General features: G+C 38.6%; 4 protein-coding genes across 9 annotated transcripts; 1 reads left to right on the top strand and 3 right to left on the bottom strand.

Annotated features, from left to right (window-relative positions):
* Positions 1 to 17,404: 17,404 nt before the first annotated feature.
* On the bottom strand, positions 17,405 to 30,168 carry LOC138894138 (uncharacterized). Its single transcript, XM_070178818.1, has 8 exons — positions 29,875 to 30,168; positions 29,377 to 29,810; positions 29,187 to 29,286; positions 28,915 to 29,029; positions 28,305 to 28,616; positions 23,513 to 23,728; positions 17,577 to 17,635; positions 17,405 to 17,491 (listed from the first exon to the last, which is right to left on the bottom strand). Exons 1-8 carry the CDS (start codon positions 30,166 to 30,168, stop codon positions 17,405 to 17,407), a joined length of 1,617 nt encoding a protein of 538 aa, XP_070034919.1.
* A 1,306-nt stretch (positions 30,169 to 31,474) lies between these two features.
* Positions 31,475 to 35,215, top strand: LOC104108269 (ubiquitin-conjugating enzyme E2 27). Its single transcript, XM_009617258.4, has 5 exons — positions 31,475 to 31,738; positions 32,710 to 32,758; positions 34,221 to 34,380; positions 34,543 to 34,626; positions 34,779 to 35,215. Exons 1-5 carry the CDS (start codon positions 31,561 to 31,563, stop codon positions 34,884 to 34,886), a joined length of 579 nt encoding a protein of 192 aa, XP_009615553.1. The 5' UTR covers positions 31,475 to 31,560; the 3' UTR covers positions 34,887 to 35,215.
* Positions 35,216 to 37,680: 2,465 nt separating this feature from the next.
* On the bottom strand, positions 37,681 to 44,950 carry LOC104108270 (pyruvate dehydrogenase E1 component subunit beta-1, mitochondrial-like). 3 transcript variants are annotated; one of them, XM_070177438.1, is made up of 15 exons: positions 44,820 to 44,950; positions 44,497 to 44,575; positions 44,316 to 44,378; positions 44,143 to 44,223; positions 43,807 to 43,833; positions 43,627 to 43,689; positions 43,444 to 43,530; positions 42,151 to 42,276; positions 41,113 to 41,246; positions 40,944 to 41,020; positions 40,801 to 40,862; positions 40,071 to 40,109; positions 39,845 to 39,969; positions 39,586 to 39,700; positions 37,681 to 38,069 (listed from the first exon to the last, which is right to left on the bottom strand). In XM_070177438.1, exons 2-15 carry the CDS (start codon positions 44,545 to 44,547, stop codon positions 38,016 to 38,018), a joined length of 1,104 nt encoding a protein of 367 aa, XP_070033539.1. In that variant the 5' UTR covers positions 44,548 to 44,575; positions 44,820 to 44,950; the 3' UTR covers positions 37,681 to 38,015. The 3 variants fall into 3 exon arrangements, with proteins under 3 accessions (XP_070033539.1, XP_070033540.1, XP_070033541.1); XM_070177439.1 differs by having other exon boundaries at positions 44,685 to 44,822; XM_070177440.1 differs by lacking the exon at positions 44,820 to 44,950 and adding an exon at positions 44,679 to 44,738.
* Positions 44,951 to 47,165: 2,215 nt separating this feature from the next.
* Positions 47,166 to 49,581, bottom strand: LOC104108271 (uncharacterized). Of its 4 annotated transcripts, none has more exons than XM_070177436.1 (3): positions 49,033 to 49,581; positions 48,887 to 48,960; positions 47,166 to 47,485 (listed from the first exon to the last, which is right to left on the bottom strand). In XM_070177436.1, the coding sequence occupies exons 1-3, from the start codon at positions 49,520 to 49,522 to the stop codon at positions 47,345 to 47,347; spliced, it is 705 nt and encodes a 234-aa protein (XP_070033537.1). In that variant the 5' UTR covers positions 49,523 to 49,581; the 3' UTR covers positions 47,166 to 47,344. The 4 variants fall into 4 exon arrangements, with proteins under 4 accessions (XP_070033537.1, XP_009615557.1, XP_070033538.1 ...); XM_009617262.4 differs by having other exon boundaries at positions 47,166 to 47,488; positions 49,033 to 49,580; XM_070177437.1 differs by having other exon boundaries at positions 48,887 to 48,951; positions 49,033 to 49,579.
* Between the last annotated feature and the right edge of the window lie 22,508 nt (positions 49,582 to 72,089).

Raw genomic sequence — 72,089 nt, 5'->3', positions numbered from 1 at the left:
TAAATCTTGGCTTAGAGTCTTTACACAAACAAATTAGCCTAGGAGGCCCAAGCAACAAGTTAATCCCAAAATAAAAGGTCTATGCAATGTCTTAAATTATAAAAAATGACGGATATAAGAACTCAATCAAATAAAGTACAACTTTATCAAAACAAACTAGGCTTATTGACAGAATATCACCAATATTAAGAAATCAATTAGGTAAAATGATATAGATGATCAGGGTATTAACACATGCCTCTAATTCAATGCATTTTAAATAGTTACCATAGTTAGAGTACATGATGCAATTATATACATCACATACAATACCTCAAAAGGTTTTAAGAAAACTTCAAAAGCTTAGAGTCAACTCAGAATCATTCTACATTTCATGACACTTACATAATCTCCTTAGGAATCACTGTTTTAGTCAAATAAGATCAAAATCAGGTAACAGAATAAAGGTTGGTAATCAATTATCCTTATAAGCATTTTCACTACATCAAAAACATTTTCAAGTTGTACAATATCATCCAAAACTTATCTAAGGTGTCAAGAAAGTTGGCAGAAAACATTCATGCAGACTTATACTTATTCTCATGATTTTCTACAGAGGCCTAATACCTCATAAGAACAACATGGTTTTCTTTAAACAAGTTCAAATCATCAGAATAAAGCTATAGGACACCAACCAAACTCATAACAGTCTCTCAATAACAAGTGGGCACACTATCAAAAGATCAAGAATTACATCTCCTATTAGGCAACACAACTTGAGCATTTTAAACATCAAAATCATCCTTCACAAAAGGCCATGCTAACAATGAAGATGACGAGAGTTATTAACAAGAACTATTCAACATGATGGAGTGAACAAATTTAATCTCAAATTTGGACCCTATAAGCATGATATCTATAATATAATAGTACATAGCAAAAGAAGATAGCACTTAGTTAAACTATCAAGCAGCCTAGACCAACAATGCTCAACCAACAGGTTAGGCAGTGTCATTCGCTGCCAATAAAGATGTTCTAAACATAATCTTCACAACAAACAAACAGTCAATAAGATAACAAGAACAACAGGTGTGTGATTTCAAGTCAAGATGCATTTAGCTAAACGAAACAGGATTATTGTTAAGCCACAAAGTGGAACAGGTTAAGATAGGTATTCAGATCTCATCACATACTTCGCGTTCATATCCATGCTAACATGATAAACAAATACTACTGCCAATAGAGACATCAATTAGCTAAACATGCAAATATGATAAAACAAACATAACTGTCAACAAGAAACATCAATTAACTAAGTAGAATAATATGAGAATAGACACGACTAACAATAAAGAACATCAATAGCTAAACAGAACAATATGCAACAATAACAACAAGAAGCCCAATGTAATCTCACAAGTGGGGTCTGGGGAGGGTAGTGTGTACGCAGACCTTACCCCTACCTTGTGAAGGTAGAGAAGTTTTTTTCAATAAATCCTCATCTTAAGAAACACTAAACAAGAAGCAACCAACAATAACAACATCAAGAAAAAAATAAAGACATTATGTGTAATAACAAAGATCTAAAAAATAAATACAAGAATACTACTAACAATACTAGTAAGAATGACATAATATGGAATAACAAAGATCTGGGAATACAAAAATGTAAGAATAATACTAATGCTACTAGTAAGACTAGGAGAAACTCTCGATTACCTATCAACCTACAATCCTAATTCTTGACCTTCACACATTCCTATCGAGGGTCATGTCCTCGGTAAGCTGAAGCAATGCCATGTCCTGCCTAATCACCTCTCCCAAATATTTCTTTGGCCTACCTCTACCCTTCCTCAAACCTACCATAGTCAACCTCTCACACCTCCTAACCGGGGTATTGATGTCTCTCCTCATCACGTGCCCGAACTAGATTTTCGCAATTTGTCTTCCACAGGGGCAACTCCCACTTGTCCTTAATAACTTCATTCCTAATCTTATCTTTTCTGGTATGCCCACACAACTATCTCAACATTCTTATTTCTACTACTCTCATCTTCTGGACATAGAATTTCATGATTGGCCAACACTCAGCACCATACAACATAGTCGGTCTAACTACCACTCTGTAGAACATGCTCTTAAGTTTTCGTGGCGCATTCTTATCACACAAAATACCATATGTGAGCCTCCATTTCATCTAGCCCGCTCCAATACAATGTATAACATCCTCGTCAATCTCCCTCTTACTTTGGATAACAGACCCAAGGTACTTGAAACTATCTCTCTTGGGAATGACTTTTGTATCAAGCTTCACGTCCACTTATGCTTCATGCGTCCCCACACTAAACTTGCACTCCAAGTATTCTATTTTCATCCTACTCAACTTAAAACCTTTAGACTCCAGGGTCTGTCTCCAAACCTCTAGCCTAGCGTTAACCACATAGCGTGTCTCGTTAATCGCACTATATTATCTGCAAATAACATACACCATGGAACCTCCCCTTGGATGTGTCGCGTCAACACATCCATTGCCAGAGTAAATAAAAATGGGCTTAGAGTTGATCCCTGATGTAACCCTACCAACACTGGGAAGTGTTCCAAGTCTCCTCCCACAGTCCTCGCCCGAGTTTTAGCACCATCATACATATCTCTAATCACCTTATTGTATGATACTGGGATGCCAGTAACCTCCAAACATCTTAATAGAACCTCCCCCGGGACTTTGTCGTAGGATTTCTCAAAGTCAATGAACACCATATGCAAGTCTTTCATCCTCTCTCTATACTGCTCCACCAGTCTCCTCAAAATATGAATGGCTTCGGTAGTTGACCGCTCCGGCATGAATCCGAACTGGTTCTCATAAATAGACATACTTCCTCACCCTCCTCTCCACCACCCACTCCCAAACTTTCATAGTGTGACTCAACAGCTTGATACCCTTATAGTTTTTACAATTCTAGACATCCCATTTATTCTTGTACACTGAGACCATAAAGTTCCACCTATAGTCATCGGGCATCTTTTGCGTCCTAAAAATGACATTAAACAATCTAGTATGCCACTTCAACCCTGTTCACCCCGCGTCCTTCAAATATTCTATCGGAATCTCGTCCGACCCAGTCACTTTACCCCTACTCATCTTCTGCATCACCCCTTCAACCTCCTCCACCTTAAAGTGCGTACAAAAACCAAAATCTCGTTGGCTCTCTCAGTTCTCCAACTTACCAAGCATGATGCTCTTATCCCCATCCTCGTTCAAGAGTTTATGGAAGTATGTCTGCCACCTAAGCCTAATAGATACCTCATCCACCAATACCTTATCTTTCTCGTCTTTAATGCACCTCACTTGATCCAGGTACCGAGCTTTCCTCTCTTTAACCTTAGCTAACTTGTATAGTCTTTTTTCACCACCTTTACTCCCCAGATCCTCATACAGGCGCCCAAACACTGCAATCTTAACCGTCATGACTGCTAATTTTGCCTCTTTCTTAGCCTTCTTATAGCACTCCCTATTCGTCCTCCTCGACTGCGCTCTCCACTAGCTTCAGATATGTTACTTTCTTGGCTTCTGCTTTTTCTTGGACTTCTTTGTTCCACCACCAGTCCCCTTTGTGGCCTCTCACATATCCATTCGTGACCCCTAACATCTCTCTAGCAGTTTCCCTAACATGGTTCGTTGTCATGGTCCACATATTACTTACGTTCCCACTACTCCTCTAGGCCCCCATAACCACCAACTTCTCCCCCAGCTCATGATCTTTGATTACCTTTAAATATTAGGTGGGTTGGCCATATGCTGCTCTCTTCTTCCTCTTTCTCTTAATCTTCAGGTCCATTACTAATAGCCTATGTTGTGTCGATAGACACTCACTCGGGATAATCTTGCAATCAATGCACAGGCCTCTATCTTACTTCCTGCAAATAAGGTAATCAATCTGAGTCTTGGCCATCGTACTCCGGAAAGTGACCAAGTGGTCTTCCCTCTCCTGAAAACACGTGTTAGCTATTACCAAATCAAAAGCTTTAGTGAACTCCAACAACGAAATTCCTACCTCGTTCGTACATCCATAACTGAACTCGTGATGCACATTATCATAGCCCCTAGCAGTCTCCCCAATATGGCCATTAAAATCACCTCCTATGAAAAGCTTCTCGGTAAGTAGGACACCTCAAGCCACCTCGTCCAAATTCTCCCAAAAATGCCTCTTGACCTCCTCGTCCAAGCCTGCTTGAGGTGCGTATGCACTAATCATGTTTAAAGTGCACCCACCAACCGCTAGCTTAATAGTCATCAGCCTATCGTTCACTCTCCTAACATCTACCACTGTTTCCCTAAGATCCCTATCAACTACAATACCTGCCCCGTTCTTACCCCTAGCACATCCCGAATACCATAATTTAAACTCGTTAACTTCTCGTGCCCTAGTACCCACCCATCTAGTCTCCTAAACACACGCTATATTAATCTTCCTTTTCTAGAGAATCTTCCCTAACTCTAAAGACTTCCCCGTCAATGTCCCTATATTACAGGACCCAATCCTCATCCTAGCAGTTCCTTTACCACCCTTGTCCCCCGCCCCCTGCCCCACCCAAAGACATGACCTCACTCTACCATCACTCGCCCCAGCCATAATAATCTAAGGGATACTAAGCTAGAACTACTTCAACACGCAAGGTAACTAAAAGAATATAGTCTGCAACTTAAGGCACTAGTTGAAAGCAACTACAGAAAAGCAAGTAATTGATGCAAGTGAATGCGTTGTAAATGACAAATACAAAGAACGATTTAGAATAAATCAAAATATATAAATAGAAAGAAAGATACAGAATAAAATCAAAATCTATAATGACAAAAGATACTGAATAAATCAAAATATATAAAGATAAAGAAATATAGAACCTGGAATGTATTCAAAGATGTCTAGTCACTGCCTCTGCCCACACTGAACTTTGTTTCAGTGGGGCTCGCTTACTGAAGTCTGTTGTAACGCCTCCTTGTCGATTGTCCGTTGGATATGTTGCCAGTTATATGCCCCGTCAGTGACTATAATAGGAAGTCCAGGAGGGGCTACCGGATATGATGCCGGCAGTAATGCCTAGGGGAGAGAGAAACATGGGGGAATAGGTGAAAGTCAAGGAGAAGCCGGTGATGGTAGTCGACGGTGGGTTCTTGACAACCCATATTTAGGGCTTAGAGAGTCAGAGGGGAAGGGGGAAAGAAAAGGTGAAGGGGAGAGAGAAGAGAGAGATGAGAGAGGAGAGAGGAGAGGGATTACCTATATGAGAGTGCTGGTCATCGACGGCGAGTTTCGTCGGAGCTGCTAATAGTAGATAAAGAAGTCGGAAGAGAGAGAGAGAGTGCGTAGAAGAGAGAGAGAGAGAGAGAGAGAGAGAGAGAGAGAGAGAGAGAGAGAGAGAGAGAGAGAGAGAGAGAGAGAGAGAGTTCAAATAAGCAGAACAATATGATAAAACAATATACAACTGTCAACATGAAACATCAATTAACAGAAAAACATGAGAAGACTGCAAATAAAATTCGATTATTGAAATAGGATTAGAGGCTTACTAACCTTCCATAGGGAAGCAAACCAGATAATTGTCCTTAGCCATTAAAAAAACAGTACTCGCAGCCGACTTTAAATGATTAAGCTCAATCATAAATGAAAGAATTAAAAGAGGAGTTAGGACAAATTGATAGAATACTTAAAGAAGTCAAGTGCAGTGGATTTAATGCTATGGTTCGATTGATAGGTGAAAGCATTTAAGCCGGTATTTATAGTCAAGACATTGGCCTTAGGGTTGGAGGTTTGAATTCTTGCATTCAAAAATTATAGAGGACAAAGAACCATAATGAACACTGATGAAGAATCTTATGACGAAATCGAAGAAAAGATGATAAAGATCAGAGGGAAAAGGGAAAATGAAGATTTACCCTCTACAATGATGGAGAAAAAGTCGTTGTAAGACCTCTGGACCTCTGGACAAAGCTTTTACCCATAGGTCCTTGTGTTTGACCTTTGGGTCATCTATCGTCATGATGAGGTCAGGATTCTCATGAATATGGACTTGCATGCGACACTTTAATGGAGATTTTGAATAGGGGAGGGTGTAATAATGAGGTTCTGTGATATTCACGTTTGAAGTCGGGGTTTCGCGGTTTGGGGATTTGAAAGGAGATAATGGAAATAGGAATAATTGGCTAGATTCACTGTTGATAAGGGAGGTGAGGGGGTGTTACAGTGGTCTTACAGTGGTGTTGCACAAGTTTGTCCTAAGCATCAGAAGGTTTCGGAGGGGAGAGGACGAGAGAGAAATGATAGAAAAGGAAAATGGAGGCGGCTGGAATCACGATCCAAAATCCACTATAGGCCGTGATGGCGCCCAACGACGTCGTTAGGCAAGCCAACACTTAATTATTCATTTTCTTATTTTTAAAATCATGAATCTTATTTAGATAGAGAGGTAAGTGCATTAAAATAGATCGTAGTAACATATAATCTAATTGAAATAATAAGTAAAATTGTATCAATGTATACAATCCCTAAACAAATTCTGGAACACCCCCAAAACCCGGTGTCACAAGTGCATGAGCATCTACTGGAAGGTACAATAATATTACAATATCTGTCAGGAATACATGTTAGACAGGAAAATGTAAATAACTCTGATGGAGATTCCATATGCTACGGATCGTAACATGGGATGCAGCTCACCGTAAAGTCCCTGCAATAGTTGCGCCCTTGCGCCAAAAGACCACCAAAAATATATATACCTACACAATAAGTGCAGAAGTGTAGCATCTATATGTAAAGCAACGCGTACCCAGAAAGTATCTAGTCTAACCCTGGAGAAGTAGTAACGAGGGGTCGACATCGACACTTACTAGTGGTCTGATATATCAAGTACAGTAGAAAGTAAACAAGTATGAGACATGATAAATAAACAATGTAAACAAATATAGGTACGTGGTACGATCCTCCTCTGAATAGTAAACACAAGCTCTCAATTATCGGTTACCTCCTCAACCGGGTATATATATAAAATAGTCCCCGCCAGATAGGTCGTCACAATCCAAATCAGGAAAAACTCACGGATACACTGGCTTCGTCTCAAATATTACGCATGATTTTGCCGAGGCGAACGACCCAATCCCATAAGAGTGTTTCATGAAGTTGTTAAAGCGTACGGCCTGATCCCATAAGAGTATTTCATAGAAATGCCGAGTCGAACGGCCTGATCCCATAAGAATATGATATTGATATTGCCGAGGCAAACGACCCGATCGTATAAGAATATGATACAGCCGAGGCGAACAGCATGATCCCATTAGAGTGTGTTGTAATACACTGCCGAGGAGAACGGCCCGATCCTATAAGAGTGTGGTACATAATCCTGCTGAGGCGAACGGCCCAATCCCATTAGAATAAGAAGCTTTAACGAGTCTTTGGCCCCACTCACGAATATATGTGTGAGTTATCAAATTTAAAGAAGCTTTTCGATGAAAACGCACAACGCGAGAGAAATTCATAAGGGAAGCACAATTATTCCGCGGCTAATCAAGTAGCTCCTCAAATCTCTTCAATAGCAAGTCTATCACTCTAGGCAATCCTAGTCTCAGGTCATAACGCGAAATCAAGTAACTAAGCAGGTAAGAGTAACTCAACTAGTACAAATAAAGCATAGCGTGAATCCTAGTCTACCCGGACATAATCAGGAATTCTAGCATGCGCAGGGACACTCGTCACCTCATACGTGCGCATCTCCCACAACATGTAGGATATAACAAGAATAACACCTACAGGGTAATTTCCCCCTCTCAGGTTTAGACATGAGACTTACCTTGCTCTGAAGTTCCATAACCGGCTCCAACGTCTCCCTAACACCACGAACCGATGGACATCAATTCAAAACTAGTCAAACAATGTGCAAATCAATCAAAATATACCCCAATGCATACAATTTAACAATTTATAATGATTCCCAACTCTGCTCGAAAAGTCAACAAAATCAACCTTTGGGCCCACCTACCCAGATTCCAAAAAATTTTGAAGATAAGCATTACCCATAATATTACGAACTCAATTATATCATTTATTCCTAATTCCACTTCCAAAATCGTGGTCAAAATTAAAAAATATCAATTCTAGGTTTTCTTCAAAGTCTCACAAATTTCCATGTTAAATCCTTATGAAATCCTTGAAATTAACTTACAATATGTAGGGAGTACTTACCTTGCAATAGATGATGAGAATCCCCTCTTGAAGAGCTCCAAAAATCGCCCAAATCAAATGAAAATGTGGGAGAAATTGGCTAAGTCTCGAATTAAAAGCACCCCACTGCCCAGCGACTTTCGCATCTACGGTCAAATAGCCGCTTCTGCGGCTCCGCATCTGCGAAAAATCTATCGCATGTGCGGATCCAGCTCAAGCCAGCAGCCTCCGCTTCTGCGGCCCAAATAGCGCATTTGCGCTTCCACTTCTGCGGACAACAAGGGCTTCTGCGCTCACGCACCTGTGAGACCAAGTCCACTTCTGCGGCCCCAGGCCTTCTTGGCCAATTCCGCTTCTGCGATCTCTTCTCCGCATCTGCAACCTCGCAGGTGTGGAATATTCCTTGCACCTGCGCTCCCAGGTCCCCTCCACGAATTTCGCACCTACGACAACCCCCTCTGCACCTGCGTGACCGCACCTGCGGCCACTCCTTCCGCAGGTGCGATGACACCAGACTTCAGCAACAACAGCACTTCCTCAAATCCAAATTTCAATTCGTTTCAAACCCGAGGCCCTCGGGACCCCATCCAAACGTACCAACACATTCCAAAACACAATACGAACTTAGTCGAAGCCTTGAATCACGTCAAACAACATCAAAATTATGAATCGACGATCGAAACCTTTCTTTAAACTTTCAAACATTCAAACTTCGACGAGCGCGTCCGAATTACACTTAAACATTTCGGAATGATGCCAATCGTTACGCACAAGTCATAAATCACAATACGAACATATTCCAAGGCTCGGAACATCAAACGGATATCGATAACACCAAAGTCCACGTCAAATTAAACTAAGAAACTCTTAAACTTTCGAAATGCTAACTTTCCATAATAAGTGGCAAAATGCTCCCAGACCACCTGATACTCAAACCGAAGACACGTCCAAGTCCGAAATCATCATATGAACCTATTGGAACCTTCAAATCCCGATTTTGGGGTTGTTTACTCAAAAGTCAAATCTTAGTCAACTCTTCCAACTTAAAGTTTTCGAATTGAGAATTTTCTATTCGAATCAACTCTGAATTTCCCGAAATTCAGTTCCGACCACACGTACAAGTCATGATACATGAAGTGAAGCTACTCAAGGCCTCAAACCACCGAATGACGTGCTAGACCTCAAAATGACCAGTCGGGTCATTACATTCTCCCCCATTTAAACATACGTTCGTCCTCGAACTTGCTAAGAACTGCTCCGGAGTTACCCCAAAATCACTGTTCAACACCTTGTGCACCTACTTGTGCCCCCACAAACCAGGTGAGCACATTAACTCGAGCCAGACTGAAGATCCTCCCTTTTTATTTTAGCCAACAAGCCTTAGGACCAAATTCCAACCTCCAATTTCTCTACAAGACCTGATTCTAACATACGAACACCGTATCAATCTCCACATGCCGAACCCACACCTGATCATGCACCCATGCTGACATCACACAATGCACCGCATAACTCATTTGCCCATGGTAACCTCCTCCAAGCACAACAGCTGCAAATTCCGTAGTACACCTCACATCTCATCTATGCCCGGTCTCAATCCTCACAATATTGCAACGATGAAAGAGATGTGCAGGAACTCATAACCACCCGTCAAATCAATAACTCACGGAGTTTCTCCGCCTTACAAGAAATATTACCTCACTCTGAACTAAATAGTGACACTTTCTCTTTAATACATCTTGCATAAATATGATCGCGTTGATTTCAGGTCCAATAACCTCGTCTCACCCAGTAAAAGTTGCTCAGGCAATAAGCCACCTCAAACATTGACCAAGATCTCATATGATGCCATCAATGCGCCAACAAGCTACAACTCGAATATGACATATAAGGAAGAACAAACTCTGGAAAAGAACTACCCATCCCGCGTAACGAATAAAATAGCCGAACAGATGCTATGAACCTTTCTCAGAGAATGAGAAACAAAATACATAGAAATAAGTATAGGGAACCGTACTCAACATCTCACTATTGCGGCGTGCAACCCGTTACACACATGATACCGTTGCTGCTTGCAACCCGATCGAAACATCATACCTATGGCGGTGTGCCACCCGATCCACACATAATAATCAATAAGGAAATACCTATCAAGCCATAATGCTCATACCTACGGAATGCCAGAATATCGACCATAAGCACGCCAAGGGAATAAATACGACTCTGGCAAGACGGATAGCGCCACGCGCTACAAAAACTCAAGCACGACTAAGGTGCAATAACAACAAGCTACATCGTACCACAACACACGTGCGAATAATCAAGTTGTCTCACAACCCACATGGCATAATATAGTATTACAAAGAATAAATAACGACAGGAATAACATCCAACACCCGAAGACTCCTCCATAAGCAGTGCTATGCTGAATGAACACATCCGACATGATCTGATGTAGATCACACATTCACATTAAGACCACTAGCGGACCTCAAGCCGATTCCGATCATCCCGTTATGGGCCACTAACCTTCCAAGGATCCATAATGACCCAATTCATGACACATAAGAGCAGTCGTCAAATCCGGAACAAACTCCCCCAGTCCACAACCAAAAGAATAGAGCGCCTTTCAGTCATAACCTCTCCCATTGGCGACAGTACCAAAATCTCCATACATGTTTCAAATATCTAATAATCGAATGACTAACACGTCACACTTATACGATCTTCCTGTGGGAAATACTCTCACGACCTTCCGCACCAGGTAGTAAAATCTAAACATTAATGGACATCGACCATGCCATTTCTATAATACTGGCCAAGCATCCGCATTTCAATAACCAATACTCCTACCGCAAAACAGACCACCCTTAGGCTGCCCGAAAATAGTGCCAGCATACTCTGAACACCTGAAATCCTCCCCCGCTCCTCCGAGCTCGTGACATTCTTATCAATACCGAACCTCAACCTTGATCCTCAACTTCCAATTTCCATACTACTCACTACACATATCATGCCTCTATGCGAGAGCACAAGAATCTGATCATAACTTCTGAACTACCAATAGAATAAGCATTTCATCATCTAGAACCCCTTTCACTCAACACATTGTAAAGGAACAATTGCAACACGCAACCGAATTCCCATAACTATAGAAATCAAACCTCAAGTTGTGGTCTACACCACCACAATTCTTCCGGGATTCATTTACACATAACAGACCTCAAATAACTCTCATCCCGAGTGACCCAAAATCACGAGACCAAGTCATCTCAACATCCATAAGCCATTTTGTACCCTCTTCATGCACTCAATAATATCTCCAACTGATGCACCTGCGCTGATTAGATCTTTTGTGAATCTGAAGTTATTTCGCCCACTTCTCTAACACTGCACCGCAGTCCCGATGATAACATAAAAATGCTCCGAGTACAATTCACACTCTGCTACAAAAGCACATCCTCAGCCACATAACGAATCTGAGAATCCTTAAGCATCACACCTAAAATCTTGATTCTACTAGAACCATTGTTGAGAGTTGCCCACTCTAGTCCAGTCCCGATTATATAACCAAACATTGGTGCTCCATTAGCACATGAACACTTCCAAGGAAGCAACCGGATGAATTCTTTTCCTTGTACATCACATCCACCAGAAGCATAAACTCTGAGTCACCCCAACACCTACACATGAATCGATAAGATGAGATGTAGCACACATTCCTCAAGTCCTTTGTCCGAATTACCAATAATGTTTTCTTTTCTTAGTCATAATTAATTCTACCGATGCATCGACAACCAGAAACTGCATAAGCACACAACCAAGTGACCCAATCGTAAACGGTGAGCTCCCCCACTTAGCTTTACACTAAATCACATAGATCCATACCCCCACAACGACCTCTCCTTCCTAGTTACCACGATCCCACACCGTCGCTCAGCCAAATTTCTCATAAGTTCTTATTGGACTAATCATAACACATCCTGAATTATCCGCCATAATCGTACACTCGACCTCCTAACTGTCGTACCATCTTCCTGAAGAGACCCAAGCTCACATCGCAGTACATTCATCCCATGTTGGGCAGAAAGTAGAACTCTTCGTAGGCACCTTATCAAAATCACGCAAGCGCTAACCTGCTCACCGGAGATAGCCCACATGTGTACCCTCATCTCGGCTTCCTCTAACTTCATTGTTATAGCTGCATCCAGTATGAAATCAACTAACCTTCCTAGGTCCACACTGATCTGCCATCCGTAAGAATCCCTTCATTCATTAACATCATCCGAAGGTCCAACAATATGTTATCAATCCCTTCTTGCCATATTCAAAATTTCCTGGGCATAGAAACCACCTAAGAGATCATTTCCTTTGATCCATCAACAATGGAAACGCTGATTCGGTCCTTAAGTCGCAGCACACCACCATCTCGGATAACTTCCTCTTAGGTTCCATCTTACCACACCGTGCCCAGAGGTAAGCAAATAAATACCAATATGCCGATGAGCCTCAACGCATTCAATCAGGAATGATGACACCACAATATTAATAAGAATTCCTCCAAATTCGAAAGTATCAAATCACGACCGTAGGCAACACAAAAACTGGGCTAAAATGACAAAACACCCCTACATACGGCGACGATATTAGCCCACTCGAATACGCAAGGAGAAACATCTTGCACCATATCTACGGTATCATTATAACTCTTTGATGCCCAATTGATAGCAAGCACTCCACGTCGTATAAGAATGAATAGAAAGGAAACAAAGGCATAAGTCTCAACGGAATCAAATCGCACGATGAGGAAATCAAGAAAGGAAGTGCTCCTAACAGCCTTGTAGCCTCTCGAAGATAAGTACAGACGTCTCTATACCGATCCGCAAGACTCTACTAGACTTACTCATGACTCGTGAGACCTAAGTGAACCTAACGCTCTGATACCAAGCTGTCATGACCCAAAATCCACTATAGGCCGTGATGGCGCCCAACGTCGTCGTTAGGTAAGCCAACACTTAATTATTCATTTTCTTATTTTTAAAATCATGAATCTTAATTAGATATAGAGGTTAACAACAACAACAACAACAACAACAACAACAACAACAACAACAACACAGTAAAATCTCACTAATGGGGTCTGGGGAGGGTAGTGTGTACAAGACCTTACCCTTACCCCAAAAGAGTAGAGAGACTGTTTCCGAAAGACCCACGGCTAAAAAAAAAGACAAAAGGGCAAGGGAGATAATATTAGTATCACAACAACAATCATAGGATAAATAGGAACACCATGAAATCCAGAAGAAAGATACAAAGCAAAGGGAGACAATATTAGTAAATATTAGTATCACCACAACAGTCATAAAAAAAATAGGAACACCATGAAATCTAGAAGAAAGATGTAAAGCAAAAGCGATAGCTAGTAAATAGGACATGCACTGAAAAGCGAAATATTAAGCCACAACATTCCTACTAGTTACCTTAGACAAAAATCCTACATGGCTAGTCCCACCATGGTATGAAGTAAGGCACGACTCAACTACCTCCTAACCTACAACCCTAATACTCGACCTCCACATCTTCCTATCAAGTATCATGTCCTCGGAAATCTGGAGCCTCGCCATATCCTGCCTGATCACCTCTCCCCAATACTTCTTAGGCCTCCCTCTACCTCTTCTCGTGCCCTACGCAACTAGCTGCTCACACCTCCGTACCGGAGCATCTGGGCTTCTCCTCTGAACATGTCCGAACCATCTAAGTCTCGCTTCCCACATCTTGTCATCAATGGGAGCCACATGCATCTTCTCCCGAATATCATCATTCCTAATCTTATCTATCCTAGTGTGCCTGCACATCCACCGCAACATCCTCATTTTTGCTACTTTCATCTTCTGGATATGTGAGTTCTTAACGGGCCAACACTCAGCCCCATACATCATGGCCGGTCTAACCACCGCTTTATAAAACTTACCTTTGAGTATTGGTGGCACTCTCTTTTCACACAGGACTCCAGATGCTAACCTTCACTTCATCCATCCTACCCCAATACGGTGTGTGACATCCTCATCGATCTCCCCTCCCCCCTGGATAATCGAACCAAGGTACTTTAAGCTGCCTCTACTCGGGATGACCTGCGAATCAAGCCTCACATCCACGCCCACTTCCCCTGGCTCAGTGCTGAACTTACACTCTAGGTATTCCGTCTTCGTCCTGCTCAGCTTGAAACTCTTAGACTCAAGAGCCTGTCTCCAAACCTCCAGCCTCTCGTTAACATCGGCTCGCGACTCATCAATCAAAACTATGTCACTGGCGAATAGCATGCACCATGGCACATCCCCTTGAATATGGTGTGTTAACGTGTCTATCACCAGGGCGAATAAGAACGGACTAAGCGCCGAACCTTGGTGTAACCCCATTACAACCAAAAAATACTCAGAGTCGCCTCCTACTATCCTAACCCGAGTCTTAGCCCCATCATACATGTCTTTAATCGCCATAATGTAGGGAACTGACACACCTTTTTCCTCCAGGCATCTCTAGAGAATTTCTCTAGGAACCTTGTCATACGCTTTCTCTAGGTCAATAAACACCATGTGTAGATCCTTCTTCCTTTCTCTGTATAGTTCCACCAACCTTCTAACAAGGTGTATAGCTTCTATAGTCGAATGACCCAGCATGAACCCGAACTGGTTATCGGACACAGATATTGTCATCCTTACCCTCGCTTCAACCACCCTCTCCCACACTTTCATGGTATGACTCTTTAATTTGATACCCCTATAATTGTTACAACTCTGGATATCACCTTTGTTCTTATACAATGGAACCACCATACTCCACCTCCACTCATTCGGAATCCTTTTCCCCCTTAAAAATAATATTAAACAACCTAGTCAACCACTCCAAACCTGCTCTCCCCACACACTTCCAAAATTCCACCGGAATCTCATCTGGCCCGGTCGCTCTGCCCCTACTCATCTTACGCATAGCTTCCATGACCTCCTCAACCTCGATATGCCTGCAGTACCCAAAGTCACGGTGGCTCTCGGAATGCTCCAATTCGCCTAGCACAATATCCCTATCCCCTTCTTCATTCAGAAGTTTATGAAAGTAAGTCTGCCATCTCCTCTTAATCAGGGCATCTTCCATCAATACTCTACCATCTTCGTCCTTGATGCATCTCACTTGGTCCAAATCCCGAGCCTTCCTCTCTCTCAACTTGGCCAGCCGGAATAACTTCTTCTCCCCACCTTTTCCCCTAATTCCTCGTACATACGACCATAAGCCGCAGTCTTAGCCTTTGTGACAGCTAGCTTAGCCTCCTTCCTAGCTACCTTATACCTATCCATGCGCACTCGCCTCTCCTCCTCACCTATGCTCCCCACTAACTTCATGTACGCCGCCTTCTTTGCTTCCACTTTACCTTGGACTACTTCATTCCACCACCAGTCTCCTTTGTTCCTACCAGAGACGCCCGTCGAGACCCCTAACACCTCTCTCGCAGCCTCTCTAATACAGTCTACTGTCGTTGACCACATAGTGCTCGCGTCACCACTGCTCCTCCAAGCTCCCATAACCGACAACCGCCCCTCCAACGCTTGGGCTTTATCCTTAGTTAAGGCTCCCCACCTGATTCTTGGTCTTCCTCGAGTAGACCTTTTCCTCGTCTTTAACATAATACCAACGTCCATCACCAAGAGCCTATACTGCGTCGTGAGTATCTTACCCGGAATCACCTTGCAATCCTTACACAACCCTCTGTCACACCTCCTGAGGAGGAGATAGTCAATTTGGGTCTTCGCCACCATATTTTGAAAAGTAACCAAATGCCCATCCCTCTTCTGAAAGCTAGAGTTCGCAATCACCAACCCAAAAGCCTTAGCGAAGTCCAACAACGATGTACCTCCTCCGTTCCTCTCCCCAAAACCAAAGCCTCCATGCACCTCGCCATAACCACCTGCGGTCGACCCAATATGCCCATTGAAATCTCCTCCTATGAATAACTTCTCAGCAGGCGGAACCAGGCGCACAATCTTATCTAACCCTTCCCAGAAGCGCCGTTTAACCTCCTCATCTAGGCCCACATGCGGCACATAGACGCTAACGATGTTTAGGGTGCACTCTCCAACCACCAACTTAATAGTCATCAATCTATCATTCACTCGTCTAACCTCAACCACAGACTCTCTAAGTTCCCTATCCACCAAGATGCCCACTCCATTCTTACCTTTCTGGACTTCTGAGTACCAAAGTTTATACCCGTCCACGTCCCTCGCCCTCGACCCTACCCACCTTGTCTCCTGGACACACGCTATATTGACCCTCCTCTTCTGGAGGATCTTCACCAACTCTATAGATTTACACGTCAATGTACCTACATTCCATGACCCAATTCTCAACCTACAAACACCCTTGTTCCCTTTACCACTCTTGCCTCCCGCCTCACCCCCTAAACCCTGCCCTACCTCCCGTCCCACCCCCCGTTCCCCCCGAGGACATGACCTCACTCGACCATCCCAAACCACAGCCACTCTACCTATGGCAGAGTAAAGGGAATCACTATCACACAAGGCAACAGACCAAACCAGAAGAATACAAGTTGCAACAACAGGCACACTAATACGGTAAATAAACTAGTACGAGGTAAGATGTCAGCAATTTAACTTACACAACAAAGGGAAACTGGAAAACGGGAGGTCCCAACTCCCGCGAGCAGAAAAATACAATAAAAATACCGATGCCACGAGTACCAGATATAGAACGAAAGAACCTGGAGCAAGTTTTCCTGAAGCTTGTCGGATCTGCTCAAGAGCACTGGCAAGTCCTTCTGTGTCCCGCCGGAAAGCTGTTCGGAAGTCGCCAGAATTTATGAAACTTGCCGGCAATTGTAATAATAGAGAAATATACAAATCGGAGCTGACGGAGGTTTCCGGCGAGGAAAGGTCGTCGGAGGTGTATTCCGGCAATAACAGCGGTAATGTGCGACCGACGACGAGTGAAACAGTTTCGCCGTTGACAGTATCCGCTTCGTTCAAGGAAGGGAAGACTTACCGAAGAAGAACGTCGATGAGGCCAAGATGATTCTCTGTCAATATATATGTTTTTCAAATCGCTCCAAATTTAATTAGATAGAGAAGTTAGTGCATTAAAATAAATCGTAGTTACGTACAATCTAATTGAAATAATAAGTAAAAGTGTATCAATGTATACAATCCTTAAACAAATTCTGGAACACCCCCAAAACCCGGTGTCACAAGTGCATGAGCATCTACTAGAAGGTACAATAATATTACAATATCTGTCTGGAATACAAGTTAGACAGGAAAATGTAAATAACTCTGATGGAGATTCCATATGCTATGGATCGTAACATGGGATGCAGCTCACCATAAAGTCCATGCAATAGTTGTACCATTGCGCCAAAAGATCACCAGAAATATATATACCTGCACAATAAGTGCAGAAGTGTAGCATCAGTACGTAAAGCAACGCGTACCCAGAAAGTATCTAGTCTAACCCCGAAAAAGTAGTGACGAGGGGTCGACATCGACACTTACTAGTGGTCCGATATATCAAGTACAGTAGAAAGTAAACAAGTATGAGACATGATAAATAAACAATGTAAACAAATATAGGTACGTGGTACGATCCTCCTCTAAATAGTAAACACAAGCTCTCAATTATCGGTTACCTCCTCAACCGGGGTATATATATAAAATAGTCCCTGCCAGATAGGTCGTCGCAATCCAAATCAGGAAAAACTCACGGATACACTGGCTTCTTCTCAAATATTACGCACGATTTTGCCGAGGCGAACGGCCCGATCCAATAAGAGTGTTTCATGAAGTTGTCGAAGCGTACGGCCCGATGCCATAAGAATATGATACTGATATTGCCGAGGCGAATGGTTCGATCCCATAAGAATATGATACTACCGAGGCGAACGGCCCGATCCCATAAGAGTGTGTTACAATACCTTGCCGAGGCAAACGACCCGATCCTATAAGAGTGTGGTACATAATCTTGCCAAGGCGAACGGTCCGATCCCATTAGAATAAGAAGCTTTAACGGGTCCTTTACCCCACTCACGAATATACGTGTGAGATATGAAATTTAAAAAAGCTTTTCGATGAAAACGCATAATTCGAGAGAAATTCGTAAGGGAAGCACAATTATTCTGCGGCTAATCAAGTAGCTCGTCAAATCTCTACAATAGCGAGTCTATCACTCTACGCAATCCTAGTCTCAGGTCGTAACGCGAAATCAAGTAACTAAGCAGGTAGGAGTAACTCAACTAGTACAAATAAAGCATGGCGTGAATCCTAGTCTACTCGAACATAAACAGGAATTCTAGTATTCGCACAGACACTCGTCACCTCATACGTGCGCAGCTCCTACAACATGTAGCATGTAACAAAAATAACACCTATGGGGTAATTACCCCCTCATAGGGTTAGACATGAGACTTATCTTACTCCGAACTTCCATAACCAGCTCCAACATCTCTCTAACACCTAGATCTGATGTCCATCAATTCAAAATAAGTTAAATAATATGCAAATCAATAAAAATATACCCCAATGCATACAATTTAACAATTTATAATGATTCCCTACTCCGTTCGAAAAGTCAACAAAGTCTACCATCGGGCCCACATGCCCGGATTTTGAAATGTTTTGAAGATAAACATTACCCATAATATTACGAACTCAATTATAAAATTTATTCCTAATTTCACTTTCAAAATCGTGGTCAAAATCCAAAATTATCAATTCTTGGTTTTCTTTAAAATCCCACAAATTTCCACAAATTTTCATGTTAAATCCTTGAAATTAACTTACAATACGTGGAAAATACTTACCTTGCAATAGATGATGAGAATCCCCTCTTGAAGAGCTCCAACAATCGCCCAAACCAAATAAAAATATGGGAGCAATAGGCTAAGTCTCGAATTAAAAGCACCCCACTGCCCAGCGACTTTCGCATCTGCGGTCAAATAGCCGCTTTTGTGGCTCCGCACCTGCGGAAAATCCATCGCAGGTGCGGCTACAGCTCAAGCCAGCAGCCTCTGCTGGCCCAAAAAGAGCATTTGTACTTTCGCTTCTGCGGACAACAAGCGCTTCTGTGCTCACGCACCTACGTGACCAAGTTCGCTTCTGCGGCCCCAGGCCTTCTTGGCTTATTCCGCTTCTGCGATCTCTACTCCGCATCTACGACCTCGCAGGTGCAGAATATTCCTCGCACCTGTGCTCCCAGGTCCCCTCCATGAATTCCACACCTACGTGATCGCACCTGAGGCCACTCCTTTCGCAGGTGCGAGGACACCAGACTTCAGCAACAACAACACTTCCTCAAATCCAAATTTCAATGTGTTTCAAACCCGAGACCCACGGGACCCCATCCAAACATACCAACACATCCCAAAATACAATACGGACTTAGTCAAAGCGTCGAATTACGTCAAACAATATCAAAATTACAAATCGACAATCGAAATCTTTCTTTAAACTTTCAAACATTTAAACTTTGACGAACGCGTCCGAATTACACTTAAACAATTCGGAATGATGCCAATCTTTACGCACAAGTCATAAATCACAATACGAACCGATTCCAAGGCTCGGAACCTCAAACGAACATTAATAACACCAAAGTCCACTTCAAATCAAACTAAGAAATTCTTAAACTTTTAAAATGACAACTTTCCATAATAAGCGCCGAAATGCTCCCGGACCACCCGAACCCACGCCAAAGTCCGAAATCATCATACGAACCTATTGGAACCTTCAAATCCCTATTCCGAGGTCGTTTACTAAAAAGTCAAACCTTAGTCAACTCTTCCAACTTAAAGCATCTGAAATGAGAATTTTCTATCTGAATCAACTTTGAATTTTCCGAAATTATATTCTGACCACACGTACAAGTCATGATACATGAAGTGAATCTACTCAAGGCCTCAAACCGTCGAACGACGCGCTAGAGCTTAAAACGATCGGTCGGGTCGTTACAGTTGGCATGGGAGTGAATGGTTAGGGTTTGGAGGGGTCTGGTAGGTTAAAAGTGAGAGAGTGGGTGTAGGCCGTTGGATTATTAGATTGATGGCTCAGAATTTTAGTCTAAAGAAATAATAGGAAAATGATATTTGGAGATAAAACGAGGGTCGTTTGATTGTTTTGATCCAACGGTTGAGATTAATAGAGATTGAATTAAAATTATAAAGGAAAAACCTGACTAATCTGGACCGTTGATAAGTATGATCAACGGTCCATATGGAGTGTGTTTGTTTTGTGAGGGTTTTGGGATAGTGATATGTCAGGAGGGGATTGGTGGAGAGGGTGTGGCATGGATTGCAAAATGGAAATGGGTGGCTTGGGCTTGGACGGGTCAGGTACATTTTGGGCTAATATTTGGGCCTAATTGATTGGGTATTGGAAGAATGAACTGAAATTGAAATTAATTTCATAGCCACTTTAATCAAAATCCACTAATTACAAATGTAGCCCGTTTTAAATCTAAACCCTTTTTGTAATCAAATTAATTAAACTTCTTTAATCCCAATAAAATATAATAAAGTGTAATTAACGAATATATTATTAACCAATTGTTATAAGCTAATTTTATTTTGTTAAAATAGTTAAAAATACTTTTATATATTAAAATTATAAAATCAATTTGTGGTATAATTATTTTAACTAATTAAAATAATAAAGGTGGTATTTTGTAATTATTTAAGATCAAATTATTATTATACAATTATAGACATATAATTAATATCAATAACTATTATCACTACTATATTTACTTATTATACATTATTTATATTTCCAGAAAAATAGATAATTTGAATAATAATTTTAAAACACCTTATAATATTATTGTTGATCAATAAGCGTACAAATTTAATTAGAAAAAGAGAGGGCTAAAATTGATCGTCAACATAACTAATGGGTTTAACTTTTACATTTGCAAAGACTTTGGGGATTCCTCAAGTTTGGGAGTCTAGGAATTCTCCCAAAAGTGATCATATTCAAGAAACCATGGATAGTATGGATATTCATATTATTCGCGGGTTAATTTAGTTTTATCCGTATTAAATATGGATCAGGTCAAATATTTTATTCATTTTTTGCATTATCCATTTTCGACTCGCTCATATCCGACTCAACCCGCTCATTTGCCACTTCTATTAGAGAAATATATCTATCTATATCTATACTATATTAAAGCACGAAGGCCTTTAGCAAAATATTGTTCGTCTTTTTTACCCTTATAAAATAGAATTTTTACTAGACAAGATAGTCATTTAATTATTTCTCTAATATTTAGTACTTTGAAATCAACTAGAACTTTAATTTTTAAAATTTTCCTTATTTGAATGATTACACAGGAAATCCTAATATGTAGGACATCAAAATGAATTAAGTTTACCTTATACCATTCAAACAATTTATTTATAATCCCCCCCCCCCCCCCCCCCACACACACACATTCTACGTATATAGACATTAAGAATGTGCATTTGATAAGGATTTTAACGTTAGTCTAATATTTATGTATCTCCTTTATCTAATTATTTTATATTTTTGGATAGAAATTTTGTTCACGATATTTAATTATTTATTTAATATTAAAAAATTTAAATCATTTACTTATTTGAAGTTTGTACTATAATTATAATACCTTCCATGTTAATTTTTAAATTTTTAAAAATTTAAAATCATTTAAAATTTTATTTATTAACCTTTTATATAATATAAGAAGCTACAATCAATAATTATTTGACTTGCAAATGTCATCTATTATAAATGTATACAATTTACTCAATAATTGTTAAACAACGTACAATCAATAATTATTTTTCTATTAATGTATGAAAACTTGAAACAATAAAGATGAAATAATAGAAGATAAAATATATTCTAAATGAGTTATTGTTAATTATTTTTTCTTTTTACAAATATTCTAACAAATGACTGCTCCCTATATTTTTTATATAGTAGTTTATTATTGTAAAATAGTGACTCAACATTACTCATTTTTAACGAGTATATTTCCACTTATTAATTTTTCCATAGGGGCTAGAGGATAATCTATTGTGATAAAAGTAATTATTGTACTTGTTTGTTTGATATTAAGGCATAAAAATAACAATAATTTTCATAAGATATTCTTACAAAACTCTAAGGACTTTCACTGGGTTGGATTTGGGACCAAGATATATATTTTTAGAAAGTTATACATTTTATTTTTATTACAACTCAAAGACATTATTTAATAATATTTATGTGATTTTTAAAAATTATTTACTTATTGACATGAGAAACACACGCAAAGCGTGTACCCTAAGACTAGTTTTAGGGTATGCACATTGCGCGTATCTCTATCTCAATGAATATAGAACTTTAAAAATTAAATAAATATTATATTAATTTTTTTACTTGAGTTATAAAATAAATATTAACAAAAGTGTAATTCAAAAAATGATGATTGTTGATCCAATTTAGCTAACTCAACAAAATAAGAAATTCCTCCTTGTAAGTCCTTAATCATCTCATTCAAAAAAACTGATAAAAGACGGTCATTTTTTCTCACGACCAAAACACAATTGTTCTATTTCCTAAATTAATAAGAAGTACAATAGAAATTAGTTTCAACAGATTAGAAATGAATATTGTTATTGCAAATGTATTAGATTCAGCTGTTATACTTTGTTTAATATATTCGTTCTTCATTTTAATTGAAGTCTTCTTTCTTTATCCAAGCACATAACTATGCATCTGAATATTTCTTTTTATGGAAGTAAGAGGCTAAGATTGTAATGAAATACTTATTATTAATAGATTCTAAATATATTTTTATATATATTAGTTTATTATTATAAATTATTGACTCAACATTAGTCATTTTTAAAGCTTATATTTCCACTTATTAATTTTCTTCATATGATCTACACGACAATCTCATCGTGATAAAAATAATTCTTTTACTTATTTGTGTCAAGCTCATTAGGAGCTCGAATTTTGCTGAAGAAAGTTCTAGAAGAATATGGAAGAGAAGAGAGAGCATCTGAAGATATCTTCTGTATTGAGAAAAATGAATAATCGTGTGTTCTAAATCTGCCTATTGTGTTTGTATATAGAGTCAAATGGGTCGGGTCTCAACCCAAAACAAATGGACTGAAAACTATACAAAAAAGAAGCCTAATTACATATAAATACAATTGGGCCTTATACATGTGGGCCTGCCTGATCTAATACTTTGCTGATGTATTATCCACTCCCTCCTCCCCCCCTCCCCCAAAAGAAACCCCTTATGGGCTATACCAGTCAAAGGCTTGGTCATAATGTCTGCTAATTGGTTGGTGCTGCTAACAGGATGCAAATCAATTAAACCTTCAGATAACTTGGCCCGCACAAAACGACAATCAACCTCGATGTGTTTGGTGCGCTCATGAAAAATGGTATTGCAGGCAATGTACAAAGCAGAATGATTGTCGCAAAATATAGGCACAAGAGCAACATCTTCAACACCCAAATCAGCTAACAAACGAATCAACCAAGTAAGTTCAGCTACCAACTTACTTAAAGCACGATTGTCACAACCCAAAATTCACTTAGTCGTGATGGTACCTAACCCAACCCGTCAGGTAAGCCAATTAACAACTATTTAAATTAATAAGATTTTTCAAGAATGAAATGATAATAAAACTACAAATCATTAGCATCTAAGATTTAGAATTTACAAAACTGGTGTGAAATAAAAATACGTCATCTGTCTGAAATATACATGAACAGATTAAAAATTCTAAAGCTACCATGAATAAGAGGCAGCAATGACTGGAACGCATGTACATCTTTAGATCTAGATCTCGCAGTACGCAGCAACATCATCATTAGAAATCTGCACGCAAGGTGCAGAAGTGTAGTATGAGTATAACCGACCTCATGTACTCAATAAGTAACAAACCTAACCTTAGGTTGAAAGTAGTGACGAGCTTGTACCAAGGTCAGAATCCACACCAATAACCAATAACACCTCATAACAATATAATTTAAAGCAGCATTAGTAATAACTCAATAATAACATGCTCAGCTCATATACAGTTCTGGAAAATAAACATTTCCTTTTCAAGTATAACAGTAAAACTCAAATATTTTGCCGAAAGTCACCAAAAATAAGAGTTAGTCTGAAATCTGTGATTTTTCTCAAAAAACTTGAACGGCGGGTAAGAAGTCTCATTATCAGATGGCATGAGAAAAAATATTTCTCTATGCCTACATATCAAATATGCATGTCTAATGCTATGCAACACAATGATGAACTCATGTAACTCATGTACTCACACTCTCAGAGTACTCAATCTCACTATCTCGCATTTCCACTTCAGTCACTCAGTACTGTATATGGCCAATCCAGCCCAGGGAAGATCCATCCCAATATATATACATAATAACTCACATTCAGTCACTCAGTATTCGCGCTCGGCACTCACATTCGCACTCAATAGGTACCTGCACTCATTGAGGGTGTGTGCAGACTCTGGAGGGGTTCCTTCAGCCCAAGCGCTATAAACTACACGGACAACTCACGTGCTGCACGGACAACTCACGTGCTATAGTATAAATATCTGAATCCTCACGGACAACTCACATTCCATGGTATAAATATCTGAATCCGCACGGACAACTCACATGCTGCACAGACAACTCACGTGCCATAGTATCCATAACCTCACAATCAGGCCCTCGGCCTCACGCAGTCATCAATCTCTCCAGTCTCTAGGACCCACAATGCCATGAAACTAGCCAAAAAATGATGATATGATGTGTTAATATATAGAAACAGAGGCTGAGATATGATATAAAATGAATGAATATGACTGAGTATGAAATTATAATTTAAACAAATAATTCAACAACAATACGACCTCTGTGGATCTCAATAATACCGGCATATAGTCTCAGCATGATTTTTAGCTCAATTTCTCTAACACATAAAAGTACATGGAAAATGTCAAGATTATTTGACTACACAATTTCACGGAATCAATTACGTCACATTTTCTACGGTGCACGCTCACACGCATGTCACCTAGCATGTGCGTCACCTCGAAACAAATCACATAACACGTATATCCAGAGTTCATACCCTCAGCTCCAAGTTTAGAAATGTTACTTACCTCAAACTGTGTAATTTTTTATTCCAATAGGCCTTTGACTCGCGAATTGGCCTCCGAAGGTCTCGTATCTAATCACAATAATTCGATACAATCAACACGAGGTGTAAGAATTAATTCCATATGAAAATGCTAAATTTTCCAATAAAATCCAAAATTCAACTCAAAAATCAATAGCGGGGCCCGCGTCTTGGAACCTAACGAAACTCACAAAATTCGATAACCCATTCAATTACGAGTCCAGTCATACTAATTTTATTCAAATCCGACTCTGAATCAGTGTTCAAAGCTCGAAAATTTATTTTATGGAATTGTAAAATATTTCTCCAATTTGTCTTGAAAAATCAATAATCTAACGCCGAAAACGAAGATTAATTCATGAAATATAATCACAAGGGAGTCAAGAACACTTACCTCAAGTTGTGTGGTAAAATTTACCTCTGAAAATCGCCCAAACCGAGATCCCCAACTCTGTTTATGTCAAAAATGGCGAAATTCCCCGTTTATAGGGATTAATGTTTGAGCTCCACAGGTAGCAAGGGGCGCTACATGTGACCCAGTTTCCAGAACCTAAAAAATTCCAGCGCCAGGGCTAGCGCCCCGCGCTACCTTGGGCGCTGGCGATGGGAAATCTTTTCTATTTCGCCCGAAAATGAGCATAACCCTCTCACACGATGTCCGAATTCGACAATTTTTTTTTGCTATGGATCCGTAATTTCAATACGGATCTAATGCTTCAATCACCACTGAATTTGGATCTTATTTTCTTAATTTAATACCACTTATGCTTGAATAAACGACGTCGAAAAATTCTAGAAATATCCAAATTAAATTCTGTTAACCATCTGAAATCCATCCGAGGCCCTCAGGACCTCAACCAAACAAGTCCTAAAATATCATACGAACTTAGTCGATGCCTCAAATTACATCAAATAACACTAAAATATAAATCACACCCCAATTCAAGCTTAATAAAAATTAACGAATTCCAAATTCTACATTCGATGCCGAAACCTATCAAATCAAGTCCGGCTGACTTCAAATTTTGCACGCAAGTCATAAATGACATAACAGACCTATTCAAATTTCCAGAATCAAATTCTAACCCCGATATCAAAAAGTCAACTCCCGATCAAACTTTCAAACCTTCAAATTTTCAACTTTCGCCAATTAGCACTGAATCCTTCTAGAAATATCCAAATACAAATCTGGGCATACACCCAAGTCCAAAATCACCATCCGGACCTAACAGAACCATCAAAACTCTATTCCGGGGTTAAATTCACCAAAAATCAAACTTGATCAATTCCTCCAACTTAAAGCTTAAACCATGAATTCATTCTTCCAAATCGATTCCGAATAACCTGAAAACCAAAACCGATGATTCGCATAAGTCATAATACCTCATACAGAGCTATTATGCCCCCAAACCTCCGAGCGAAGTACAAATGCTCGAAACGACCGGTCAGGTCGTTACATCCTCCCCCACTTACCATGCACATACCCGGGGGTGATCCCACATCACCCTTTTCCATATAGGCCCGACAACACAACATACTGAAGATCATTATTTCAACCTTAGTTAACCCACAAAATCCACTTTGCAACATCTGAAATTTCTTATAAGATCTGAATCTCGCACCTACACACTGTATAAGTGTGAATAAGCTGTATCGAGCCATAACCATAACCCAAGATGTAATCACATGATGTACCACATCTCCTTCTTATCTTTACCTTAGGACATTTGGTTGTTTGTGCTATGCATCTACACCTCCTACACACAGGGATAAGTTTAGCAGCAGGTCTATCCCATCAATTTTCATGGGGTACCCCTTTGGGAAAAAGGGTTACAAATTTCTGCGGTATATTGTGCTATTTACTTCTCCATGGTTATGGTCATGCACCTTGGGTACTTGATGTCAAATTGCGCGCGATTGTTGATTTTGAGCATGGTAGTTGGAGGTATTTCATAGGGACCGGTATTTGGATGGGGTCACGCATTGCAGCTGGGATACGTCGGGATATGATCCTTTGTTTTAGATTCGTGCGTTTTGGTTCTACTATGTATGATGGGTTTGTAGCATTGCGGTTTTGGTGGTACTTCTTGAAGTTGCGGTATAGTTCTCTTGTTTGAGTCATTTTACATTTTTGGGTACATTTGAATTGTTGCTTATGGGTGCACAGATTGCACGATTTGTGACTTTAGGTTGTAATGGTGTGTCCTGCCACTAGGATGATTGTGTTTGATGAGATCGGGTCATTGGACCTATAATAGGTACTATCAGACTTTATTACGGTATGTTTGGAAGAATAATATCGGAAGTTGGCTTAGAAATTGGCTATAGTTCTTGTCGAAGGAGAGGGGGGCTCCATGACTTGTTGATCTGATAAGTGATTATTAGTTTTTGTGTGTTTCTTTCATCGTTGGCAGTGTACGAAGGTTTTAGAATGAGGTTTTGTTTGATATGAGGTTCATTTCCGGCATTGGGTAGCGCTCTAGATGTTTCAAGAAGATATCTGTATTTTTTTTCTACCACCCCATTTTGTTGGGGTATATGGATCAGAGGTATGATAGACAATGCCTTGTTCTACAAAGAAAGAAGAAGCAGAAAACCTGGACCCTAATTCCAAGGCATTATCAGATCTTATAGTTTAAACTCTAGTATTAAATTGAGTTTGGACCATAGAAATAAAGGCTTTAAGTATGGGAAATGTATTTGATTTGGTCTTTAACAAGTGTGTCCAAGTTGTTCTTGTAAAATCATCTACTATGGTGAGAAAATATTTGCATTCATCATGTGTAGGGACATGATATGGCCCCTAGGTGTCAATGCGTATTAGTTGAAAAGGGGAGTTTGTGTGAATTTCACTGTCTGTGAATGGTAGCCTGATTTGTCTTGCCATTGGACAGATATTACAAATAAAATCTTATTTACTAGAAAGTCCAGAAGCAATAGAAGAAATAGATTTCAAATGAGTAAGTGGAATGTGTCCCAATCTACTATGCCAAATAGTGTTCACTTTATTCAAATGACTGGTATTTACAAAGGGAACAGTAAAATGAGAAGCAACAGAACACTCTACATCATGTCCATTAGAAACAGGAAAGACAGAACTATTAGAACAATTAAAAACGGATGAATTAGTGGTAGTTGTAAGTGAAGTAGATGACACAGATGAAGGCAGGTAGAGAATATAAAGTCCATGTTGTGTTTTACCAAATTCCAGAGGCCTCTTCATGGAAAGGCCTTGTAATATGAAACAGAAATAAGAACTGAAAATTAGTAAATACTTTAATTGTGATACTAATTTATGCATAGAGATTAAGTTGAATTGAAAACTAGGAACTAAGAGGACATGTTTTAGAATAGTATCACTGGATAAAGTTAACTCCCCAACACAAGTTACTTTAACTTTATATCCATTGGGTAGAGTCACCAAGTAAGGAATAGGTAGCATTTTGAAGTAGGTTATTGTGAGAGGTCATATTGGTCAGTAACCCAGAGACCAAAATCCAAGAGGTTTCACTAACCTTACACAACATACAATTGCTAATTGAACACTCAAGTCTATTACTGGAAAAGCAGCTAAGAATACATACAAAATTTGCAGAAGCACTAAGAGTGGGAGCCAAAGAGGATCCCTGATCCGACATGTGATACTGCAAGAGAGAGACACAGATGATTACATTGCTCCTGTGTCAAACCTGGAATGACAGAGTTGACTGTTGAAGCATTAGGAACTGATGGATCAGGTTGATTGGCCTGCTTAGGATCAGGTTAATTGAATTGCTTGGAGGTGTCTAATTCAGTATATACATTTGCAGCAACTCTTCTAGTCTTGGTGAACTTAAAATTGGCAGGAAACACATGCTTTCTATAGCATGTCTCTACTGTATGTCCAGGTTTATGGCAATAACTGCACAACACACTATTTCTTCTGGGATCAAAAGTAGTCCTGGGAGGAAATTTTTGAGACCTTGATGAAGAACTTGGTGATTATGAGTACAACTGTTGAGAACCCGCTGAGAATAATGCTGACTCTGAAGAAAATTGGGGAATGGTAGGTTGAATTTCCCTTTGGCGTTCATCATTTACCAACAAGGAATAAGCTTTATTTATGGAAGGGAAAAGACTCATCATGAGTAGGTTGCTTCTAGCATTCACATAACTCTCATTTAATCCCATGAGGAAATGATACATCCTCTGATCATTTTTGAGTTTCTGGATATCCTTCTTACTACCACCATAAGTACAATGGCTCTCAGAGTGAACTGCCAAGGTACTGAGCTCATCCCAAATACTTTTCATTTTGGCATAGTAATCAGGAATACTCATGGAACCCTGAGAAATATAAGCAAGTTCTTTCTTAACCTGATATACTCTAATTCCACTAGGTTGCCCATACCTATCTTCCAATTCCATCCCCACATCTTTGGCAAGCTGACAGTATAGAACACTTTTGCGAATTACGGGCAAAAGAAGACTATGAATCTACCAAAATTACAATGTTGTTACACCTATCCCACTGATTATAGATAGGTGAATTCAATGGTGGCCTTTGACAGTCAGGTTGAATGAAATATAACTTGTTTTTAATAGAAAAGGCAATAAGCATGCTTCTTCTCCAATCGCTATATCCTGTTCCATCGAAAACAGTCCCCACTAGAGAAAGTCCCAAATTATCTGATGGATGAATATAAAGCGGATAATTGTGGTCAATCAACTCATCAGATAAAATATCATGATCAGAAGGAGTAGAAAGACTAGCAAGTGACTTATCCGAAGAATTTTGATCCATCACAGAAATGAAATTAGGGCTTGCACACAAAATTAAGGTTCTTCCTTAACTATCAGCTCTAATACACAAATCCCTCATAACTGTTACGAAAAATCCGAAATACAATGTAAATGCACAAAAAGGAAGAGAAATCACCATTGAAAACATGATGCTCCGGCGATATGACGAGAAATCGAGAAACTGTCGCCACCGAAGGATGAAAATGAACAAAGCTAACATGAAATTGAAGAATGCTCTCTCATCTATCCGGATACGAAGCGCTCTGATACCATGTCAAACTCATTAGGAGCTCGAATTTTGCACAAGAAAGTTCTAGAAGAACATGGAATAGAAGAGAGAGCATCTGAAGATATCTTCTGTAATGAGAAAAATGAATAATCGTGTGTTCTAAATCTACTTATTGTGTTTGTATACATAGTCAAATGGGTCGGGTCTCAACCCAAAATAAATGGACTGAAAACTATACAAAAAGAAGTTTAATTACATATAAATATAATTGGGCCTTATACATGTGGGTCTGCCTGATCTAATACTTTGTTGATGTATTAACCAACAATTTATTCGATATTAAGGCATAAAAATAACAGTAATTTTTATAAGATATATATATATATATATATATATATATATATATATATGTAATTTTTTAAAAATTATTTATTAGTTATTGATATAGAAAACACGCGCAAAGTGCGTACCCTTAGATTAGTAGTTGAAAATGATGGAGAGTGGATATATGAATAGCTTTGGACAATACAGTTCTTGAGAATAAACTTTTACATGACAGATCTTATGAAAGTGACCTTGAAGAGTGCAACGAATCACATTGCTAATCTTATTGGTTTTTTTGGAGCTACGATTTTGAGAACTAAAATAAATTTTTGTTTCAGTTGACATGTTCAGTTGAGTGACAACTGTACAATCGAATCTCTCTATAATAGCACCGCCATATAATAGTTATTTACTATAAAAATCAAATTTTTTATGGAATCAATTTTAATGTTATGTTATAATATATGTTTTATATAACATCACTTCACTATAACATGTAAAAAGATTCGGAACAAATGAGACTGTAATGGAGAGGTTTGACTAGATTAGCTTCTTGCGGTTTACTTTACATTTTTAAAAAATTGAAAAAAATGATAAAAAACCGAAATCGGCGTAATTAGTTTAATTTGATATAAATAATTAAAAATCCAATATAATTGATTTGAATTTTTTTAAAGTAAAAATCGATCTAAGCCCCAAGTCATATGAGGGCCCCAATTTTCCTTTATTATCATGTGTGCTACAGCTCATTCACTTTACGCAATACCCTCCTCACTTTCTCTCCAACCAAAAAAGAAACAAAAAGCAGTGATTTGAATTGGAAATAGGAAGAGAGCAAAGATGGTGGACTTGGCAAGGGTACAAAAGGAGCTGCAAGAGTGCAATAGAGATGTTGGGGTTTCAGGAATAAGTGTAACCCTTAAAGGTGACAGTCTCACTCACTTGATTGGTACAATCCCTGGTCCTCTTGGTACTCCTTATGAAGGTGGTTCTTTCAAGATCGATATTACTCTTACTGGTAACTCTCCCAATTTGCTTCTACTCTCACTTTTACATTCATGTTCTGCATATAAGTATAAACTTTTCTGACTTTTGAAGGTGGGTTTTTGTTTTTTGGGGGGTTCTAGGGTTTTGATTTTATAGAACACGTCTATCAAAGAAATGGTGTGTTATTGAGGCTTTGTTGAATGTAAAAATTGAATCTTTGTCAGCTAATGTGGCATATGAAGGAATTACGGATGGACTTTTGTTTAATTTGTTGTCAGGCTCAGGCCCTTATGTTTGGGGGAAGTACGGAAAGGGTTCCACTGTCATCGTTAATATATCTACCTGAATGCAAATGAGTCGGACCATTATTAATTACTATAAGTATTTGAAAGCAGAATACATATGCGGCTCCTCAGACTTTCCAAAACATTTCATTTAGACATTTTAACTAAAGGTATGACTTATTGAATACTTGATTTTTGTTGAAAATGTGCCTATTGAACAGCCAGCCAAACATTTGAACACGTGAGGTTTACATGCTTGATGTGGAAAATGTAACCAATGAGAAATAGACATGTTCGATAGCTTTCTCAAACCCCTGCAATTCTTTGCAAAAGTTACCAGCATTTACTCATAACATGTGTTTGCGCACGTTATTGAGGCTTTCTTATATGTAAAAGTGGAATCTTTTTCAGCTATTGTGGCAAATGAAGGAATTATGTGTGAACTTTTGTTGCTTTGTTTAATTTGTTGTCAGGCCCTTATGTTTGGGGACAATGCAGAAAGGGTTTCAGTGTCATAGTTAATAGATCGACTTGAATGCTGATGAGTCGAACCATTATTAATTGTTACTCCATTTTATATGGTAACTCCCAGGGAGCTCAATGTCATGTTGATAAGAGGATAGTCTAGGATATAGATATCATTGACATGGTTTACTGTTTATCAGAATTTAGCAGTTTTTGTGTATGACTCCTAAATCAAGAAGCTTTGTCTTTGCAGATGGCTACCCATTCGAGCCTCCAAAAATGAGATTTGCCACAAAAGTTTGGTATGAGAAGCAGACATGCTCTATCATTTCTTTCTATTCTTTCTTCTCCTTTGTAGTGACAGGAGTAATACCTGTGCGAAATTTCATATGTTGAACTGCTGACTTAGGTTGTGATATGAAGTAATAACAAATTGCAGATTACATATTGGATTATTAATGTTTGTAATTTTGATCAGCTACTGTTTCTTATATAGAACATATTGACAAGTCATGATGTCTCTACTTCAGATTCTGTTAATCGGGCTCATGAAATGTGGTCAAACATCAGAGGATGAAAACGCCTGATATCTGAGAATAATACAGTACAAATTTTGAATGAGCGATGGTGTGTGGTAGGTAATGAGGGTAATGAAAGAATTCTAGAACAAAAATATTCCTTCTAGTAAATCCGAAGTTTAAAATCATTTGCTAGATACTCAACTTTATTTGGTGAAATTAACTTCTCTGGAGTTCTAAAATCATTATGCATCAGTGTCCGTAAAGTATCCCTGCGTCTCTCATCTTAAATAGTGTTAAATGTGCTTCCACAGAAATTGATTACCTCTGGCATACTCCTTATTTCTTTTTTCCTCTTGATGAAAGCCTAACTTCACATTATTGTTATTGTCATGAACCTATAATTGAAGCGTTCAAGGTTAACATCAGTAAGTCCTCCTATCTAGATAAAAGTAAATCTTATGTAGGATATGCTATGATGAAAACATGTTTGGTTTACGCATTGCTTCCTCTAGGACTTGAGTACGCTACTGAACCATGTTTTTCAATTTCATCAAATAGGTCCAATAGGTGTCATCCTTTCACTGTTGAACTAGAATATAATAGCAAGACTTTAGCCAATCTTTGGCATCTGCTGAGCTGAGAGAACCACTTGCACACATTGTTGACATTGCCTTGATTTGTTCCGTGTTTTTACTTAAATAATATTGATTTATCCTGAAATAGATTTCTCAGAAAACCACGAGCATGACCTTATAGTTATCTCTTACGTTTTTTTCTGTGCCATACACTTTGTCCCAGCATATGCAATTAAAAGCTAGTGTTAATGGCCACCTAATCCATCATAGAAACTCCTCCATTTTGCTCCCTTCCTCAAACGCACCAGCAGAGCAAATGAGCTTGTTGTGTACATTCCAATGGAGCTTAAAGATACAAACTTCTCAAACTCCTCGCATCTACGCACCAACCACCAAAATCATGAGCAAAGTAAAGCTTCTGTGGGAACCAATTATATCATTTTAAAAAAAAGTGCAAGGCAGACATCCTTGAAGGGTGTGATATTTCTACAGCAGGATCTTGGCCTTCCAAACGACTAACTTTTACATAGACCTTGAATACGGTATTCAATTGAAGTATCAGAAGTAACCCCCCCCCTCCCCCCCCCCCTAATGTGTGATATAAAGTTCCTGCTTCTTCCAGTGGAATTATGATTCAAGTGCTTTTATGTGTTGAATTCCCTTTGAAGGCATCCCAATATAAGTAGCCAAAGTGGAGCAATATGCCTAGACATCCTGAAAGACCAGTGGAGCCCAGCGCTAACTCTCAAGACAGCTCTCCTTTCTATACAAGCATTACTCTCTGCTCCTGAACCTGATGATCCACAAGATGCAGTTGTTGCACAACAGGTGCTTCATATATTCAGTAATAATCCCCCTCCTGCACCCCCTACCGCATCATAAATCTTGTATGTTTGCTTAGTTTTCACGTTGCTGACCTTGTTTTGTGTCTCGCACCCTCTTCCCGACCAATTTTTTTTTTCGGAATGGTCAATCTGTTTCTTGTTGCAGTATCTCAGAGACCATCAGACCTTTGTTGGCACAGCTCGTTACTGGACTGAAACTTTTGCAAAAACACTTGGCACCGAGGAGAAGGTGTGCAATTTTACATGCTTTTGCTTTCCTTTTTGTTTTTAATTTCCTCCCGCTACTTAGTCTTGGGTACATCTTGCATTTTCTGCTGGTCCTTTCAAGATCTACCTACAGCATCCAAATATGCTACTGAATACGTAATTTGAATGCCACAGATACAAAAGCTTGTGGAAATGGGCTTTCCTGAAGCTCAAGTGAGGAGTACTTTGGAAGCCACAGGTTGGGATGAAAACATGGCACTTGAAAAGCTGTGCTCTGGCTAGCACCTTTCATACTGCAGCTCATGTTTTGGAGGTAGAAGATTATATCCTGCCATCAAAAGCTGAATGACCAAAAAAACTCATTCAATCATACTGTTACTTGGGCAACCTTGTTTTGGTATCTTTTATGGTTTGGGGTCTGACATATCGTCACAACTCGTGAACATTCTGATGTCATTTTACAATATCAAGCAAATTGCATATTAGTTTATGATAGGAAGTGTATTTGCAGGTGCGAAATGTGATTTTCAGGTTCAGCCTAAGCTTGCATCATGCTTTCTTCTTTTGTAAACTAATTCTGCAAAGTTAATATATTACATTTTTGGCAATAACCTGTTATTCCCTGATACTTAAGATAGAACTGCACTGCATCTTTCTCCTTTCTCACAGATCAATTTTTTTTTTCTATTTCAATCCTGTCGTTTACACAAAACCATCTTGTTGCAGCCATTTATATTTGCTTTTATTGATAAAGAAAAGCTTAATACAACCTTGTATGACTAACGCACTTCTTTAATCCCTCAATAAGATGAAAATATCAAAGTGAACACACTTTTCTCCTAATTTTGAGTTATATATTATTTCTTGATTTTGTCATCAAAAGTTTGACCTTTAAAAGTTGTAGTGTTGAGCTCATGAGATGTTATAATTGATTCCATGGCACTGAGCATGAGTATTGAACTCGACTATAATTGTCAAGGGCAATAGACAGACATGTATGACGAGCTTAATGTTGACAAGAAAGTGTATGGGGCTAGAGTAGGAGAGTATTTAGCTGTGTATTCACATAGTACTAACGTCTGTCTCAGTATGGATTCAACGAAACTACGAATATTTGGTAAATTAGAGGGTGCACAAAACTATCTGAATGTAAGTTTTCAAATTTATATACAACTAATAATAAATTTGTCCGCAAATTCGCGAGATCTCATCGAGTTTTCTATAACCTTTTCTAAATATATGATTATTATAAATAACAAAAAGTACGGCTTGTCAAAATTAAAAAAAGAAAATTGATAAACCCAAACGTAAATTATTAATGTGATGGACAGAACACCTCATAAAGTAAAGTATAAAAAGATAGCATAAGGACCTACAAATACATAATTGAGAAAGCAGTAGTCTTTGATAATTTTTCTTTCTCTATGTTCTCCAAGGTAATGGTCTCAGTATCGGATAACCAAATGTCCATTAATACTCAAATATACAGATTATCCGAATGTCCATTAATACTCAAATATACAGATAAGCTTTTTTCTATTTGTTCTGAGCTTGTCTCAGCAATTCTCAATGCTAGTTTTCACGTTACAAGTTTCACACTTTTTTTTTTACATACTATTTTTTAGTTTAAAGACAACTTGTATGGGTATGTTTAATCAAGCAAGTGCATTAGTTCACTATAATGTCTGTTTGTGTCTACTTTACCATAGTCACCATTGTCTAATGTATTATTACAGTTTGTTTTAGCTCCCAACACAAAACTTATATTACAAGGTTACGTTACTTTACCAATATTGGCACCAGATTTAACTTCTTCAAACTCGTTGTTCTTCAACAGTTCTAAAAACTCAAAAGCAAGCCATGACTATCAAGAAACCAGTATACAAGTCCACAAAGCATATGTCGTAACTTGTTATTAAGAAATTGACAAAACAGGAAAATTAAAAAAGAAAGAGAATGAACCAAATTCTATAGGTAGAACATAGAAAAATAGGAGATATATAAATTGCATCGCTGAACAGCGGGTGATGTATTCTTCAAACATCTTTTCAAAATCTAACTACTCCAAAATGCCTAAAGCATAGTAAACAATCATCAATTGGTCATTAATTTTCACAAATTCAACGACAAAAAAAAAATAGTATCTTCAAGAAAAACGTCTTGCCATATCAGAAACATCTATTTGACGGACTAAGTATATATATCGAATATTAAAAGTTCAAAGTGTGTCTTCCGCCAAAAGGCAATTATTCATCGTCTTTTCCAAATTCTTGTTGATACAAGATATGGATATTGATGGTTTCATTCGTTTCTTTTTTTCTTTTGTATAGCTTAACTGATATGACCCTTGGTGATCAGTTAAATGAAAAACTTTAAAGAGTTTCTATAAATAGGAGAAGAGAAAAAGACCAAATAATTAGAGTTTTTGGACAAAATGAGAAGGGGGAAAAGTAACCTCGCATTCTTTCTTGGACATTACTATTGCAACCGTCGCATTCCTTCAAAGATATTTAATTTGAATGATTCAGTTTTTTAGCAGGAAAAAGATAGAAAAAGGCCCCAAAAAAACAACAAAAAGATAAATGGCATTTCTAGTATAAGATGATGCCACGTCACCTCAATTTTGCCCTGCTTTATAATTTACAATCCTAAATATAATGTAAATACCACCCAAAAGAAGTGATCTATAATGAAGATATTTATTCAATTTCATCATCAATAAACAAATACTATCGAATGACCCAAAATATGACAATGTTTTAGATATAAAAAAGTTCTAAATCTGACTGAAGTATTTTTTCTTTTTTCCTGGAAATCTGACTTGATAATACTAAAGTTGTCATTCGATTTAAGTCTATAATGATGTTTCTTAAAAAAATTATCACTTGGCTTATACTTGAAACTCGTATTTCTTTTGCCCTGTTTTGATACATGAATGAATAAGAGAAAGGAGCAAAAGCGTCTCGAGAACAATAAATAAAAGTGAAAAAGTTATATCGTCTGTCCACGTAGAGTTGGTGTTCCCTTGAACAATTTATAGCAACAACAACAATTGAGATACGACTGGACAAAGAAGGAAAAAAAACAGTTGCATTAGATTTTGATACTTCCCAGAACGTATGTATTTTCTGATAGAATGTTTTCCTGAACGTATCACAGAAATTTTATTCTCGACAAGTATTATATCCTTGTATGTTGAAATATATGGCGGCAGATTTCCTCTGCTAATTTAGTTTACAGTTTAGCTGTTTCTACAGTCAACTAAACTTTCCAGAAGATGGCAAAAACAGAAGCATCCACTCACAGGCGGATAAAGAATCGATATCCACAAAAAGGAGTTACATGCTTGGAAGTTGGAACAACAAGACCTTGTTGGACCAAAGCCTAAGCAGCAGCAATTGGAACTCTAATTTAGGTACTTGATCGGTAACAGGCCCTCTTTGCTGCGCGAACAATGTCTTCTACCTGCGTCAGAAAATTTAAATACTTCACAAGGAAACAAAAACCAGTTATCAAGTTTCAAATGCAAATCACCGCTAAAAGATGGGAAGAAATATTAGCTATGCGGTTATTCATTGTTTGTTTCAAGTAGTACCTTCAACTTTCATGCACATTGTTTGCAATTTGTATGGACATGATATATGGACTTTCATATAATAAAACTGAACTCTGGTGGCTTGTTACTCTTCTCTATCTTTTTTCTACTTAGGCTGATACAATGTGAGGCATATTGCAATATTCGCTTGGTCAGTAAATCAGTCAATGATGTCTCAATATCATATTAGTAAAGATGGGAATATGGATCATTGTATTCATTCAGCTCTATCCGGATCAATTTGATACTAATACTAACTAATGCCTTTTAAAGCAAGTTAGACATCCACAAAATCATTACATGTATCACTACACTAACATACAAGTCCCTAACCAGACTAACACTAAGAAAGTTCTTAGAAAACACCTGACCTAGTTTAAGTGTAATAAAAACAACTAAATTTTAATAGTCTAATTCCAACTAGTTGCCTATATAGATCTTTTACTTCGATTATATTCCAAGTTCACATTGATCTGAGAAATTATTAGCTCTTTTGAGATAATTTTCTCCATGTGATTTTAGGTTTGCCTCGTTCTCTTTCAGAAACTTCCAACTGTCGAAGTACTTCACCAATGGACTGGTGCATATAAGAGGTATAAGTAGGATATGATCAAACCATTTAACACATATCTAGGATGTGGTCATTTTAATCATGTCCAATGTTGTATAAACCCACATTCATCTTAACATCTGCAGTTCTTTGACTTTATCTTGTGTATATGCTAAGGCCCCAACATCTACACCAATATAACATTGTTGGACAACCGTTTTGTACAACTCGCACTCATTATTTAGCAACATAGTCAAAACCTATCTACCCTGAGCATTGGACCTCTGAAAACTTGGCTATCAGTAACCCTCATTGACAAGCAAGAGATATTATTCTTGGATGCTGCATTGGCCAATTGATCCTAATATGTCCTTCGGCCAGTTCATCCTCTTGCCTGAGTGCATCAGACCCTAGCCCTTCAACATTATACAAATGTTTAGAGACACAGAGAGTTTAATGCTCAGCCATGTTGGGATCATTTCTTTTTTCATCCAGTTAATATCCATATGTACCAATTTGCAATCACAATATCCATAACTATGTTACATGGACTTGTTTATGGTACGTATCCTGCACACGTGTGTATAAATATCTGGTACCGATATGCAGAGTCTTTTGCTAATATTTAATGTATTTTCGAGAATCCGCATGACCCGTGCATCTGCACATCCGTTCGGCAGAAGTACATCAAGGCAGGGAAGATATGAAGAATCTATGTAATATAGGCCATAACAGAATCATAAACTACAAAGGACCTAATGAAACCACCAATTTGTGATTAATTAAAAGATAACAAACCCAATGGGTGAGAGCTAAAGATATCTTCAACGACAAACCTGTGGAACAGCCATTCTTTCAAGATTTGCTGCGTATGGCATAGGAACATCAGCACCTGTTATCCTCTCAACTGGTGCATCAAGATACGCGAAGCTCTCCTCAACCACAGATGCACTAGTAAAATTAGGAAAATATAATCAGTAAGTTTTACTGAAACGGAAAACGGAACAAAGGAGCTCAAATTTTTGGTGGGTTAGGGAGGAGGGTTTGAGTTGTGTGTGAATGGGTTATGGTCTAAGACTGTTAAAAGAAAGTAACCAGATCTCAGCGCCAACGCCATGTTGTGGGAATCCTTCTTCAACAGTTACAAGTCTGTTGGTTTTCCTCACAGATGCATTAATGGCGGGTCTATCAAGTGGTCGGATCGAGCGCAGATTTATAACCTGATTACAGAAAAAAAATGACAAGTGAAAAGCTGGAACTTTTTATGCATACTAGAAATAGTATAAAAGAACAAAACTGGACATGAACTCAGGAGTCATACCTCAGCACTAATTCCTTCCTTAGCAAGAATTTCAGCAGCCTATAAAAGTTAATATGTTATCACGCATAGAATCGAAACAAGTATAACTAAAGACAAGGTCATACTATATATTGTTTATGCATCAACATCAAATCCAAGCAATATTATTATCTCCTGTGAAATTCCACTCTAGCAAACTAGCAGATCGTAAGTTGTATGAGACTATTCTTCGAATATTAAGGGCATTTGTACTAGGATCTAAACTTCAGCAGCTACGAGTGAATACTTACTAATTTAACACAATCCAAGGCTTAACATATTATTTTACTTATCAAAAAGAAAAAAAAAGCTTAAAACAATCCAAGACGCAGAGAAAAAAATAAAAGCTAGTTGCTCAAAACCAGTCAAATTCAAGCCATCTTCAAGTCCTGAAACAGAAGGAATTCTGTGTGAATCAGAAAGGAGATAGATGAATGACACTTCAAAGTTGAAAGCTGTCAAATGATTCAAGACTTGCGATAATAGTCCACAAACTCATAAAGAACAATCTTAGATTCAGATAGAACTAGCATTGCTATCAGGTATAGATATCCTTCTACTGTCATGCGCCTCATCGGTTGGAAATAGTTCTTCTGGATTCATTAACCGTCTTTCCATATTCGGAGAAACCGTCAAAATTTTTGTCATGGAGTATGCTGCTCGAATTCATTCAGAAATGGTCCAAACACTGCTAAGGAAAATGACGACAAACCTGAAGAGCATAGCCAACCATCTTTGAGAAGGCAGTGATTGTCACATCCTTTCCTTTGCGTTCTATCTGCCAATGCTTGTAAAATAAGGAACAATAGCCCATAAGATGATACAGAAAAAACAATGTAATACACCTGGATCAACTTGCCTTAGCTTTTCCGATGGGAAGACAGAAACTAGAATCAAGAGCTTCTGCTGAAACAGGGAAAGACTCGCCATATCTGCATCATGAAAGCCAACCATTGAGGATAGATTATGAGAAGGAATAAAGAAAACAACAGTTTTCAATAACTTAACCAGTAAAGCAACTCACAGCAATTCATTTTCTAGAAACACAACCGGATCGGGATCCCTGATAGCAGCTTTGAGCAAGCCACGAGCATCTTCGGAAGAGTATGGAGCTAGTACCTTTAATCCTGGACAGGAACCAAACCATGCTGCATAGCACTGCAAAAAAAAAAAAAAAAAAAAGGACCATAGAACTTTATGCAATAGAAAAGTGCTTGTGGCACACACATTGCTGGAGGTTGAAAGATAACTTCAACGACAACTTTAAATAACTGACTAAAACAACCCAACAAAAACAAGAGAACAGATCCAAATATGCCCCTGAACTATGAGAAATGGTTCATCCATGCCCTTTACCCTTAATGAGAAGCTTTTATAGCCAAACAAATGTTATAGCCCCACAAAGCTTTTACCCTTTACGCTTTTAAGACCACAAGTTTCAAAACTTTCTTTTTTTCATAAACTTCGTGCCGAGTCAAATCACGTCAAATGAATTGAAATGGAGGGAGTATCTAATTGGATTGATTAGCACCAGAATTTGCCACATGTCCATCACATGGCTAAATATTAAACCCACCCTTTTTATTCCCTTCCCCTTTTACTACCCCACCCTTTTACCCAGCGCTGGTGGTGATTCTTTGAGAAAGAAAGAAAAGAATGGAGGGGCCTGTATCAGGCTCGAAGGCCTGAAGTTGTCTTAGGGACTGCTCCAACAGTAGGAAAGTGGTCCTGTCAGTATTCAAAACCCCTTAATCACATCTTGTGCTCCAGCAATTCCTTAGCTAAGTTACCTTGCAGTGCACCAGGTGGTAGTTAAAAACCATCTCCCTGCCTGCTAACCATCTTCCTGTCCACTAATGTAATTCATACCACGTGCCATCTATATAAGAGTTATTAACTAAAGCCAACAACTTTAAAAAACAATCCATTCAAAACAACGAAAGGAGAATATTAAAGAATCTAGAGTATCAGTCTTGTCTACTTCTGCCTATTGGCTCCACTTAAGAATCAATTCCATCAATGAACATGGTGAGCACATCATGTTTTCAGTTCATAGATATACCTGAGAGTGTTGGGCACCGACACCAGCTGCAGCACCATTAGGACCCCTGAAAACAATGGGCACAGATATCTGGCCAGCAGACATATAATTTGATTTTGCAGCAGAATTGATGATATGGTCAATTGCCTGCAAAAAATTAGAGAAAATACATTATGCATGTGGTCGGGGTTAAAAACTATAATATAAAAACTATGCTATAGTGAATTTGCGGGAACCCACCACCTCATATGCTTGTCATATTTGCAGACAGGAGATGTCATGATCTTATTCTAGGTCTCCTATAGACACGTGTTCATAGACAGGTAAAGAAAGGATGCTATTTGGTCAGGGAGACAAATATACAAGAACTCAATCTCCCAAGAAATAATAGTTGAAGGAAGAAATTTCTACCTGTCTTCACAACAAGTCCCCTACAGATATAATCTAGTCGGCCACCAAATAGTACATCAAATGATCAACAGCTATTTACAGTTCCAGCCACTTAGGTATTAGCTATAATGTAATGCATCAAACCGTAAATATTCCTGGACCTTTCAATGTAAACAAGGTCCCCATCGACTTCCTACTTTACATGGGTGTGTGAAGACATTGCTTCAGAAACAAAGCAATCTCCTACTGTCCTTTGTTTTATGAGTGTAACATAAATTTAAGCATGGAAGTCAATTGTCACTATAGTTCTTTCTCAAAAAGTCATTGTCATTTATAGTTTTGTGCATTAGGTAGCTGCTCGCTTTTTACTGATTGAAGTAGTAGCGACTTGCATCCCCCCCCCCCCCCCCCCCCCAAGAAGGAACACCATATTAGAACTACTAACTAAACTCCAAAACAATCATACACAATCCAAATTGTTTGCATGCTTTGCTTAAGATAATCATTGTCAATCGACCTCCCAAAAGTTCACATCATATTGATGGTGTCACGACCCAAGTCCATGGCATGTATTGTCCGCTTTAACCCAACAGACCTTACGGATTTGTACCTTGGGCTACGCCATCATCGAGCCTAAAAACGCGCGTACCATGTGAACTTGTGCTATGCCATTCAGATGTGGGATTCGCCTAAGGTGACATGTGCCCCATTCTTCAGAAACTTACCAACCTAGAAGCCTGTCAGTTCTACTTGACCCACCCTCCGTCATTGGCATTCACAAATGGGTACCGTGAACTCATTCAGACATAAAATACATATGGGCTTTGTTCAATGACATTGTTGGATGATCTTCGAGTAAGAACAAATAGATCAATAAATATTAAAAGAATAAACAACAATTTTAAATGAGAACAGAAGTTCAACCTGCATGGAAAAGTTAAATGTCATGAATTCGATTATGGGCTTTAGACCATGGTAAGCTGCACCAACTCCAATTCCAGCAAATCCAGCCTAGGAAAGAACAAAAAATGGTTTAAGTGCTTTATCATATATGTTCAAGAAAGAAAGGAGCAGCAGCAGTTTCATAATTGAAGCAGAAGGAACAACCTCAGTAATTGGTGTATCAAGAACCCTTTCCGGACCATATTTATCCAGAAGCCCCTTCGTAATCTAAAAAGAAAAGAAGAAAAAAGATGTTCAGGCACTAAAAAAGATGATCATCAAGGGCAAAGAATGCATGATAATAATGCAAGACTTGAGAAGATAGTGAAAAGAACCATTTCTGACCTTATAGGCTCCTTGGTACTCACCAACCTGAGTAAACATAACACGGATTAAGATTTCCTTTTTTTGATAAGTAAATTAAATAACACATATCAAGATTAAAAGAAAAACATTATTAGTGATAAATATTTGCAGCAACAATAACTATGCCTCAGTACCAAACTAGTTAGGTCGGCTAATATTTGCAATAACACGGCATGCCACGACAATTAAACCTCAATTCCAAACTAGTTAAGGTTGGCTACATGAATCTTCTGTATCAGTTCTGCTCAATTTGGGCCCATTTCACAGATAAAGTTTGCATTTTAAGAATCTTTAAGCAAAAAACTTGGATTGTACCTCTTCCCCCATAACAAAGACCTTAGGATCCGCAGACATTTCTTCATCTAGAGCTGAATTTAGCGCGTCGCGCACTGTCATCTACAAAGAGATTAAATGCTTTCTCCATCAACAACATTAAACAGTAGGCAAATGCATATAAGAACAAATTTAAACAGAACAAAAAGAATCACCTCTTTAGCTGACGAAGAGTAAGTTCTAGATGCAAATACCCTGCTTCCCATCAAGAACTGATTCTGAAATAGTAAATCCAAATTCATCAATTTTCTTTTTTTTTTTTTTTGTCAGAAAAAGATATCAAAGTCGATCCACAAGAAATACTCCAAAAAGAAAAAAACATTAATTGATTCTCACCAAAGCAGAAATCTTTCTGCTGGCCATTGTTCGACCTATGATTCCAGACATATCAGCCCCTTCTTAGCTTATCAAAATCCTAATAATAATAGTAATAATTACAAATGCATATAAGTCAAATCTGCTTGAGGAAAAGCAGGATGCATATAAACAAACTCATATATTGATCAACCAAAACATACACATACAGGGTGCATATGCATCCATAGGATAACAATAATCTCAACAAATTGCCAAAACTGGATCTGGGTTTTAGTTATTACTACCATTATGATTATTAGTAGTATTATTTTTGGGTGTGGGTTTGTTGAAGGGTAACGAACCTGTTAGGCGCTTCGTAGTGGCACAGGGCGCAAAGAATAGTAGAAAAGTATGCGCTACCAAATGGACAACAAAAGTGTTTTCCTATTTGTTTGTTTACCTTATATTTATATTTATATAAATATATAAATTGATAATATTATTGGCGGCCTTCTCAATAGCCAACGAGAATACTACATAAGAATTGTTGTGGGACCGTCTTATAACCTGTTTCCAAATTCAAAAGCACTTTTTCAAAAAAAAAAAAAATTCTTCTTAAAATTATAGTGTTTAGCCCAGCTTTTAGAGGAAAAAAAATATTTTTGAGTAGAAGCATAAACAGTTTTGAAGTAGCATCTCTCAAAAAATACAAAAATACACTTAAAATTATTTTTTAAAAACTTGGTCAAACACTAAATATGGCTTATAAGTATTTTTCAGGTTAATTACCAAAATACAAATTGTTTCTTGTCAAAAGTACTTTTGATAAAAAATATTTCTCAAAATAAATTGATTTTTGGCTTGGCTAGGCAGGTTATTAATGTGGCTGCTGTGAATATTAACCATTCTCCATCTAATTTCTTTTTCATGATATTCCTCCCCACCATTTCCCCGTCTTTTTGCCTTTTCTTCCTTTCCGGTTTTTGGGCTCTTGGGACTTCTGAAGGGTTACTATTGGACGTGTAGATGTAGCATTGACTTATGATTTTCTTTCTATATAAATGGTTTAATATAGTACATTATTATTATTATGACGATGAGTTTATGAGTTTATGAGTTTTGAATTTTAAAATAAAGATTATTAAATTATGAATAAATTATTTATACATATTAAACGGATTTTTAAATAAAAATACAAGATCTGAATAAAAGTTATAAGATTCTACCGAACTCAAAAGTAGAATTGCAGGCCATTCTCGCGTCTTCTCATGAAAATGGTAAAATCATAATTTTTAACCTTTTTTTTCTTTAATTTATCTATAACGCACATTTCCTCGAGTCTTATTTTTCAAGTAAGACATCTAAGTAGGACTCGGGCGATAACATGGCGATCCTAGATAACTTGGGCAGAATGGAAAATATTGAGGATGACCCGAATTATCTAGAGGTCTGTTGACTTGCTCCAAGTCCAAGAACGTTCAAGGGATGCACACTAAGAAGCTGTATGATTTTCAACAATTGACTAGAAGATGTTTAGAGAGTCAGAATACATGTTTGGAGTCTTGAGAACTGATTAGAAGATGTTTAGAGAGTTACTTTGAAGATTCATGCAAAGAATATCATGTTTGGAGTCTTGAGAATTAAAGTATCAAAGATCCCAACACAACCCGTGTGACACGGTTTCACCAACCATTGGCTACGGTTCAAGAGGGCCCTGAAGAGGTGAAGAAAACAAGCTTTTGGAATTCGACAAGGTTCAGAGGTGTAACACGATTGGGGTTACGGTTTGGCCTGGCGACCTGTTTTGGAAAATTAACTTTGGAACTTTTTTCCATTGTATTTATAATAGACTAGGGTTATTTCATTAGCCACTTAGCATATTTTGACTTAAAAAAATTCTTGAGAGAGATTTGGAACTTCTTGGTTGTTCGAGTTCGACTTTGGATTATCTATTTTCAAGGATTGGATTCTTGACAAGTAATCTTCTCCTTCCTTTATATCTAGGGGTTCTACTTTGTTGTTCTTGGGAGGCGATCAGATAATTTTGATTTTTGCTTGAGACATTCACCTAGGGTTCTAGATTCCTTCTCTATTTTATTATTCAGACTACTTTCGATTATCTTAATCAAATATATCATTAGTTTGCTTTAATAATTGTTATTCTCATATTATGTTATTTTTGTTTATAGCATTGCAAAGACATTAACAAGATGTAGTCCGTTAGGTCCATGGATAAAATTGTACCTGTCCATGCATATGAATTTCAGCACGTGCTCATAATACGGATCTTTACATAAATAGCAAGTTAGATATATTATTTATTTATTCTAGTCGGAATGCATAAATTATACACTCATTATACACGATTATTCACATAATTATACATAAATCATACATCTATTATACATCCGTCGGTTTATATTTAATTTAAGTGGTTGATTGAATGGCTATTTGGATTAATTCTTCCTATGGCCGAAAGCCCAAATGGTGCAAAGTACAGTTTTCACTTCTTTCGATCCTTTTGAGAAATGGGAATTTAGTCAAATTAAATTCAATCTAATTATGGAATTGTCCCAAAAGAATGATCTGCTTAGATTACATGAGTCAAAGAATTTAATTTTCCGTGTGAGATTCACATTGTGAAAATTCTACCAACTTAATCCAAAACCAATAACATCACGTCTTGTTAATAGTATATTTGAAACGTCTAACAAAACAGGTAGAAGTGTATATAAGAAAGGAAGGAAAACAACAAATATAGAAGAATATTTTGTTTACAAATAAATTCAACGTCTGTTCTTTTTGTTGAAAGGTTACACTTCAATTCTCAAATTCCCATTAATTACACGAAGCCTGTGGAGGTGTTGTTCCCTTCTGCATGATATGATCAAGCTGGATGATGAGTATTGTGGTGGTGTGTGGAGCGAGTTGAAGAGTTAGACGATGATCGAACATTCAACAGGTTTCTTGGTAGTACATTTCTAAAACTCTTCTTTCTTATTTCCTTCTTTTCCTCCTTGACCACACACTCCTGTAGGAAATATGAGGAAGTGAGAGCTAGAAAAGAAATAAAACGGTGGTGAATGCATGTTGAGTTTGATGGCAGTCAATCTTTTGGTCTATTAAGCCAATATATAAAGTAATATGTATTATATTTATGATTACATACGAATGTTATAAGTTTAAACTAACTAAATATTAATATGAGAATCTTAGTAGCTCAATTGGTTGACTACATGAACTTTTGTCTTCTTGGTAAAATTTTGATTTCCCACCTGGTAATCCCTTCCCCTATTTCTCCTACCCCAATTTTCTCATTTCTAAAAAAATGAAATGAATATTAGCATAACTCAATTAGTAGAATTTGGAAGCCAACTGATTTTGAATAAACGGACAATTGCTACCACTTCTAATAGCAAAATTAACACGTCTATCACAATAATTAAGGCACGCAGGTGGGGAATGATGAAAATATTTTACATATTTTGAAAATGAATAGCTATCAATATTCTTATTGAAATAGGAAAAATTATATCTATTTTCTTTTTAATATAAGTGTATACGGGTAAAACAGAGCCCACTGAACACCTCGATTTTCCGGTGAGGCAAACAGAATAGGAACGTGACCGTAATAAATCGGAGTCAGAGCGAGGAGCCCCTCGTATCGGGGTCGGGCAAAACACCTTTCCTCGGGGGTATCGGGGCCATGTCCTCCGGGTCTTGTTCGAGGATCAAGATTTCGGAAAGCATTACCAAACAGTTGCACACGATTAACAAATGGTCGTGATGTCCGTGCCCAACCGGATATCGCAGCGTGAATCTCGGTCCGTATCGGCAGAAAATCAGTGATTAGCAAAATAAATTTTCTTTACCTTTCTTAGAATTGTACTTAGGGTAAAACTCCCCTACTATATAAAGAGGGAAGCTTATTATTCACGACGAACATTGCAACACGCATACCAAGACAATTTATTTCAATTCTCTTTGTTGTTAAAAACTCTTATTTTTGTTCTTAAGTTCTTCATAAGTGCTAGCTTGGAATCGAGGGCAGGTTCCTCATTGAGCCATCAACCGAGCTCGGAATTACTCTTATCATTGGTTTGGCCATTTATTACGTTCTTCATTTGCTTAATCTAACGTCATTAATCACTCGTATTGAATTAGTCCACGTATCCTTAAAACCACATATAAATTCAATTGTTTTCCATTTTTTAGGGTAAACAATAAGCTATGAATTTGTTCTTTTAGTTAAATATAATGTAGCTTTTTTCTAAAAGAAAAAGAAATGAGGCAAAAGAAGGTAACAGATCTCAATTTTACGTAGGGCCATGATGGCCAATGTATTAACGCAGAAGGAAATAAGGAAAGATAATATGTCAAGCCCTTTATAGTTGAACAGAGCTAATTGTAAATGAAATCATATGCATACCTTTGTTGATGATATGGTGGTAGCTGCAACTGGGGTTATGTTCTTCAGGCCAACCTTGTTATTACCTGCCGCAACTATTAATCATTATTAACAGAGAAAAGATCGATAAATAAGAATAAAGCTAGTCAATTTAAGATTATACATACCGTCATTCTTGTTGCTTTCAACATCCGTATCGGTGAAATAAACCCTAAAACTTGGTGAACTAGGGTAAAGATCACCATCTTCCTCGTCAACACGAAGCTTATTAATGGCCCTCAGGTCGTCGTCATTATTATCATCCTTCTCTCCTCCATTTTCTTCATTTTCATGCACTCCTCCTCCTTCATTATATTTTTCCTCTTCTTGAACAATTGCCATTATTTTGGCAACCCTTTTTTCATTAGACCCCTCAGAGGTGACACAACTCATATTGTCATCACATTTTGGAGCAGATATTGAATGTCTATTAATATTTGCATGATCTTCATCTGGTATTTCATGCATCAACAACAATGGTTCTTTCTTTGAAGGGGTGCATTCTTTGTGCCTCCTTCTATTGGGGAAATTGGGGAGGATCCTGTTAGGTGTGGCGACGCCATTGGCATCTATCTTGGAAACGCCACAACCCATTCTAAGAATTCTGTAAAAGGGCATTTCTCAATTCCTTTCACAAGGAATTGGGAAGGCAGGCTCAAAATGAATGAAAGGAAAATGTAATAAAAGGTGGGAGAACCAAAAAAAAAAACTTATCCCGGTCCGTTGAATGCACCAACCAACAAATGCGTAACATGTGTATTTTTTTTCACATTAACTTTTATCAATTAAATTTGGTTAAATTAAGCTAAACACAAATTTACGAGAACTTCAAATATTAAAATAAAGCACTTTTAAATTTCTCAATGAACACTCAGGATAAAGAAAAGATATTAATTAAAATTAAACAAATGAAATGAAAGTCAAATTAAATCATAACTCATTATAAAGCTGGCTGCTTTAATTGTTTAACATTAGTCCTAGATTTCAATAATTAGCCAACTCGAAGATTTGTACTGTTTGAAGATGAGGTGTTACTACGTACTTTTTAAAGAGGCATTCCAGGAAATGCTGAACAAGGTGAGGTTAATACATGAATTAGATGGGAATAAATTCTCACAGAAATAATATTCACGGTAATAACATCGAAATAATAACATAGTATCGAGATACAGTAATCAACAAAAATAACAACAAGAACACAAAGATTTTAACGTGGAAAACCCTTCTGAATAAGGGAAAAACCACGGGCCCGAGAGGAGCAAAGTAATCCACTATAATGAGAAATTTTATATTTCGTAATCTCGAGTAAATACTCCAAGAACCACTATACACTCAAAAGAAATAACCTCTTTTGAGATTCTTACTTCACTACAATAACGCTCACACTCTATTTATCCTATTTTTCTATCTGTAAAATACTTGAAGCTTTGTTTCTTCTGTGTGTCTAAAGAATGAAGCCGATACATCTATTTATAGGAAGCGGCCTCACTTTCAACCAATCAGAAGCTTGCCTCGTTGCAACTTGCCAATTTGATTCTTGCAAATTGATATCAAAAGCAAGTTTGGCCAAAACTTGTTTTGGTTGTGTTACAACCTTTTTTTATTTTCTTTTAATGGGTGTGGACCCCATCATTAGGTACTTCAAGAAATGTTGAGGAAATGATTTTCTACACTAATTACTATAAGAATTTTATTCGTAAAAGAAGGATAATTGGCTTTTCCTAAATTTTCTCTACCTATTTCAAGTCATTTGCGTTCATACTTAAATCAATTTCTAAGGAAGACGGAAAGGAGACCAGTTACGTTGAAGTTGCAGTCTTTCCTTCGTTTGTATTCCCGTCTTTCTTGTGAGGCTAAAAGACAGGAATAATCCCTTGTTGTCATTTTGAACCATTGAAATAATTTTGTTTAGTAAACCAATCTATGGTTTCAGCTGAAGACGTCTCTTGGATTGTAAATTAATCTTCAAATTGAAAAGCAATCAACTGATCATATGGTGAAAGGCGAGGAAGCTCAAGTGAGCTAACCTTAAATATATATATATAGAGAGGTTACTCAAAGAAGGAGGTGGCTATAGTTTACCCGAAATTTTGTATAAACGGCTCTCGCGATGGAATTCCAAATATGGGATAATGTATTTCCATAAGCTAGAAGCGATATCGTAGCTACGATATTTATGAACAAGATGGCGGGGGTTATAGTTTTCCCAAATATTCATTTCGGTAAGTTTTTGTAATGACCCGACCTGTCATTTTGAGTATTTGCATTCCGTTAAATTGTTTGAAGTCTTGAGTAGCTTCATATGATGTATTATGACTTGTGCGAATCGTCAGTTTTGGTTTTCAGGTGCCTCGGAATGGATTTGTAGAAATGAATCTCATGTTAGAAGCTTTAAATTGGAAGAGTTGACAAAGTTTGATTTTTGTCTATTTGGCCTCGGATCGGAGTTTTGATGGTTCTAGAAGGTCCGGATAGTAATTTTGGACTTGGGCGTAATCTCGAAATTTCATTTGGATGTTTTTAGATGGTTTCGACACTATTTGGCAAAAGTTGGAAATTTGAAGGTTTGGAATGTTCATAAGTTTGACTGGGAGTTGACTTCAATATTATTGGGTTCGGATTATGGTTCAGGGAGTTAGAATAAGTTCGTTATGTCATTTGAAACTTGTGTGCAAAATTTGAGGTCATTCCGAATTGATTTGATATGGTTCGACACGAGTTTTGGAAGTTAAAAGTTTAAAGGTTCATTAAGTTTGATTTGAGGTGCGATTCGTGATTTTGATATTGTTATGTGTGATTGGAGGCCTCGAGTAGAATCGTGTTATGTTTTGGGACTTGTTGGTATGCTCGGACAAGGTCCCGAGGGGCTCGGGTGAGTTTCGGTTGGGTTTCAAACAATTTTAGGCCATGCTGTTTTTGCTGGTTTCTGCTGTTACCTGTTGCTTCTGGTGTTCTTTGCGATTGTGAAGGTCCAACCACGATCGCGAAGTGTATTTTGGTTAGCTGTGAATTTGGTCTTCGCGGACGCGATATATGAAACGCATTCGCGAAAGGTAATCTAACTGTGTTCTCCGTTTGCGCTGAAGTGTCGCGTTCGCATAGAGTTGAGTTGAGGAGCGGGGAGCTAGCTGAAGGAAATGTCTTCGTGTTCGCGAAGTAGTAGCCGCGTTCACGAAGGTCTGGATCTGATGTGCATCGCGTTCGCGTAGAGTCTTTTTGTGGCGGTGAGATTTTGTTCATTGTGAACGCGATGGTCTTCCCGCATTCGCGAAGGGTATTGCTGGAGCAGTGTTATAAAGTACTCTATTTCTAAAGTTTCGGACATTTTATCATATTTTGAGTTATGGAGCTCGAATTTGGATAATTTTGTAGGCGATTTTTACTACGTGGATTGGGGTTAGTGTTTGCTACTCGGTTTTGATTATATTCCGTGATTCCATCTTCGCTTTTGGCATTTAATTGATGATTTCAAAAGAGAAATTTGGGGTTTTTATCTAAACTTTCCTAAAATAAATTATTGAGTTTTGAATATCGATTCAGAGTAGGAATTGAGTGAAATTAGTATGGTTGGACTTGTAATTGAATGGATTATCGGATTTTGTGAGTTTTGTCGGGTTCTGAGGTGCGAGCCCGGGTTTGACTTTTTAGTTGACTTTGAGTAAATGTGTTAAGATTCGACCTTTATCGTTTGGGTTTACTTCGTTTGGCATTATTTAATGATTTTGAGTTGCTTTTGGCTAGTTTCGAGCCGTTAGAAGGATGATTTGAGCGGGTTGGCGCTTTTAGTTTATCGATTTGGCTTGATTGAGGTAAGTGTCTTACCTAACTTTGTTGGGAGAATTTTTCTTACTAATTGACCTTGTTTGCTACATGCGGGGGTTATGCATATATGAGGTGACAAATCGTATATACATGTGCCAGGGTTAATCATGCTCAGGGGTAAAATATACAGTTAATTGTTCCTTGCAGAATTATTTGACCTTTTTGTTTCATGTCTTACTTGACTTCTAGATTACTAAGAATATGAAATGAAATGCTAGAAACCAAGATTTAGCTTATTATAACTTGATTAAAATATGACGATTTTTTGTGAAACTATTGATTTGTTAAATTCGGTCATCACTATGCTTAATCACTAATACATCGCTACGACCGTTATTCTTGAGATATTGGATTCTATACTTTAGTTGAAGATCGTTTTTGAGACTTGTTGAAATACTTGAGCAATAAGGTTCTTGATGTTTATTGAATTGTTATTGGCTTGAAAGATGTGATTGATGTTCATTTGGAATATTCGCTTAATCACTCTCCGTGATGATATTCATGCTTCCTACCTTGCTTGTTATTGATATACATGTACTTGGTGAGGAAGAGTGTAAAGCACGAAGAGCGATGTTGTACCATTGCATATACAATATCATGTGAGGAAGAGTGTAAAACACGAAATGTGATGTCGTGCCATTGCATATACATTATCATGTGAGGAAGATTGTAAAGCATGCATGGTGATGCCGTACCATTTTATTTACATTATCATGTGAGGATGAGAGTAAAAGCACGAAGGGTGATGCCGTACCATTTCATTTACATTATCATGTGAGGAAGATTGTAAAGCACGCATGGTGATGCCGTACCATTTTATTTACATTATCATGTGAGGATGAGAGTAAAAGCACGAAGGATGATGCCGTGCCATTTTATTTACATTATCATGTGAGGATGAGAGTAAAAGCACGAAGGGAGATGCCATGTCATTTCATTTACATTATCATGTTTTTATATTATTATGTGTTCATGGCACGAAGAGTGTTTCCGTGCAGGCGAGGACGAGAGACATGCTTTATGTGGTGATATATTTTCTTTGTGTATACATTCATGCCTTCACCTTGAGTTGTTATTGTTGCACCTATATTTTCTATGTGACTTATCGTTGTTGTTCTGTCTTTGTCCTCTATTTCAATTGTTTCTATATTGTCCATGCCTGCTATCTATTTAATTTGCAAATATCATGCTTTCCTTCTTGTTGTTATATCTACATCCATGTCGTTTCTCATTTATTGTACTTTCGTATAAGCCTTCTACCATGTTAGTTATTCATGCCTTCTATTTGTTTAGCTTATAAAGATCATGCTTTCCTTCATGTTTGTTATATCTATATCTAACCCTTCTACTATGTTAGCTAGTGAAATTTATGTTTTTCTACCTTAAATGCTATCATTACTTCTATGCCTCTTATCTTGTCTGTTATCGTTACCCATGTGCTCTGCGTTGTTCGTTATTTCTACCTGTGCATCTCCCACTTTATCGTTATTGTTATTGGCATTTCTTTCACCTGATTGGTATTGTTATACGTATGCTCGGTAAGGAAGAGATAAATGCATGAAGGGTGTTGCCGTGCCAATTGATTTGACTTACATTCATATATTTGGTGAAGATGAGATAAATACACGAAGGGTGTTGTCGTGCCCATTTGATTTGATATCTTGAGTACATTTCTCATACTATGAAAGTTATGAATTTACTACCGTGATTTTTTCTGGTGATTCTTTTACTGTTTCGTATATTTGTTCTTGTACTCGTCTCTGTTATATTTTAGTATTGTTCTATTGCTAGTCTACTGCACATGTTATATCAGTGAGTATATTTTAACTAAAAGCCTCGTCACTACTTCACCGAGGTTAGTCAAGATACTTATTGAGTACATAAATTCGATTGTACTCATACTACACTTCTGCACCTTGCATGTAGATCTTGGAGCTGAGATGTGGTGGATGAAAGAAGCTGGCCCTGAAGATGTTCTTGCCTCCCGGATGCAACTATCACTTGTCCCTGGGTAGTTTTAGAGTTGAATTCTATTTATGTATATTTCAAACAAAAGTTGTATTTATTTCATATCAGATTTTGCACAAAATCCAGTCTTAGTAGCTCATGACTTGTACTACATGTCCTTGTGATATTGTATGAAAATGCAGGTATGTCATTTATTGATCACCTTTATTTTATTAAACTTGTGTTAACTATTAATTGGCTTACCTAACAAGTTGGGTTAGATGCTATCACGACTGATGGATTGTGGGTCGTGATTAGTTGGTATTAGAGCACTAGGTTTGTAGGTTCTACGAGTCATGAGCAAGTGTCTAGTAGAGTCTTGCAGATCGATATTATGACGTCTATACCTATCTTCGAGAGGCTACAGGGCATTTAAAATTTTTTTCCTTCTTTCATTCCTTATCGTGCGGCCTTGTTTCAACTTGAAACTTGCGATTTTGATTCTTTCTATTCGTTCGTATGCGATATTACGCACTCGGTATCAGCTATGCACCGACAGTTTGTGACACTGTTAATGAATTAAGAAGGGATATGGATGCTTGATTATCGCCGCGAGGTGCTGTCTAGTCTCGGGAGCAGATGCAGTGATAGATCTTTCAGTCGTTCATTTATAGTACGAGGCATATTCTTATATCTGGTTGGTAAGCACAAACTTGGGAAGACTGGCTGGTGGCCTAGTTGTCGTGGTTATGGTAGATTCATGGTAAGGTGTTGATTTGAGTCCAGCCAGTGGGTTATCTCCTGCTTGATGAGTTTGGATCTTGTGTTTCGTATGAGGTTTCCATTTGGTGGAATGCATTATTATCATTTCAAGGCATCTGAGGGAGTTTGCCTGACTATTGCAAGAATGTGTATGCGCTTGGCAGAGTCTTCAGAGTGTTCTACAACCAGTATCACCTGAGCTTATGAAGTTTTCACCTGATTAGTAGTGCGGGATCAGGGCAGCTATAAAGGTATGGTACTATAGATTACCGACGATGTGTTCTATGGCTTCGAGCTAAGTGGGGGAGTCCGCTATTGACGATCGAATTGCAGGATCATGCGTTGTATAAATTTCTGGGCTGAGGGATTGCTCGGTTGTTTCTTTGAATAGTCATGTGCTGGTGAAGCGCGGGTTGCTCAGTGCGTATTGATTGTGTACTGGAGATCAGAGTAAGGTAAAAGGCTAATGAGAAGGTTTTGATGAGTTCCAGATCATATGTGGCATCTAAGGATTCTTAAATTTATGTATAAGTCTTGAGGTCGATAGTAAATGGTGATCGGATCTGCGGTATTTCTATGTCAAGAATGATTCCACGTGGCAATATTGGAGAGATGCAAGAAATGGCTTTGGATTCATAGAAGGTTCCTTCAGAGCGAGCATATTGGATTAAGTTACTTTTGGGTTGGCAGTCTGTGTGACTAAGTTATGTTAGAGGCAATCAGTTCTTATGACTCGATTATGTGTTAATTAGTTCCGAATAATTCACCATGGTTATGGCACGACCCGAAGTTAATATTTTCTACAGGTATAGAAGCTATATTGCGTGGGTTAATGTTCTCCTAGATTGAGTTGAATGAAAGATTCTCGGTTGATGAGATGTTCAATTTGCTTGTGGTTTAGAGTTGATTATGAGATTTTAGTACTTTCACAAGTTAGCATGTTAGTGGCGGTGCGCCGTGTGGGGTTGAAAGCTGCGAGTTCAAGGTTGCAGTTTAGTTTTGAAGGAAATGATATGAGTTCTTGATGAAATAGATGATTTCGGGTGTTTAAGAGAATGCTGGCACTATCTGATATTGCCGGGGGAGAGTGCGCCTATTGGCAGGTGCATTGTGTTTTGACTTGTGGATTTTTCTATAAGATGATGGAGTATGAGTGACGTATCAGCCATTTGAGTAGCGGTGTTGAGATCAGATAAGGAGATTATGGTATTCATGAGGTTCAAAGACTGGATGTTCTCGTTGACAGATTATTCCTTGATTGCGAATTGTGAAGAAATGCTGAGGATTGGATGATTGATGGTATGTTTTATAGAAAGGTTACTATGGACTTTTGGAAGGTTATTTACCTGTTTGGGAATGATCGGAATTTGGTTTGGCGATTATTTGTGAGCCTAATGAGAATGCGTATTTTGTATCAGATCGGATTTGCTTGCTCTTGCACAACTATTACTACATGTATATCATCGGGCGGAATGGATGTTATTCGCGCCTTGGTCTATGTTATGTGTTTCTCTATTATGCTGTGATGGGTTGTGAGGGTTACATGATTTTTTGCATGCATATTGTAATTCCGTTGTGGACTTAGGGCGTTATGGGCGAGATAACCCTCATGATGATGACTTTCTTATTGCACCATAGTTGTGCTTGTTTTTCTCAGTATTGTTTGTACCTAATCATTTTCCCACAGCTATATTTGTGCACTCTATCGTGCTTAATATTGAAGCATATGTGATCAGTGAGCCCGACCACTTTGGCTCGATGGGTACCCCTATGTGGATTGATATGATTGGATTGGGTTGCGCTCTGCAACAGTACTGTGATAAGATATAACTTTTGCTTTCACTTTATTGAAAATAGTTCATAGGATGATGTTAATATTACCCCATATGCTTAACTTGCTTAGTAGCCTTCTTATTTAACTTTCTTACTATTATCTGCCATATCTGAATTTTTACTTGTTTGGTGTACGGAACCGCATTTTGTGGGGCTCCATATGGTTTTTGGTGAGACTTGCCAATTGGGCTGCTTGTATTGGTTGAGATGATGCTTCTAGACCTGAGATTTGCACTATCGTATTGGGATAAGGAATGTTAGGAAGAATAATACCATATTTTCGCTAAGGATTTGGGCAATGGCCCTGGTAGGACGAGTGAGCTTATTGGCTTATTGATCAGATGAGTGGTTAATAGATTCTGCATGTTTCTTTCATCATCAACAGTGTACGAAGGTTTTGAACGAGGTTTTATTTGATATGAGGTTTACTACCGGTACCAGATTTGCTTTTGGACAACTCTGGTGGTCAGCAGTTATGGTTGTGAGTATCTGAGTGATGTGGTATATCATGTGATTACATCTTGGGTTATGGTTATGGCTTGATACAGTTTGTTCAGACTTATACAATGTGTAGATATGAGATTCGGGTCTTGTATTGAATTCTGGATATTGAAAATTGGGTTCTAAGGTTTACGGACTAAGGTTGAAGTAAGGATCACCAGTTATGTTGTGTTGGCAGACTTATATGGAGCGGGGTAACGTGGGGTCACCCCCGGGTATGTGCATGGTAAGGTTACACCGAGATTTTACGGCCTTGGAATGACTCTTGGCACGTTTGAGGATGAACATATGTTTAAGTGGGGGAAAATGTAACGACCCGACCGGTCGTTTTGAGCATTTGCATTCCGTTCAGCTATTTGAAGTCTTGAGTAGCTTCATATAACGTATTATGACTTGTGTGAATTGTCGGTTTTGGTTTTCAGGTGCCTCAGAATGGATTTAGAAGAATGAATCTCATGTTAGAGGCTTTAAGTTGGAAGAGTTGACTAAGTTTGACTTTTGTATATTTGGCCTCGGATCGGAGTTTTGACAGTTTCGAAAGGCTCGGATGGTGATTTTGAACTTGGGCGTATGCTCGGAATTTCATTTGGATATTTCTAGAAGGTTTCGGCACTATTTGGCGAAAGTTAGAAATTTGAAGGTTTGGAATATTCATAAGTTTGACCGGAGTTGACTTCGATGTTATCAGGTTCAGATTTTGGTTGTGAGAGTTGGAATAGGTTCGTTATGTCATTTGAAACTTGTGTGCAAAATTTGAGGTCATTCCGAGTTGATTTGATATGGTTCGGCATGAGTTTTGGAAGTTGAAAGTTCAAAGGTTCATTAAGTTTGATTTGAGGTGAGAATCATGATTTTGATATTGTTATGTATGATTAAAGGCCTCGAGTAGGTCCGTGTTATATTTTTGGACTTGTTAGTATGCTAGGACAGGGTCCCTAGGGGCCTGGGTGAGTTTCGGTTGGGTTTCAGACCATTTTGGGCAATGTTGTTATTGTTGGTTTCTGCTGTTATCGGTTGCTTATGGTGTTCTTCGTGATCGGGAAGGTCCAGCCGCGATAGTGAAATGTATTTTGGTATGCTGTGAATTTGTTCTTCGCGGATGCGTATATGGAACGCGTTCACGAAAGGTAATCTGACTATGTTCTGTGTTCGTGCTGAAGTGTTGTGTTTGCATAGAGTTGAGTTGAGGAGTTGCGAGCTGAAGGAAATGTCTTCGCGTTCGCGAAGTAGTAGCCGCGTTCGCGAAGGTATGGATCTTCTATGCATCGCATTCGTGAAGTCTATGCTGCGAACGCGTAGAATATTTTTCTGGCGGTGAGATTTTGTTCATCGCGAACGCGATGGTCTTCCCCCATTCGCGAAGGGTATTTCTCGAGTAGTGTTATAAAGTACTCTATTTCGAAGGTTTCAGACATTTTATATTATTTCACCACATAGATTAGGGTTAGTGTTTTCTACTCGGTTTTGATTATATTCCGTGATTCCATCTTTGCTTTTGGCATTTAATTGATGATTTCAAAAGAGAAATTGGGGTTTTTTGGTTAAACTTTCCTAAAGTAAATTATTGAGTTTTGAATATCGATTCAGATTCGGAATTGAGTAAAATTAGTATGGTTGGACTCGTAATTGAATGGGTTATCGGATTTTGTGAGTTTTGTTGGGTTCCGAGGTGTGAACCCAAGTTTGACTTTTTGGTTGACTTTGAGTAATGTGTAAAGATTCGACCTTTATCGTTTGGGTTTTCTTTTTATGGCATTATTTGATGATTTTGAGTTGCTTTTGGCTAGTTTCGATCCGTTTGAAGGATGATGTGAGCGGGTTGGCGCTTTTAGTGTATCAATTTGGCTTGATTGAGGTAAGTGTTTTGCCTAACTTTGTTGGGAGAATTTTTCCTACTAATTGACCTTGTTTGCTACATGCGAGGGTGATGCATATATGAGGTGATGGGCGTATATGCATGTGCCAGGGTTAATCATGCTCAGGGGTAAAATATACGGTTAATTGTTCCTTGAAGAATTATTTGACCTTTTTGTTTCATGTCTTACTTGACTTCTAGATTACTAAGAATATGAAATGAAATGCTAGAAACCAAGATTTAGCTTATTATAACTTGATTAAAATATGACAAATTTTTTTAAAATTATTGATGTGTTAAATTCGGTCGTCACTATGCTTAATCACTAATACATTGCTGCGACCGTTATTCTTGAGATATTGGATTCTATACTTGAGTTGAAGATTGTTTCTTAGACTTGTTGAAATGCTTGAGCAATAAGGTTCTTGAGGTTTATTGAATTGCTATTGGCTTGAAAGCTGTGATTGATGTTCATTTGGAATATTCGCTTAATCACTCTCCTTGCTGTTATTCGTGCTTCCTACCTTGCTTGTTATTGATATACATGTGCTTGATGAGGAGGAGTGTAAAGCATGAAGAGTGATGTTGTACCATTGCATATACATTATCATGTGAGGAAGAGTGTAAATCACGAAGGGTGATGCCATGTCATTGCATAAACATTATCACGTGAGGAAGAGTATAAAGCACGAAGGGTGATGTCGTGCCATTGCATATACATTGTCATGTTTTTATATTATCATGTGTTTATGGAACGAAGGGTGTTTCCGTGCAGGAGAGGACGAGAGACATGCATTATGTGGTGATATCTTTTCTTTATGTATACATTCATGCCTTTACCTTGAGTTGTTGCTGTTGCACCTATATTTTCTATGTGACTTGTCGTTTGTTGTTCTGTCTTTGTCCTCTATTCCAATTGTTGCTGTGTTGTCCATGCCTTCTAACTGTTTAACTTGCAAATTTCATGCTTTCCTTCTTGTTGTCATATCTTCATCCATGTCGTTTGTCATTTATTGCACTTTCGTATAATCCTTCTACCATTTTAGTTATTCATGCCTTCTATTTGTTTAGCTTATATAAATCATGCTTTCCTTCATGTTTGTTATATTTATATCTAACGCTTCTACCATGTTAGCTAGTGAAATTTTTGTTCTTCTACCTTAAATGCTATCATTACTTCTATGCCTCCTATCTTGTCTGTTACTGTTACCCATGTGCTCTGCGTTGTTCATTATTGCTACCTGTGCATCTCCCACTTTATCGTTATTGTTATTGGAATTTCTTTTACCTGGTTGGTACTGTTATATGTATGCTCAATAAGGAAGAGATAAATACACGAAGGGTGTTGCCGTGCCAATTGATTTGACTTACATTCATATATTTGGTGAGGATGAGATAAATGCACGAAGGGTATTGCCGTGTCATTCGATTTGATACCTTGAGTACATTTCTCACACTATGAAAGTTATGAATTTACTACCGTGATTTTTTCTGGTGATTCTTTTACTGTTTCGTATATTTGTTCTTGTACTCGTCTCTGTTATATTTTAGTATTGTTCTATTGCTAGTCTACTGCACATGTTATATCAGTGAGTATATTTTAACTAAAAGCCTCGTCACTACTTCACCGAGGTTAGTCAAGATACTTATTGAGTACATAAATTCGATTGTACTCATACTACACTTCTGCACCTTGCATGTAGATCTTGGAGCTGAGATGTGGTGGATGAAAGAAGCTGGCTCTGAAGATGTTTGTGCCTCCCGGATGCAACTACCACTTGTCCCTGGGTAGTTTTAGAGTTGAATTCTATTTATGTATATTTCAAACAGAAGTTATATTTATTTCATATCAGGTTTTGCATAAAATCCAGTCTTAGTAGCTCATGACTTGTACTACCAGTCCTAGGGATATTATATGGAATTCTAGTTATATCATTTGTTGATCACCTTTATTATATTAGACTTGTGTTCACTGTTAATTGGCTGAGTTTTACCCATTGGCTGAGAAATAAGACATCATATGGGGTAATCTATAACTTTTGACCTTAGGGTCAGGCCACTTGACCAATGGACAAACCTTCTAGGTCAAACGTCAAAACATTTTACCCATTGTTAAACTTGAAGTTCTGCTCATAGTCAACTGCTTGCCTTAAAAGTCAAAAGTTCAAGAGCAGTTACTTTCAAGGTCATTTATATCATTGACCTAGTTCGATAAGCAATAATTTCGTGGCAAAATTAACAAAATTTAAAGAGTAGCCTCAAAAAAGGCAAGGTGCAAATAAACTGCAACATTGTTCTTGATCCATTTTTTAATGTTGATTAGCAGTGTCCCCTTATTTTTGAGGTCGGGTTAGGTTACACCCTTCTTAGAATGGTTGAATCAGGCCAATCGTGAGTTGATCTAGCCCAATTTACACAATGATAAAGGAAACCGACGATATACATTATAACCAATAGGTGTAGACATGTCAATTACATTTTTTTTTTAAATATAGTGTAGTTTAAAATTTGAAATTACTACATGATCTTTACCTCGCTTTAAATCGAATGAAGGGAGGGGGGGGGGTTGATGAAGTTTTACCTTACATATTTTCATATGAAAGAATGATGAAAGTGGACGCTTTGCAGCTTGCATTTTATTGAGTAATTTTTACCTTTCAAAATTTTGTACTTAAGAATGATGAAAGTTGGGGGCTCCTAAGTCTTGCTGCTATTAATGCTGACAGAAAAAAAAAAAAAGAGGGACGAAAGTGAATTCCTTTACATACCAAGAAACCTAAAAGAATGGGGTGATTATGCGTATATTCTTTCCTTGCTTCTTCCCCTACCTCTCCTTTTTTATCTTTTTCTGACTTAAAATTTTTACGAACTTTTATGTAATGACCCGACCGGTCATTTTGTGTATTGTAGTCCCATTTTCTTATTTATGGCTTCTTCCATTCTCGTTTGTAGTTATGTGACTTGCGGGGTAGTTGGTCTGGTTTCGGAGATGTTTCGGAGTGAATTGGGATATTTAGTCCCTAAGTTGAAAAAGTTGACCAGAGTTTGATTTTTGTGTAGATGACTCCGGAATAGAGTTTTGATGGTTCCAATAGCTTCGTATGGTGATTTTGGACTTGGACGTATGTCCGAATATTGATTTGGAGGTACGTAGATTGGGTTGAGACTTTTTGGCGAAAGTTTAAAAGTTGAAGGTTTGGAAGGTTGAGAGGTTTGACCGAGAGTTGAATTTATTAATATCGGGTTCGGGTTTTTGTTCCTATAGTTAGAATAGGTCCGTTGTGTCATTTGGGACTTGCATGCAAAATTTGAGGTCATTCGGAGTTTATTTGATATGTTTCGGCATTTATTTTAGAAGTTGGAAGTTCATAAGTTTCATTAGGCTTGAATTAATGTTTGATTCATGATTTTGGTGTTGTTTGATGTGATTTGAGGATTCAAGTAAGTTCGTATTGTGTTTTAGGACTTGGTGTATTTGGATGGGGTCCTAGGGGCCCCGGGGGCATTTCAGATAGTTGTCGAATGATGTTTTGGACTTGAGGAACTGCTGAATCTATGCTTCTGGTTTCCTTCTTCGCGATCGCGAATATAGGGTCGCAATCGCGTAGAGTAATTTCAACCAGGTGAGTCTTTATTATTCGCGTTCGCGAGGAGATGGACGCGTTCACGAAGCCTTGGGATTTTTGTTCATCAAGAATGCAGGTGATCAAACGCGTTCGCGTAGAAGGAATGGAGGGCCTGAGGACGTCACGTGTTTGTTCATCGCGATCGCTTGATCAGGTCCGCGATCGTGTAGCTTTTGAGTGTTGGGCATCACGTTTGCGACTAGGTTGTCACATTTGCGAAAGAGGATTGAGCAGCTGGTGATTTATTTCTTCGCAATCGCGAGGGACTTTCCGCGATCCCGATGAACAGTATCATAAATGACAAACGACATGGATGAAGATACTATGTCCGTGTAAGATACCTTCTATTGGTTTCCCCTTTATATTATAAACTGTTACTGGTTATTTATATTGGCATCTAACTTTTGTTTCTGAGCTCATCACTGCTTTCAACCCAAGGCTAGTATTGTTACTTATTGAGTATATGGGGTCGGTTGTACTTATACTATACTATGCACTTCGTGTGCAGGTTCAGGTGCATCCGACCAAGGCGATTTCTAGAGTTGAGTGGCTATTAGCTGTTGGGAGACTACGAGGTAGCTGCTATGTCGTCTGCAGTTCTTGAAGTTTTCTTTCAGTTATTTCTATCTTTACTGTTCTATTGTTTTGACAGTTTTATTAAAGGATTTTGCTTGAATTTTGTTATTCAGTAGTGCTTGTATACTCGTTGACACCAGATTTTGGGGATGGTTATAGTAGTATTTTAGTTATCTTTATCAGATATTTCATGATATCTTTCCACTGTTGAGTTGTTAGACCATTTTCAATCAAATTCATTATTATTACGTGACTGTTGGCTTAGCTAGCTGGTTGGGGTTAGGTGCCATCATGATTAGTGAATTTTGGATCGTCACAAGTTAGTATCAGAGCACTAGGTTGCTTAGGTCTCACGAGTCATGAGCAAGTTTAGTAGAGTCTTGTGGATCGGTGCAGAGACGTCTGTACTTATCTTCGAGAGGCTACCGAACTATTAGGAAACTTCACTTTCTTGCATTCTTATCGTGCGAATTTGTTATTTCTGAAGTTTGAAACTTGACTCTTATATTCTCTCACAGATGGTGAGGACACATGCGACCATATCAGGTAGACGACGACCAGTACCTCCAGTTAGGGCCACGAGAGGCCAGGGCCGCGGTAGAGGCCGAGGTGTGGCTCGTACTACGAAAAGAGTAGCACCTGTGGAGCCACCGGTTGCTCCAGCTGAGGAGCAGGTACCAAATATTGTTGAGCCAATGGGACCACCTCAGGCACCAGTAGTGCCCATTGTTATCCATGTCCTTCAGGAAGCCTTAGCCCACATTTTGACTGTATGCACGAGTCTGGCTTGGGCGGTTTTGATTCCAGCTACACCAACTACCTTACAGGCTAGGGGAGGTTCCCAGACTCCCGCCGTCTATACTCCAGAGTAGCTAGCTCAGGGACTCCAGACATCGGGGGTACTACTAGTTCAGCCGGCTACTGCTGCTCGGGCCGAGGTTGGTCCACCTATGTGTGATGAGGAGCAGAAGAGATTGGAGCAGTTTGGGAGGCTCAATCCTCTAGAGTTTAGCGGGAAGGAGTCAGAGGATGCTTAGGATTTCCTAGATCAGTATCAGCGGATTCTTCACACAACGGATATTTTGGAGACCAGTGGAGTTGCATTTATTACTTTTCAGCTGACAGGATTAGCCTACAGATGGTGGCAGGCCTATGAGTTGATCGGGCCAGTTGGCGCAGCACCGGTTCTCTTGCATGAGTTCTCCATTCTATTTTTAGAGAAGTTTGTTCCACAGACTCGCAGAGAGGAGATGTATACAGATTTTGAGCAGCGATGCCAGGGTGCGATAACTGTGACTCAGTATGAGATGTGGTTCATAGATTTGGCCCGTCATGCTATATGGGTGGTTCCTACCGAGAGAGAGAGAGAGAGAGAGAGAGAGAGAGAGAGAGAGAGAGAGAGAGAGAGAGAGAGAGAGAGAGAGAGAGAGAGGATAGGGAGGTTCATTGATGGGCTCAACTATAGTTTACGTTATATTCTATCTCGAGATTGCTAGGTTTGACCAGGTGGTCGAGATTTCCAAGCTCTTGGAGTCAGTTCATAGGCTTGAGAGCAAGGAGCGGGAGGGCAAGAGGCCCCGTGTTTTAGTGGTACCTCATCAGGAGGTCAATCACATCAAAGCAGAGGTCGTTCTTACATACCCACTTAGATGGCTCGTCCGGTTCATCGTTGTGCATCAACTAGACATGGTTCATACAATACTCATCCGATTCAGTCATATTTCAGTGCACTTCCAGCTCAGAGCTCATACAATAATCCATCAGTTTAGGGTTCATCAGTACTGGGTTCTTCTAGTGGTTATTCTTAGGGGTTCTTATCAGGCGGACCAGGCGGTTATTTATGCTTAACAGTTCGGCTTATCTGTTATCGATTTATAAATGTAGTAATCCGCTAGCCATCCAATAAGACATCGGTAGGATTGGTATTAGATTAAGGATTAGCATGCGGTTATCGGACGATTTATCGGTTAAACCAAATAGATAATAAAAGAGAAGTAAAGAACTAGAAAATTTGTCATTTTCCCACATAAATCATGTGCTAGATTATAAAGACAGCTTTTTATCCTACCCTTTGATTTCTTTTTGGCAATTACAACTAGCTCAACCATAATATCCCTAAAATAATCAGCCTCTACATCATCCAAACTCTTTCCTCCAATTACTTGACAAAAATCCTCCAGCAACCTTAGTCAGCTTAGTAACTGGAATTTTCTTGCCCTCTAGGAATACTAAATAAGAAACTAAGCATTATTTCAAGCAATCTGGTAAGTGCTGGTAACTGAAGTCTAATATGTTAGAAAGCTGGTTTGAATTAGTACCAATATTTCAACTCAGGCTGTTTATAGATATCATCTATCATTGTTGTGTCTTCTCCCTTTTAGCTAGTACATCCAGCTATCAAAAAACAAATAGAGGAGGAAGTCCTTGATATGTTTCCACTATCTCTCTTTACACTTAAACCAACTCTGAGGGAATATCAGATTTAGCTTTCAAAGACAAACTTATGTAATCAAAATGTTAACATGATTCTATTTGATTGATTTCAAAAATTACTTTATATACATAGGGATAAAAGTATAAATATAAAAAATTTTAACGGGTTAACGGTTTATCCGATAAGGAAATTGAGTAATTCGACCCCAAACTGTTAAGCCATTAATTATAAAATTTCAATCCGTTTACCAACCGTCAGCCTGATAACCCGATACCAATAAGCCAATAAGCCATTTTTTTGGTTTGGTTAACAGTTACGGTTTGATTTTGAACAGCCCTAGTTATTTTAGTTCTCGGGGTCCGATGCAGGACCCACCGTCATTTTCGGCTCGAGGTTGTTACAATTGTAGAGACTTGGAGCATGTAAGGAAGTATTTTCACCGTTATTATAGAGGTCCAGTGCAGCATGGAGGCCAGTCTATGATCCCTACACCAGTTGCTACACCACCCGCTCAGCTAACTCGCGGTGGTGGTCTAAGGGTCGAGGTCGCCTAGAGGGGGAGGTTAAACAGGTGGTGGTCAGGCTTGATGCTATATTTTTCCCACCAGGCCAGAGGCAGTTGCTTCAGACGCAGTGATCACAGGTATTGTTTCAGTGTGCTACAGGGATGATTCAGTATTATTTGACCCTGATTCCATTTATTTATATGTATCATCATACTTTGCTAGTTATTTGGATATGCCCCGTGATTCTTTAGTTATGCCTGTTCATGTATCTACATCGGTGGGTGATTCTATTCTTGTGGATCGTGTATATTGATTGTGTGTATTGACTATTGGGGGATTAGAGACAAGAGTTGATCTTTTACTGCTTGGCATGGTTGATTTTGATGTGATTTTAGGCATGGATTGGTTGTCACCGTGTCACGCTATTCTGGATTGTCACGCTAAGACCGTGACGTTGGCGATGCTGGAGGTGACGAGGTTGGAGTGGAGATTTTCTTTGGATTATGTTCCTAGTAGAGTGATTTCACATTTGAAAGCTCAACGGATGGTTGAGAAGGGATGTTTAGCATATTTGGCCTTCGTGAGGGATGTTAGTACTGATGCTCCTACCCTTGAGTCAGTTCCGGTAGTGAGAGACTTCCCAGATGTATTTCGAGCAAATCTTTCGGGCATGCCGCCAGATTGGGATATTGATTTTGGCATTGACTTGGTGCCGGGCACTAAACCCATTTCTATTTCGCCATATCATATAGAACCAACAGAGTTGAAGGAATTAAAGGAAAAACTTCAGGAGTTGCTTGATAAGGGCTTCATCAGGCCTAGTGTGTCGCCTTAGGGTGCTCCAGTCCTATTTGTGAAGAAGAAGGATGGTACTATGCGGATGTGTATTGATTACCTAGAGTTAAACAAAGTTACAGTCCAGAACATGTAATTTTTCCCGCGCATTGATGACTTATTTTATCAGCTTCAGGGTACTAGAGTGTTCTCTAAGATTGATTTGAGGCCTGGGTATCACCAGTTGAAGATTCGGGATTCTGATATTCTGAAGACGGCATTCAGGACCCACTATGGTCACTACGAGTTCCTAGTAATGTTTTTCGGGCTGACCAATGCCCCAACAGCCTTCATGCATTTGATGAATAGTGTATTCCAGCCATATCTTGATTCATTCATCATTGTGTTCATTGATGACAGATTGGTGTACTCGCGCAGCCAGGAGGATCATGAGCAACATCTGAGGATTGTACTCCAGACCTTGCGTGAGAAGACGCTATATGCTAAATTCTCCAAGTGTGAGTTTTGGCTTGACTCGGTGGCGTTTTTGGGCCACGTGGTGTCTATTGAGGGGATCAAGGTATATCCAAAGAAGATTGAGGCAGTTCAGAGTTTGACCAGTTCGTCTTAATCTACTGAGATTCGAAGCTTCTTGGGTTTGGCAGGTTATTATCGTCGTTTTGTGGAGGGTTTTTCATCTATTACTGCACCTTTGACTAGATTGACCCAGAAGGGTGCCCCATTCAGGTGGTCTAATGAGTGATAGGAGAGCTTTCAGAAGCTCAAGACTGCTTTGACCTCAACTCCAGTTCTAGTTTTATTGTCAACATTGGTTCATATACAGTTTATTGTGATGCTTCGCGGATTGGCATCGGGTGTGTCTTGATGCAGGAGGGTAGGGTGATTGCTTATGCTTCGCGTCAGCTGAAGCCCCATGAGAAGAACTACCCCATTAATGATATAGAGTTGGCAGCCAATGTTCACACATTGAAGATTTGGAGGCACTATCTCTATAGCGTGTCTTATGAGGTATTCACAGATCATCGGAGTCTACAACACTTGTTCAAATAAAAGGATCTAAACTCGAGGCAACAGAGGTAGTTAGAGCTATTAAATGACTATGATATCACCATTTTGTATCATCCCGGGAAGGCCAATGTGGTGGCCAATACCTTGAGTAGAAAGGCTGTGAGTATGGGTAGCCTTGCATATATTGCAATTGGTGAGAGACCGCTAGCATCAAATATTCAGGCTTTGGCCAATCAGTTTGTAAGGTGAGATGCTTCGGAGGCTAGCTGAGTTCTTGCTTGCGTGGTTTCTCGATCTTCTTTATATGAGTGCATCAGAACGCGTCAGTATGACGACTCCTATTTGCTTGTCCTTAAGGACACGGTGCATCACGGTAATGCCAAAAGGTTTCTATTGGAGATGATGGGGTGTTGCAGATGCAAGATAGGAATTTTTAGCCCAATATGGATGGGTTGCGTGAGTTGATTCTCGAGGAGGCTGACAATTCACAGTATTCCATTTATCTGGGTACCGCTAAGATATATCAAGATTTGAGGCAACACTACCGGTGGAGAATAATGAAGAAATATATAGTGGGGTTAGTGGCTTGGTGTTTGAACTGCCAGCAGATGAAGTACGAGCATCAGAGGCCGGGCGGCTTGCTTTAGAGACTTGAGATTCTCGAGTGGAAGTGGGAGCGTATTACAATGGATTTTGTTGTTGGGATTCCATGAACTTTGAAGAAATTTGACTTAGTGTGGGTTATTGTGGACATACTGACTGTCATGCCCCAAACTCGAGGAGCGCGACCGGCGCTCAACCGAGTGAACCTGGCCGAGCAAGCCTATTAGATTTCCTTCTACCCAAACTCATCCATGAATAAGGATAATACATTTTTCGTTAATTAGACAATAAGGTGACAATGTCTACAATACCAATTCATTACCATTAGTTACTTCATTAATAACTCTCAAAACACACACACACACACACAACTCACACTTAGTCTACGGAGCCTCTAAAGATACCAAAGAGTACAATGATAGTGCCCGGTAAAAAGTAGGCTGATTTAGTGAGTCGGTCCACAATCACCCAAATCGAGTCAAACTTACGAGGAGTGCGAGGTAGTCCTACCATAAAGTCCATATTAATCATTTCCCACTTCCACATTGGAATTTCTATATTCTCTGCCAACCCACTAGGCCTTTGGTGTTCGAACTTCACTTGCTGACAATTTGGACATCTCGCCACAAAGTCCGCTACATTTCTTTTCATATCATTCAACCAATAGACTTCCTTAAGATCATGATACATTTTCGTAGAGCTCGGGTGCACGAAATACCTAGAAGTGTGAGCCTTGGTCATGATTCTCTCCCGGAGACCATCTATATTTGGAACACATAGATGCCTTTGGTACCTTAATGTACCATCACCCATGCCAAGAGAAAAGGCCATGGTCTTATGTTTATGAATCCCCTCTTTCAATTGTGCCAATAATGGATCGTTGTATTCCTTCTCTTTGACTTCCACAACAAGTGATGATTCAGCCCTATTTTGCACAATCACCCCTCTTTCACTAGAGTCCGCAAGACAAACTCCCAAACTAGCCAATCAGTGAACTTCCTTGGCCAATAGCCTTTGATATGCCTCCAAGTGTGCTAAACTACCCATAGATTTCCGGCTAGGAGCATCCGCCACAATATTAGCCTTCCCCGGATGATATTATATATCAATGTCATAATCCTTGAGTAATTCAAGCCATCTTCTCTGCCTCAGATTCAGTCCTTCTGTTTGAAAATATATTGAAGGCTCTTATGGTCCGTGAATATATCCACATGGACCCCATATAAATAATGACGCCAAATTTTCAATGCATATACCACTTCCGCAAGTTCTAAATCATGTGTTGGATAGTTCTTTTCATGATTATTGAGTTGCCTAGAAGCATAAGCTATAACCTTGCCATGTTGCATTAAGACACATCCAAGCCCAATTCTTGAAGCATCACAATACACCACAAATCCATCTGCACCCTCTAGTAAGGTCAACACCGGTGTCGTAGTCAATCTTGATTTCAACTCCTGGAAACTCCTTTCACAAGCATCTGACCATTGGAACTTAAGTGCCTTCTGAGTCAATTTAGTCAACGGAGAGGCAAAGGTAGAAAACCTCTCCTCAAACTTCCTGTAATAACCCGCTAAGCCTAAGAAACTGCGAATCTCTATTGGGGTTGTAGCCTCGGCCAATTCTTCACAGCTGCAATTTTCTGAGGATCAACCTCAATTCCTTCTTTGGAGACGACATGACCCAAGAATGTAACAGATTCGAGCCAAAATTAACATTTCGAAAATTTCGCATACAATTGGTGCTGATACAGAGTCCGCAACACTGCCCTGAGGTGATCGACATGGTCCTCCTAACTCCGCGAATAAACAAGAATATCGTCAATGAACACTATTACGAAGGAGTCGAGAAAAGATTTGAAATCTCGATTCAGAAGATCCATGAAGGCTGCTGGGGCATTTGTTAGCCCAAAAGACATTACCAGAAATTCAAAATGCCCATACCGGGTCCTAAAAGTTGTTTTTGGAATATCCCGCTCCCTGATCTTCAATTGGTGATACCCGGATCTTAAATCAATCTTGGAGAAGTACCTAGGACTTTGCAATTGATCAAACAAGTCATCTATCCTTGGCAGTGGGTACTTATTCTTGATTGTGACCTTGTTAAGATGCCGATAGTCAATACACATTCTCAATGACCCATCTTTATTTCTTACAAAAAGGACCGGTGCTCCCCAAGGCGACACACTAGGCCGGACGAAACCCTTCTCTAACAAATCCTTCAGTTGCTCCATTAGTTCCTTCAATTCTGCCGGTGCCATTCTATAGGGTGAAATAGATATAGGATGCGTGTCTGGCATCACATCAATCCCAAAATCAATCTCCTTGTCTGGTGGGATCCCAGGGAGTTCATCCGGAAAGACTCCCGGAAATTCATTCATAACAGGCACGGACTCAAGTGTAGGTGCCTCAACATCGGTGTCCGTAACCTGGACCAAACGGTAAATTCACCCATTGTTGATCATTTTCTTGGCCTTAAGGTAAGAAATAAACCTACCCTTCGGCACTACATCATCACCCTTCCACTCAATAACTAGCTCATTTGGAAATTCGAACCTAACAGTCCTGGTTCAGCAATCAAGCTTGGCAAAACAAGAATAAAGCTAATCCATCCCCATTATCACATCAAAATCGACAATTCTCAATTTCATAAGATCGGCCATGGTGTCCCGACCATGTAACGTGATAACACAATCCCTATAAAACCCGCGCGGCCAAAATAGACTCACGAACTGGAGTAGATACAGAGAACGGCTCATGAAGCTGTTCCGGTTCTATCCCAAATTCCATAGCAACATAAGGAGTGGCATATGACAAAGTGGAACCGAGATCAATAAGAGCATATACATCATGGGATTGGACAAACAATATACCTGTGACAACATCTAGAGAAGCCTCTAAATCCCGACGCTTCCGCA

The sequence above is a fragment of the Nicotiana tomentosiformis genome, chromosome 6 (assembly GCF_000390325.3).
Source record: "Nicotiana tomentosiformis chromosome 6, ASM39032v3, whole genome shotgun sequence".
NCBI lineage: Eukaryota > Viridiplantae > Streptophyta > Magnoliopsida > Solanales > Solanaceae > Nicotiana > Nicotiana tomentosiformis.
This window is presented reverse-complemented; position numbering and strand designations above follow the sequence as displayed.

Bases quoted from the DNA above. Each gene is read 5' to 3' on its own strand.
- LOC104108269 (XM_009617258.4), top strand. From the start codon at position 31,561: ATGGTGGACTTGGCAAGGGTACAAAAGGAGCTGCAAGAGTGCAATAGA. The intron at 32,759-34,220 runs GTATGAGAAGCA...TTCCCTTTGAAG, and splicing joins AGATTTGCCACAAAAGTTTG to GCATCCCAATATAAGTAGCC. The intron at 34,381-34,542 runs GTGCTTCATATA...TTCTTGTTGCAG, and splicing joins ATGCAGTTGTTGCACAACAG to TATCTCAGAGACCATCAGAC.
- LOC138894138 (XM_070178818.1), bottom strand. From the start codon at position 30,168: ATGGATCAAAATTCTTCGGATAAGTCACTTGCTAGTCTTTCTACTCCT. The intron at 29,811-29,874 runs GTAATTTTGGTA...CTATACTGTCAG, and splicing joins GGGATAGGTGTAACAACATT to CTTGCCAAAGATGTGGGGAT. The intron at 17,636-23,512 runs GTATAGCCCATA...CTTATTGTGCAG, and splicing joins TATGACCAAGCCTTTGACTG to GTATATATATTTCTGGTGAT.
- LOC104108270 (XM_070177438.1), bottom strand. From the start codon at position 44,547: ATGTCTGGAATCATAGGTCGAACAATGGCCAGCAGAAAGATTTCTGCT. The intron at 43,531-43,626 runs GTTGTTCCTTCT...GTTCTTTCCTAG, and splicing joins TTGATACACCAATTACTGAG to GCTGGATTTGCTGGAATTGG. The intron at 41,021-41,112 runs GTGAGTTGCTTT...TTCATGATGCAG, and splicing joins TTTCTAGAAAATGAATTGCT to ATATGGCGAGTCTTTCCCTG.
- LOC104108271 (XM_009617262.4), bottom strand. From the start codon at position 49,522: ATGCCCTTTTACAGAATTCTTAGAATGGGTTGTGGCGTTTCCAAGATA. The intron at 48,961-49,032 runs GTATGTATAATC...AATGATTAATAG, and splicing joins TGAAAGCAACAAGAATGACG to TTGCGGCAGGTAATAACAAG. The intron at 47,489-48,886 runs GTATGCATATGA...TATTTCCTACAG, and splicing joins CCACCATATCATCAACAAAG to GAGTGTGTGGTCAAGGAGGA.